This window comes from Neoarius graeffei, chromosome 2 (genome assembly GCF_027579695.1).
Source record: "Neoarius graeffei isolate fNeoGra1 chromosome 2, fNeoGra1.pri, whole genome shotgun sequence".
In the NCBI taxonomy this organism is placed as follows: domain Eukaryota; kingdom Metazoa; phylum Chordata; class Actinopteri; order Siluriformes; family Ariidae; genus Neoarius; species Neoarius graeffei.
This window is the reverse complement of record NC_083570.1, coordinates 59675133-59747221: the sequence shown is the minus strand read 5'-3', so window position 1 is coordinate 59747221 and position 72089 is coordinate 59675133. Positions and strand designations below refer to the sequence as shown.

General features: G+C 39.7%; 1 protein-coding gene across 4 annotated transcripts; it reads right to left on the bottom strand.

The window, feature by feature from the left end:
- Positions 1-38599: 38599 nt before the first annotated feature.
- Positions 38600-69518, bottom strand: wnt7bb (wingless-type MMTV integration site family, member 7Bb). 4 transcript variants are annotated; one of them, XM_060914569.1, is made up of 5 exons: positions 68956-69518; positions 58854-59080; positions 53326-53380; positions 43573-43840; positions 38600-39833 (listed from the first exon to the last, which is right to left on the bottom strand). In XM_060914569.1, exons 1-5 carry the CDS (start codon positions 69024-69026, stop codon positions 39354-39356), a joined length of 1101 nt encoding a protein of 366 aa, XP_060770552.1. In that variant the 5' UTR covers positions 69027-69518; the 3' UTR covers positions 38600-39353. The 4 variants fall into 4 exon arrangements, with proteins under 4 accessions (XP_060770552.1, XP_060770551.1, XP_060770554.1 ...); XM_060914568.1 differs by lacking the exon at positions 68956-69518 and adding an exon at positions 65343-65710; XM_060914571.1 differs by lacking the exon at positions 53326-53380 and having other exon boundaries at positions 43573-43844.
- Positions 69519-72089: the final 2571 nt, after the last annotated feature.

The following is a 72089-nucleotide window of genomic DNA, read 5'->3' as shown; positions in this document are numbered from 1 at the left end:
GCCACCTATCTTGTCGTCTTTTGGTAAAATCCTTTGCTCTTTCACCCTTTTTTCTCACTTCACAGGGAACCCGGAAGAAACTTTTATCAGTTACACAGTTTGATCTATTCAAACAAGGCAAAACAATGCAAGCGTAGGGCATTTTAACGACTAGCAAGCTGCCCCAATGATAGTAACACTTTGTGAACAGTGAGCTCAGCTGACCACCACTTCATGTCTTGCATATCTAATGAGGTGGATGTGACGTTGGATGCAACCCACCTCTTCACAGTGTCAAACACGAATAAGCCAAAGTGAAAAGTAGGTGCAGAGAAATTGTGGGTGAAGAAAAGAAAGGCCCTTGAAACTGTCAAATGTACAAAATTTCTGGATATGTTTACTGTAGGACTTTGTGCAGCAGCAGTAGCTGCCATTGCCAACAGTAGTTGGCAAAGTTTGGAGATAAAAGTGATAGATGAGAGTGAAAAGGACAGGGAGGAAGATGAGGGTGAGATGTGAGCTGAGGAGAGACTAGAAGTTGAAGTGAGCACAAGCTCGTATGGCTCAACAGGGAGTGTGTCATAATGATTAAGATAATAATGATGATGACTGTAACCAAATCATAGAACCACTGTGCATTTAAATTAGGCTGCTGTCAAGTGCAGAATCTCTTGGAGCTTCCGTTGATGAAGTTGAGCAAAAATGTGCTAGCAGGGTATGCCTAGTAGCTAGTGTTTGCAAGAACATTGCTTGAAAACATTACAACAAAACAAACTGTATGCTATCCAACCTCAATTTAGCTAGCTAAACTTAGTTGCTCTATTACCTTGTCTTATAGAGGAGGAATGTTGTTAGCCCATGTTATTATTTTGTTAACCATGATTAAGCCATCATTTATAGTTGGCTACCAGCTGATGTTGTTTTATTCATTTATTATTCATATTGGATGATCAGTCTTCTTTCTCTGTCCTAAAATCCTAAAATATCCTCTGCAACAGCTGCCCTATTTTTGGAAAATCGAGTCACACTGTTTTATTAGTCAATTTCAACCTCATGAATGAGGCTCAGTATATTCCAAACTACGCTGTCTACCTCATTCTAAGATCTAATTGGATTGTTCATGAAAAGTCATGTTGCTAATGAAGACTAAAGCCATTATGTGGATGATAATATTTAGAAATATTTGATCCCAACAACCATTGTCCATTAATCAAATTGAGGGGTTTTTTTTGTTTTTGGGTTTTTTTTTGTTTTTTTTTTAACCAATGTCAGTAGTGTATAAAGTAATGCAGGTTTTTTTTGTTTGTTTGTTTTTTGCTCATCTTTCCCAAAGAAGCCAATAATTCTGGATCAGAATGTCTCATCTCATCTCATCTCATCTCATCTCATTATCTCTAGCCGCTTTATCCTGTTCTACAGGGTCGCAGGCGAGCTGGAGCCTATCCCAGCTGACTACGGGCGAAAGGCGGGGTACACCCTGGACAAGTCGCCAGGTCATCACAGGGCTGACACATAGACACAGACAACCATTCACACTCACGGTCAATTTAGAGTCACCAGTTAACCTAACCTGCATGTCTTTGGACTGTGGGGGAAACCGGAGCACCCGGAGGAAACCCACGCGGACACGGGGAGAACATGCAAACTCCACACAGAAAGGCCCTCGCCGGCCACGGGGCTCAAACCCAGGACCTTCTTGCTGTGAGGCGACAGCGCTAACCACTACACCACCGTGCCGCCCCGGATCAGAATGTATGTCAAATAAATTTTAATTGTTTAATACCACACTTGTATTGTCCACTTACGGTACTATACAGCTTTGTAGTGATTTGGAGGAATGGTACAGAAGGTACACATATTTAAAAAGAGTGCAAATGTAACCGGGTCAACCTCTGTGTTTATAATTCCACAAAATATTAGTTACTGTCACTACCTGACAAGACAATGTCTCCAGATCTCATGTGTAGACTGTGTGTGTGTAGTTCAGAGCCCCTCCTCTTTAATTTCTTCTTCTGTATTCTTTTTTCATATAAATGCCCTCTGTGTCCTCACTTCTGCCCTTTGTATAATTCTCCTGTTGGAGAGCTGAGTGTCATTGATCAGTCAGTTATCAATCATAACCCATCTTAATGTTTCTCTTTGTTTATTTTATATATTTTGGTTTGAACATTAGCATTATGCCTGTTCCTACCGAGCATAATGTATATGTCTGCAGAGTTGTATTTAAAACTATCATTTTAAAGTGTTAAATGTTGCAAGCTTGAAATTAGCTTCTGGTTTGCCGACATTTTTATTTTAATATTTGTATAGGAACTGGAGCAGGCAGGGCTGTTTACATGCAGGTACTTTGTCCTTTTTGTTCATTATGTCAGGTATGTTTTATTGAATATGTAGTTTAATTGTTGTAAAATATTTTATTACACACGCCGTGACCCCCTTTGTATAATTCTCCTGTTGGAAAGCAGCTGGGGTGGCCAGTATTATTTACATGGAGGTGCTTTGTCCTTTTTGTTCATTATGTCAGGCTCACAATAAATGGAGATAATTTCCAAAGAGGTCTCAGTGTCACAGCATTCCTGTCTAAAACAACACAAAAGCACACTGGTCACACAAACAAGATGGGCAGTTTCTGATGGCAGGCTGCTCATGGTGGGCCAGTCTGGGCTAAAACGCCAGGGCCAATTTTTGATCTTAGTCTAGCCCTGGTGTGTGGTGTTGGTATACAATATGGAGGCAAGGTCATGAGCAGTCATTTGTACTATATATTAATTTATTCATTAAATAATTAAATAAGTCAGTTAGTAGTTTGTTTTTGAATGCTGTTTTGTTTTCTTCCATTCTGACATGATGCATCCAAACATTTATTTTCATAAAAGATAAATCAGAAAATCAATAAAATTGAGACAGTAAGGAAAATGCAAATAAAAAAGAAAGAAGTGTTTTCTAAATTTATTTTAACTTGTATTTTATTGCAGACAGTATAAACACAAGATATTTCATGTTTTGTCTAGTCAATTTCATTTCCTTTGTTATACATCCATTCCTGTGTTTCAGGCCTGCAACACACTCCAAAAAAGTTGGGACAAGGGGAATTTAGGGCTAGTAATAAGTTAAAACAATTAAATAATGATGTGATTTGACACAGGTGACATTAACAAGTGATTGTCATCATGATTTGGTACAAAATCAGTATCCAGGGAAGGCCTAGTCTTTGAAGAGCAAAAGATGGGCCAAGTAGCTCCAATTTGTCAACAAATACATGAGAAAATTATTGAAATTATTAAAAACAATTTTCCTCAAAGAGAAATATGAAGATATTTGGATATATCACCCTCTATGGTGCATAATATCATTAAACAATTCAAGAACTCTAGAGGAAGTTCGGTGCATAAAGGGCAACAGCGCAAGCCTAAGCTGAACACCCGTGATCTCCGATTCCTCAGACGGCACTGCATCAAGAACTGTCATTCATCTATAGCTGATATAACCACGTGAGCTTGAGATTATTTGAGGAAACCTTTGTTAAACACTAACAAAGGGCGGCACGGTGGTGTAGTGGTTAGCATGGTCACCTCACAGCAAGAAGGTTCTAGGTTCAAACCCAGTGGCCGGCAGGGCCTTTCTGTGTGGAGTTTGCATGTTCTCCCCGTGTCTGCGCGGGTTTCCTCTGGGTGCTCTGGTTTCCCCCACAGTCCAAAGACATGCAGGTTAGGCTAATATGGGATGGCCTTGGGCTGAGGTGCCCTTGAGCGAGGCACCTAACTCCCAACTGCTCCCCGGACACAGCGTGGCTGCCCACTGCTCTAGGTGTATGTGTGTGCTCACACGCTCGCATGTGTGTGTTCACTGCTTCAGATGGGTTAAATGCAGAGAGGAAATTTCACAAGTGTGTGATGAATAAAGTTGTGCTTTTCTTTTCTTTTCTTTTCTTTTCTTTTCTTTTCTTTTCTTTTCTTTTCTTTGTTTTCACTACAATATGGAGTTACATCCACAACTGCCAGTTAAAACTTTGCTGTACAAAAAGTAAGCCTAATGTTAACTGTGTCCAGAAGCACTGTCAACTTCTTTGGGCTTGGAGGCATCTGGGATGGACCAGCACCAGAGGAAACGTGTATTGTGGTCAGACAAATCGGTATTCCAGGTCCTTTTTGTAAGAAATGTATGCTGTGTGCTCTGGGCCAAAGATGAAAAGGACCAGCCAGACTGTTACCGTACCAACTTTTTTGAAATATATTACAAGTATTAAAATTGAAATGAGTGTTTATACTGAAAAAAAAAAGCCAGCAGAGAAGGCCTTCCTTCTTTCAGCAAGGCAATGCCAAACCGCTTTCTGCACATATTAAATCTGCATGGCTCCATAGTAAAAGAGTCCAGGTGCTAAACTGGCCTGCCTGCAATCCAGACCTGTCTCCCATTTAAAACACTTGGTGCATTATGAAGTGCAAAATATGGCAAAGGAGACCACTAACTGCTGAGCAACTGAAATTGTATATCAGGTAAGAATGGGACAACATTTCTCTTTCAAAACTACAGCAATTGGTCTCCTCAGTTCCCAAACGTTTACAGAGTGTTGTTAAAGGTAGAAGTGATGCAACGCAGTCCCAAATTTTTTAAAATGTGTTGTTGACATCAAATTCAAAATGAGCATATATTTAAAAATAATAATAATAAAAAAAATTCTGTTTCAACAGTTATGTTGTCTTTGTACTATTTTCAATGAAATATAGGTTTTCCATGATTTGCAAATGATCGCATTCTGTTTTTGTTTACAGTTTACACAGCATCCCAACTTTTTTGGAATTGGGGTTGTATTATTTACAAATCATTGTTTTCAATTTTAATTTTCAAAATAATGTCACAACGTTTTCCAAGTTGGGATTGTATTTTAACAAACACTATTGTTCATTAAGTCAGGCAAAAAACCCTGTGATATAAAATGACATATTGTTTCTCCTTTGAGGAACCATTAATTCTTGCAGCAAGGTTTCAGTTAAACTGTGATACCGCATGAAAAATCAGAATGCAGAAGCCTAACAGTGAGTGTCCTCATTCATGCACCTTTTCTTTCATCCATCTCTTTCTACTCTTCAAGAAGTGAGGCATATAAAACACACAGGATTAATCCATTTCCTCTCAACAGGTCTTCTGAAAAGGTTTTGTGTTATTGTAGAAAGGGAGTAATACTCTAGGTTTTCTAAAATGGGAAACTAGGCTCTTTCAGAGGGAAACATGCTGATTACTGTATTGTTAAATGGCTTTTAATTCCCACATGAGGGTCTAATCCCTCAGCACAACAGATCCCCTGTCTCCCTCACATCACTGAAGCTCCATTAAAAATACAACAGAGGGATTAAACCTCTACCTCATCAGGCGCTAAAAACATCTCAGATCCAGTGTAAATCTGGAGAAATGGTGGGCTAAACCTCAAATGCTTTTGACCATTCTGCCTTTTTTTTCCCCTTAATGTGGGATCTCAATTTTGTTGTTTCTTAAACGTGTACATGGTTTAGAAGAAATGAACTTAAATGAAGACAACTGTACTTCCTGCCAATTTTTTCTTGTCTTCTTCTTCTTCCATCTCTTTTACTGGGAATGCAATTAGACTGCTGAATCGGGCAAAATACGAAGGGGTGCAGGAAGGGTGTATCAGTAAGGTATTATCCCACAGTTAGATCTGAATGGAGAGCCCCACTCAGAAAGCACAAAAGAAGTGGCCAGGTCTGGGATGAGAAGAGCTCCAGTCAACAGAGTGCCAGTCACTTGCATTACTGGCAGCATACACACTCAGTTGAAAACCTTCTCAGTTTCTATGCAAACACTTGTCTCATTGTATCACACAGTGATGCCTGATTTTGCAAGTTAAAATGCTTGTTGAAATATTTAGTAGGGTGAGAAAAACAGACATTTCTAGGAAGCTGCAGAGACCAAATGGGGAGAGAGCTGTAAGTACATGTGCAAGCTTCTATTTTTAAGATGTAAAGCAATTTCCGTGAAGATACACTGTGAATAAACATTAAGTGAAAGCTACAGTGATCTGAAATATATAAACACTGAGGACTAATATTTGTTATGATATCATTCTGCAAAGCAATTTTCATTTTATCACCTGCCCACAAAATCATTTAGGCCTCACTCCTGGCAAACTTTAAAAAAAAATAAAAAATGGAAGCCCTGTGCCATAGAATCTAAAAATACAGTCCTGTCCAGCTTTTTTTTTCTTTTCTTTTTTTTTTTAATTTTGTCCTGTCGCCTCTGCTGATGACACACTGAAGGAACAGAATAAAGGTCATGTCTTACGCACATTCTCTGCTTGTGTGTCAGGAAAAATCATTAGTTTAGCAATGGTGTAAAAAGAGTGTGGAGCATGAGGCTTTCTTCTATATTGGGCAAAATGTGGTGGGCTTTATGACACAGTGAGAGAGATGGAGACAGAGACAACAGTGGAAGGAAAGCTGTTCTCATCAGAACATCTAATACAGGACAGAGATGACTGTTAGTGTAATGAGTGGAAGTGTAATTAAAAGATACATGTATAAATTAGAAACAATAGGAAAGAAAAAGGAAAATAGCCCTCAATATCACTGTCACTGTAATGTTTTGTATAGACCACTATGTTGGCGTGCCCTTTATAACAGTTTCCAGACTAGTGGATACCCACATCCTGTTCCTGTGGCTCTGACCCCAAGGCCCTGACCCTGTCTGGGACACCAGAGTCTGTCCTTCACTGGAGTCACTACTCTTTTAGTTTTTCAAATAAAATCTGCATTTTTTAAATAATAAAAAAAGTATTTTGTTTTGTGAAAAACTTCAAATTGCCATGCATTGTTATCAGTTTGGGGACATTTTGTTCAAACCCCCCATATCTGTCTGTCTGTCTGTCTGTCTGTCTATCTATCTATCTATCTATCTATCTATCTATCTATCTATGTGTGTGTGTGTGTGTGTGTGTGTGTGTGTGTGTGTGTGTGTGTGTGATTAGAAACCCTTAGAATGTATACTGTAATTAAAAAAAATATGGACTGCTTACCAATACAATGAATATTTTAAATACAGGTTACACAAAATAGACCATCCCATCATAACTCATACCTGAATTCAGAATGCAGTATGCAAGTATATTCCATCTGTAATTTATCAAAGGTAATATTTTTTTTATTCCAGTGTCTTGGTGGAGAAGGCCTGCAAAGCTCCAGGTGCTGATGTATGCTGTGTGCTATTTAGGGGCCTGGTTAAAAACATTTATATCTGGACGAATGGCTGTGCACCACCCAAACCACAACTCTAGGAGGTTATTGCCAGGCTTGCTAGAAGTAAAGGGCAGCTATACAGTATAGATCAACCATGTCATAGTTAATATATTCTGATAGTGTCCAACCCTTTAGTCCCATATCGTACTTTTCTGACCCTGTTGCAAAAATCACGAGCTTTAACTGTGACTTCCCCAGAAGGATTTTTTAGGGTCTTCTGGTGAAGCCATTCCACTAAAATGAGACGATATGCATGAGTCAACATCTCCAGAAGAAACTGAACATGCTTGGCTGAGAAAACCGCAGGGGTCTATAATGACTTTACTGAATGAGGCATTAAGATGGGCAGTTTCGGCACACAACCAGAAGTGTATGTCACAGCAAATTTTCATCTTTATAAAAGATAAAGTTGAAAAGAGATGACTATGTGCTATAATAGACAGGTGAAAATATTTCCTTATGTTGTTTTGGAAAATCTTACTAGTTTAATAATGCAGTAGTGGAAATTAATTCATGTTTCGGTCTAAGTAGACAAATATACGCCACATTACTTACGGATAAAGAATCAGAAAATAAAACAGACCCTCCAGGGAAGACCCATTTTTCAAGCTAATTCCCAGTGATTACATGTGTGGTATATGAGTAATTACACAAGAATTTTGAAACATTTCCCCATATGACAGAAAGAACAGAAAACCTGTTAACTGGTAACTCATTAAAAAAATGGAAGTCCAAAGGAAGTTGGCGGGCAGGTCTTTATGTAGAATGACTTCATGCATTCATCTGCTAAATATATTTGTAAATTAAGATCTAAATCTGTGTAATCCAGCCCTTCAATGATGAGATTCAGAGATGGGTATTATCTGTGGTTTTATATTACATGTAGCTCTCTGGCTATTGTCTGAGAATTAAATTGAAATAATGTACTAATAGAAAGTGATTTTTAAAAATGATTTTTAAGTAATGTTAGTAATTTTAGTAGTAATGATAATACATTGATTTGTAATGTATATTTAAAATATAATAATAATAATAATAATAATAATAATAATAATAATAATAATATCTAAGAGTCAAAAGCCATTAAGATAGTTTTGTGACTTCTTTCACCTCATAAACAACCTCAAACCAATGGAATTTATTTTCTAAACGTGTTAGACCTGTTTAGTCATGGTAAAAGACAGTGTGTGAGTGACTCTTGGACAATTTTAGAGAGAAAGGCAGCCAGTTTACATTATAGTGTTTGTTAATAGTTTGTCCATGTGTGCACATGTTTGTGTATGTGTGAATGTAATTGTGCAGGTAGTACTGAACAACTGATTGACAGCTGTATTTGGATGTGTTGGTTTTGGATGTGTTTTTCTTTCACATCTGTCTTCCTCAAAGCCAGTGCCTTAGTACATCCACAACCCTCAAAGCCACAGCCTTGGATTTCAGCTGTACGTTGCATGAGATTCAGATGTCTTTTGGTCATGTCTTTGACAGAGGTCGTCATCATAGCATTAATTAGGAGAAAATAAAAACTGCATAAACAATAAACACAAGCCCACAAATGCCACAGCAACCTCCCATACATGTTTAGATCTCAGCCAAAGTAAGTAAATAGAGTAATATGTTCAAGATTTGTTTCCTTCTACTAGAGAGTGTGCCCCTATGTATGGGTTTTATTGAAATATATTATTCAACAGATAGATATGTATGTTCTTCAATGAAAATACAATGTGATCAAGTTCCACCCAGCAAATGGCCAACAATTTTCTGCAGATGTGCAATAATTTCTCAAATTACTAGTTTCTGTGTTTAAACATGTGATCTCAAAAAAGTGTCTGGAGCATTTTAACATAATATGCAATTTACAAAATAAGAAATAATAAAGATGTGCAGTCTTCTGTAACACCAGTCAGACCATTACACCTCCATGCCAGCAGAGGTCTCTCTCCCCAGACTCCTAACTTCCCACTGAGTGGGTGGATGTGATATAATGCATTGCTTGAACAGATGAAAATAACAATTTCACCAAGTAAGATTTACATAGTATCTTTAACCTTATCTGATGCAGAGAAGGGAACAAATGGAAGCCTTTAATACTGCTTCTGGGCACTAGGAATAATATGGGAATATCCTATGTTCTGGTCAGTGCTCCTCCTGTCTTTTTTCAAAGCTTTTGTTAACAAAGTGCTTTGTGAGATTCTTAACTGTTTTGTCATTGCACACATTAATGATATTCTGTTCTTCTTAGTTTCAGAACAAGAACAAATAGCCATGTATGTCAGGTCCCAACCAAGCTACTGGAAAATCACATGTAACACATGAGTTCCACTGGATTTTGGTTTGGTTTGGAAAGTTCCTTGGGTACATTCTAGATGACCAGGGAGTAAAGATTCACAAAATGAATTTTGCTTGACTGCTCCATGATGTAGGATGAGCAGCAGTTCAAAAAGGTGGATGGTTTTATGAGTTCCAGAGGAAACATGTGGTAGGCTTCACCTTCTCTGATCAGTAACTGTAATGTGATTGGTAACTGTCATGTGATGTCATAGGATGACAATTTTTGCCAATTGCTACTGCCTGACAATTGGTTAAAAAAATCTTTGGTGACATTTTCTGACACTGTGGCATTCTTGATTATATTGTCTCAATTCACATCTCATAAATGGAAAGTACTCTGTAGAAAACATCAATGTGAACGTCTCTTCAGGCTATCACCTGCAATCAAATGGCCAGGTTTGAATCAACAGCTTTAGCCCAACTACACCCAAAACGCTCCCACACATTTCTTCACAGATCTTATCCCATTCCAGTGAGCCCTTAGTTACAAGCCTCCACTATTCCCATAGTCAGGGTAACCCATTCCCCCACACCCAAAGAGCCTGCCATTGACAAAAAAAGCAGACAGATGTTACACGAGTCACTGATAAGGATATTCTAGATCTTACCCTCACTGCAAATTTTAATCAGGGGTATCCTGATTAAAATTACATCCTGCATGCTGTTTTGGCTTTGGGCGCTGTCCACTGGGGGCTCACTGTCATAAAACCTGCATGCATTACATCTCTATAACAGCAACAGTCTCCCTCCCATGAGTTCGAACTTACCACTTCCAGGTTGCTTCTTGCTTTGTGGAGTATATAAGGCCTATACTTACATTGTCTAATCTCAGTGTTTGGACAAGTTCTGAGCCATGTTTATTCTCATTGCCATTATTTTGCCTTGCCTATTATGCCTTAGCCATATACTTTTTGGATTTTCCCTCTGTTTTAAGAAACACTATGCCTTTTATGAATCTAAGTTTGAATGTCCACCAGTTCATAGTTCATTCATTTTTATATATACATTTTAAAGAAGGGGCAGGAATGTTAAAAAAAAAATGCATTATTGACCATTTTGTAATTTTCTTAAAGGTTTCAACTTTCAAACTGTCTCTTCCATTCAATTTGAAGTATGTAGACAGTGGATCTGTATAACAGTTGAGATAGGAAAATAGGGAATTCCATTCACAAAAGGGCCTTCACTTGAGCTGCTATAGTAGATTAATTTATGCAAAGCTTTGGCATCCTTGTTGAAGGAGGTTAACAATAGGTGAACACCACAGCATGAGAGGCACATTGAAAGCATCTGAGTGGATTTCTGGTAGGAGATGGGTAACTTTAGGCATCAGTCAGAGAAGCTTCTCATGGGCATTGGAATGTCAAAGCAATTTATGTCTAACCACAGCTGATTGATGGGGAAATAGATGGACCTCGTGATTTAAATTAAAACCTTTTTAAATCATAGTAAGGGACCATGACCACAAAGAGCTGGCTTAACACTTGGAATGTTTCGTTCACACCACAGGCCTATGAGAAAGAGCAAACCATTGACCTATGCACCATTGTGAAACAGGTCAGTTCCCCAAAACCACAGCCTTAAGGATGATTATCACTGGAATGCTCAGTATAGCATTCCTCCACAGACCCTATTGACCTGACTTGGTGTTGGACTAAAAGAACATTCTTGGGCATTAATTACTGGTTTGTAGAAGCAGAGAGAAGACATATGTTAGGGAAAACAATTCAGTAACGTATGGGAACTCAAACAAAGAAAATGCAATAGGGCAACAGTAAATTTATCATAGAGTGAGTGATGAAGAAGGATGTAAACAGTTAACCATGGATGCTTTTACAAAGGTAATACTCTTTGAAACACCTGCAAAATTCCAACAAAAACACTAAATAACTTTTTAGTCAAAGAACAAGTTATTTTATATAATTTATAATAATTTATGCATTTGCAAAAATAAACACTGTAAATTTGTACTAACTGAAAATATGAAAAAATATTTTAATGTAGATTAATTGTTTTCCCAATATAGCCTTGGTATAATTGCATTTTGTTTTCCTGAGTTGAATTTTCTTGAAATTAGGTTGTGTCCAATACACATATGTCCATACTGTTAGTGCACAAAAAGCAGTATGTAGGGTGTCTGAATACTCAGTAGGCATTTAATTGTAGTTGAATGGTATCCAGGTGATCTACTAAATCTGTGGTATGCAAACGTACCACACTATGCTACAGTAAGACATTCCATGATTCAGCTGGAGCCTCTGAATAACTGAAGAAGAATTCCCCTGGGAAAAATAGAAAGAAGATGACTGTCCAAAGGAAAACCAGTTGTTGCAGTGGTGTACAAATGTATCAGGAATTGTTCAAACATTTCTGCTGTTGCAGGGGGGTTTTTTTGTCGTTAGTTAGTTAGTTAGTTAGTTAGTTAGTTAGTTAGTTAGTTAGTTAGTTAGTTAGTTAGTTAGTTAGTTAGTTAGTTAGTTTGTTAATTTTGTGGCATATGTGGGTATACATCTTCTGTGAACATCAGTGTCAGAAGACAGCTGAGACGGTGGCAGAGTATGTCTGAATTGTGTCCTTACTACTCGCTATACTCATAGAACATACTACAGTTACGGTCAGGTACTAGGTACATAACCATTGTTAGTACAAACTGAGTATTTGGATGCAGCCTTATTCAACTAAGCATTGGTATTAAAATTAAAATTTTGAGTCCAGTTACATAAAAGTTCCTTATTTACATATAGTCAAAAGTATGCACATGCCTGATCATCACACCCATATGTGCTTGTTCAAAATCCTAATCCAAAAGCATGGGCAACAATATGGAGTTCATCCTCCTTTTACTACTAAAAGTCATTACATTACCTTTTAGAAAATTGCTGTAGGAATTTTTCCTCATTCATCTACAAGAATATTAGTGAGGTCAGGAATTGATGTCAAGCTGAACAGGCCTAGAAATTCATATATTTTTTCACTAGCCAGCCAGACTAGTTACCTTCCAAAGTAACTAGCCAAACAGAAAATCAACTAGCCAAAATTTGTTCATGTATGAATTTTACTTCTGTCAAAAATAACACAAAAGAGTGTAGTTACCATTGTTCATGACTAATGTGCATTTATTTCAAGACCCGAGTATTTTGATACTGTTGTTAAATACATAAATGAGAACAACACAGAGCACCATAATATAATATCAACAAATAATAATATATTGGAAAACTTGGCAACTTGGTGTATGAGTATTGAAAACAAATATACTCGGTGCGATTTGTCAAAAAACCAGAAGGGGGGATGTTTTTTTTTTTTTTAATCATGAAACGTCACAAAATTAAGGTAACAATAGGCTAACAGCTCAATAACATCCGATGATATCAAATGAATAACACTAAATGAAAACAAATGCTAAACCAGAGATAGTAAATTCATCTTCCTATCTCTCTGACTAAATACACGAACACTAACACACAACAAAGTTCGCATTGCTTGTCGCGTTGCTGTGATGTTTCTCTCCCTCCGGATTAAATGGACAGTGACTCGAAAATCACTAAAATACATGAATACTAAATGAACAGTTTGCTCTGATGGCGCAGTTCATGTGGCCTTTTCTGCTTTCTCGTCGGTGCGCTATCTGCCGCGTTTCGCCCTTCTTTAATCCACATTTCTGCGAATTTCTCAGCAGGGAAGGAACGCACGTCTGGCCCATTGACAGCGAGGAAAAGAAGGCTGTTCAGTGTGGATACATTCATTCTGTCGCGCTCCTCAGTAAGGATGTGATTCATGGCGCTAAATCCACGTTCACACACTGCTGTTGACACGGGAAGTGTGGAGACAACAGAAAGCAAGTTGAGGAGGTTTTCTTCTTGGACTCTGTTGAACTTGTACTGTCAAAATTCTTTCAGCAGCAGAGCGGTGTCAGAGACCTCAGCTGCCAGGGATTTTTGAATTCTGACAAGTTTGTCTTCCCCAAACAGAATGTGCTCGCCTTCATCCTTCGGCCAGCTTAAGGGGCATAGCACAGCACACGCAGCAAGCACACCGTTGTTGTCCAGCCTGGATATTGTTATTATCTACAATGTATCTATTTGCTGGGGACGTTCGTGAACATCAAAGCTGCCACTTCGGGTCATTTTGAAAGTGAGTGCAATGTAGACCATAGAAAACTGTGTCACAACATGCCTGTCATGTCAACTTTTTTTTTGGTTTGTTTGTTTTATTGACGGGGCTGTCCCCGAGGATTTTTTTTCAGCAGAGATAAAAACCAGAGGAGGGGATGATCCCCACCATCCCCCCCAGCAAATCGCACCCAGAATATACTTACTATCATGACTATAGCACCCAAAATATGTCCAACATGCTTTCTATATTGAACCATTTATGAGAGAGAAAGCATTAGGAGCTTCATATTGACTAGGAATCAACTTGAAAAAATTAATTATTCCATAAAAATCATATCGCAGCCAAGGCCTACCCTGCTCCCATGTTTGCTTATAAGTCCTCTGTCGTTTCTCCTTCTCGTATGCTTTATCAGCGGCCTTTTTCTCCTCTTCAGACCGAGGTCGCTTTGTCCCCGTCTCTGGCGGTTTCTGTACACCTTTCAGAAAATTCCACATCGCAACGTAGCTTTGGCAGATGTAGATGTAAATAACAAAAACACGTGTTTAAATGGGCGATAATGTGGCAACATCTATTGAATTTGATGACGTGATTACCACAATATTCAACGAGATGCGTTATATGCATGCACAGTAGTGAAAAAACCGACAGCCTGACTTGTACACGATATGATTCGGAATTCTTCTGTATTTTCCGTCCTGCCGATAAACACGATTAACACAGACATGGCACACACTTAATATGTGGTGGCTTTAGTTGACGGTGTGTCTGAATCTTCGCTTCATATATATTTTTTATTTTCAACTAGCCAGCCGGGCTGGCTAGTGACAGGAATTACCCGCCAAATGACAAATTAAGTCAACTTGGGCGACCAGACCACCACGAATTTCGAGCCGTGCTGAAATATTTGGTGTGCATTCTGAGTTCCAGTTCATCCCAAAGATGTTCCCTGGGGTTGAGGTCAGGGCTCTGGACAAGCCATTTGAGTTCTAGCACTTTAACGTTGGCAAGCCATGTGTTAGGGTTCCTGTCTAAGTCTCTCTCTCTCATCTCATCTCATTATCTCTAGCCGCTTTATCCTTCTACAGGGTCGCAGGCAAGCTGGCGCCTATCCCAGCTGACTACGGGCGAAAGGCGGGGTACACCCTGGACAAGTCGCCAGGTCATCACAGGGCTGACACATAGACACAGACAACCATTCACACTCACACCTATGGTCAATTTAGAGTCACCAGTTAACCTAGCCTGCATGTCTTTGGACTGTGGGGGAAACCGGAACACCCGGAGGAAACCCACGCGGACATGGGGAGAACATGCAAACTCCGCACAGAAAGGCCCTTGCCGGCCACGGGGCTCAAACCCGGACCTTCTTGCTGTGAGGCGACAGCACTAACCACTACACCACCGTGCCGCCCCGTCTAAGTCTTGCTTTTATTTTTCTTTTTTGAGTCAACATGTGCTTTTGTTTGTTTTCATTTACCATGTGGTGGTGTTGTGTTCTGTTTTTTGTCTATGGCCATGTGCTTCTGACCCCACCCTCACCCATTGTACTTCCTGTCTTTGTTTGTTTCCTGCCATTTTCTGCATGCACACCTGTTCCTCATTGTTTGTGTATTTAGGCCTTGTGTTTGTGGATAGCATTTGTCAGATCATGCCAGTTATTTTCTGTTCCATTCTAGCTATTTGTAAATTTTTGCATTTTCTTCTTCTTTTTTTAATTTCCTGCCTGTTTGAACTCTGTTTTGGATTTCTCTGAATTTGATTATTTTATGACTTGTGAATTGTTACCTCTTGCCTGCTTTTTTGGATTTGAGATTGTTTGTTTGTTTGTTTTCTGTTTGGACCCTTTTGCCTGAATCTTTAATTAAAACTTTCAGACTCTTAAGCTGTGCTGGTCTGCGAGTGGGTCCTTTTCTGACTAAGATCCTAACAGTATGATCTGACCATTATGGATCCAGCAGACCCCGGCCAGTGGAAGACTGTCCTGGAACAACATGGAATCAAACTGGGGAGACAACAGAATCAGCTGGACTCCATTGGCAAGCTAGTGGAAGCTATATCAACTGCTGTTGTGGGTCTAGCAGCTCAGATACAACATCTCCAATGGGCCCAGACAACTACCCAAGCCCCTGCTGCACCACCTTCTGCTGCAGCTGCCCCACCCCAGCCTGCTCTTCCCACCATAGAGCTATATCTGCCCCCTCCAGAATATTACTCAGGGGAACCCGGCACCTGTCATTCTTTTCTGGCACAATGCAGCCTGATTTTCGAATGACAGCCATTCACTTTCCCCATGGATGGAGCAAGAGTGGCCTATGTCATTACCCAGCTGTCAGGTCTGGCAAGAGAATGGGGCACAGTCATCTGGAAGACCAATGCACCATATTGTTACACTTTCTCCACATTCTCAGAGGACACAAGAGGTTTTCAATCACTCCAAACACAGCAGAGAGGCAGCTCAGAAGATGCTTCATGTTTGTCAGGGAAACCAATCAGTATCTGACTATGCCATAGACTTCCAGACCCTTGCCACTGCCAGTGGTTTGAATACCAAGGCTCAGTTTTACATACTCTTTAATGGTATTTCAGAAGGCATAAAAGACGAATTAGTCACCCTGGACCAGCCTGTCAGTTTGGACACCCTGGTGGATTTGGCTATCCTCATTGAAGGTTACCTGCAGCAGTGCCTCAAGTGAAGTGCTACTAGAGGTCTCTGGAGGGTTTCTAGTGAAGGAGCAGTTCAGTATCCCATGTTGCCATTTTCTCAGGTTCCGTCTTCTACTTCACCCTCAGCTCCTAACTCAGAGACCATGCAGACCAACCTTTATCACCTGTCAGCAGCAAAGAAACAGAGAAAAATTAACTCCAACCACTGTCTTTACTGTAGTGAGTCAGGCCACTATGTATCTTTGTGTCTTGTGAAAAGGTGATGCTCATCAGTCAAGTGAGGAGTACTGGTGAGCATTACTCCATCAAGCCCTCCATAACCCTCCTACCAGCTATTCTCGAGTGGGGTGGTCAGCAGTGACCGCTCATGGTATTTATCAACTCTGGAGCTGATGAGAATTTCATTGATGCTTCCTTGGCTGCTTGGTGGGAACCGCCCTTCCTCCCTTTAACGACATCCTTAGTGGCCAATGCCCTGAATAGCAAGAAGCTTGCCGATGTCACTCATGTGTCTATTCCAGTGACTCTCGTTGTTTCAGGCAATCATCATGAACAAATTCAACTTCATAGAATTGAATCCCCCCATGCACCTGTTGTTCTTGGTTGTTTCTGGTTCGGGAGACACAACCCTCAGATTGACTGGGTCAACAACAAGATTTTGGGCTGGAACCCATTCTGTTTACCTTACTGCCTCTTCCAAGCTCACACGCCCCTTCATCCAGTTCTGGACCCACCAGAGAAGTTCCCAGACCTGTCTACTGCTCCCCTGATTACAAGGACCTCAAGGGTGTATTTAGTAAGTCCCTGGCTGTTGCACTGCCACCCCACCAGCCCTATGACTGTAGCATTGTTCTGCTACCAGGCACAATGTCACTGGGGGCACCTGTATTCACTCTCCCAGCCTGAAATTTAAGCCATGGAGAAGTACATTCAAGAATTGCTAGCTGCAGGCATAATTTGTCCTTCCTCCTTCCCTGTTGGAGCAGGGTTTTTCTTCGTCACTTACAAGGATGGCTCCCTCTGCCCTTGCATTGATTATTGGGGCCTCAATGATGTCACTATTAAGGACTGCTATCCCCTTTCTGTCATGTCACCTGCCTTTGAGTTACTCTATGGTTCATCTGTCTTCACTAAACTTGACCTCCATAATGCCTACTTCCTGGTCCATATTAGAGAGGGCGATGAGTGGAAGACAGCCTTCAACACTGCCACAGGTCATTATGAGTACCATGTCATGCCTTTTGGCCTCACTAACATTCCAGCAGTCTTTCAAGCTTCAGTAAATGGTGTTCTTAGGGACATGTTGAACAAATTTGTTTTTGTCTATTTGGATGACATTTTGATTTTTTTCTCAATCCCTAGCTGAACATATCAACCATGTCCACAGAGTCCTACAATGCCTTCTTGAAAATCAACTCTATGTCAAAGCTGAGAAGTGTGAATTCTACCATAACACCATATTATTCCTTGGTTATATCATCTCAGTCGGGACAATTCAGATGGATCAGCAAAAAATCAAAGCTGTTGTTGACTGGCTCCAGTCTTCAACCTGTCACTTGATGGCCAGACACTACTTTTCTATGGTGCTGTACTTTGACTCTCACATGGAGAGCTTGCAGCTGATGTACAGCACTGGACACTCCTCCCCCTCCACCACCTGGGACAAAACAGCCCCCAGCCCTCTGTCTGACATGTTGGTCTGTAAAACAAAAGGGAGAGAAAAGTCAGGAGAATGCAATAGCAGGACCCCACACAAAATTGCCTTTACCCAAGCAAAAGCCTGTTCACATGGCTCCATCCACTGATCTGGTGCCCCCTTTTTAGTGAGGTCAGTCAGTGGGCTGGTGACATCCAAAAAGTTAGGCACAAACCACCTATAATAGTCAGCCAGCCCCAGGAACTGCCTTCACCCCCTTTTTGGTCTTAGGTCTTGGGCAGGCCACAATCACTGCAGTCTTAGCAATTTGGGGACACACCTGCCTATGATCCAAGTGGAAGCCCAGATACCATACTTCCACTCATCCAATCACACCATTTTTTGGGTTTGCTGTGAGCCCAGTGTGCTTCCAGTGACCTCAGGACTGCCCTAAGATGCTGTACATGCCACTCCCAATCATTACTATAGATGATTATGTCATCTAAGCAGGCCGCCGGATATGCATTGTGGGGACAGAGAATTCAGTCTGTGAGATGCTGAAACATTGCTGGAACTCCAAACAATCCAAAAGGAAGGGTGACAAATTGGTGTAAACCAAATGGAGTGGAAAAGGCTGTTGTCTCACAGGATAATTGAGTCAAGGGGATTTGCCAATATCCCTTCGTTAAATCCAGTGTCAAGTAAAAGCGAGCCGCGCCTAACCAATCAAGCAGTTTATCAATGTGAGGCATCAGATATGCCTCAAATTTAGACCTTGTGTTGACGTTTCTATAGTCCACACAGAACCAGACCTACCCATCAGTCTTGGGAACCAAGACCACCAGGCTGCTCCAGTCACTGTGCAACTCCTCTATTACCCCCATCTTAAGCATAGCCTGGAGTTTGTCCCAAGCCACATTTTTCTTGTGTTTGGGGAGCCAATATGGACAGCTGCACACCACCACCCCTGGGGGAGTCTCAATGTGGTGTTCTCTGAGGTCAGTGCAACCAGGGAGGGGCAAGAACATATCACAGAATTCTTCCTTCAACCTAATAACCTGTGCTCTCTGGGACAGTGAGAGGAGGTCTCCACAGGGGACCTGGATGAATTGGGCTGCACTTTTTAGACTTATCTCTGGTCCCAGCTCCAGAACTATCGTCACCAGAACCACAGGAACCTCCTTTCTCCACGGTTTCAGGAGATTGAGATGATATATTTGACATGTGTCGCCTCTATCTGGACATTTGACTGCATAGTCGACCTCCCCAATTCGCCATGTGACCTCAAAGGGCCCTTGCCACTTGGCGAGTAATTTTGAACTTGAGGTGGACAGTAAAATGAAGACTTTATCTCCCAGTGCAAATTCCCTTAGTTGTGTCCCTCTGTTGTACAGGCAAGATTAATGTTCTTGGGCCTGTAGCAAATTCTCCTGGGTTATGACTGTGTGTGGAGTTTTGCTCTCAGGTCAAGAATGTATTGAATTTCATTTTTGCTTTGAGAAGGCCCCTTCCTTCTCCCAATTTTCTCTAATAATATCTAAGACACCACGGGGCTTGCGCCGATACAGCAATTCAAACGGAGAAAACCCAGTGGAGGCTTGTGGGACCTCACACACTGCAAACAACAGAGGGTATAGCCTCCTGTCCCAGTTTTTAGCATCCCTGTGAATGAGCTTAGGAATCATGTTTTTAAGTGTTTGGCTAAATCGTTCAACCAGCCCGTTCATTTGCGGATGATAAACACGAATTGATTTAATCCCCAATAAGTCTACAATTTGCGCAGAGTGTGGCACATAAAAGTAGTGCCTTGATCAGTCAGGATTTCTTTTGGAATCCCAACTCGGGAGATAACGCGAAAGAGTGCCTCTGCAACACTGCATGCTAAGATATTGCGAAGAGGCACTGATTCCAGATATTGCATTGCATAAATCACTATGACTAATACAAAGCGATACCCATGTGCAGATCAGTCTAATGGCCTAATGAGATCCATGCCAATTCTCTCAAAGAGGATCTCAATTAATGGCAATGGGTGCAATGGCACTTTTTGTGTGGCCCCTGGATTCACCAGCTGGCATTCGCGACAAGCCACGCACCACCTGTGGGCATCAGCACGAATCCCTGACCAATAGAAACAGGCCATGAGATGATTGTGTTTTATCCTGCCCCAAATGCCCAGCCATAGGATTATGATAAACCACATGAAATAAAAGTTCCCTACATCTCTTCACAACCAACAACTGTGTCATCTCTTCTTTAGTTTGAGTGTCCTGCATCACTTGGTATAGCTCAGTGTTTCTCAAGCTTTTTCAGACCAAAAACCACTTTATCTTTAAAAAAAAATTTGTGGACCACCTAACCCCCTAAATATCCCGAACAAAAAACAATGAGCCTATTTCAACAGTATATTACAAATTACACATTAATTAAATGACAGTTTTACAAGTAGTATAGCCAGCTCACTCATTGTTGTCCTTACCTTCATGGGAAGAATGGTGCTGCTTATTCTGATACATCAGTGAAGCAATGTCTGGCTCCAAACTGGACAGTTTTAATCTCATATTGGGGGTGACATTGATCTGTTTGCATTGCTTTGTTTTCTCAAACAAAGATCATGTCTTTGCACTTTATCCTTGCTCATGTAGGATGTTTCTTTTGCTTTTCTTTTGACTGACCCGGTCTTCAGCCACCGATCCATTATCTTTTTGACAGTTTGATGCTAAATCTAATTTGGTTACTCATAGTTTCTCTGCATTCTGCATTCCCTCCACATTCAGATGTGACATTGATATGAAAGTGTAACCTAAATTGACATAGCTATAAGCAGTGTCGCAAAACTGTTGGCTTGCTTAATGTCAGACAAATTCAAATAATAGGCTACTATTTGAATTTACATAGGACTTTATTCAAGAAAACAACTGTTCTGTGCTACTCAGAACTTTGCTTTTGGAGTCACATAGGCGATTTGAGAAGCACTCATAAAATGTGATATTTTACGACATCAACTCGCGGACCACCAGTGGTCCATGGACCACACTTTGAGAAACAGTGGTAGCCTATACTTGATAATACAAAAATACGGGAAGGAGAGCACAACATTAGGTTGGAGGATTTGACCATTAATTACTTTCACTTGGTCAAAAGTGTGTCTCAGAGACTCGTCACACTTCTGTTCCCATGGGAAATCTCTGAATGGATTCCCGAGAGAGAGGAGAGCTCTCCCCACTCTCCATGTCATTATGACATGGAGCTGACCTGGATGGCCCTGGGATCACCTCCCCAGCAAAGGTTGCAGCTGGATTCCCCCATGACATGCTACTGCAGGACCCACCCACTACTAATTGTTTCATTTATGTTTTAAATGCTGGCCAATCTGTTCCCAGGATCAGTGGGTGGGTGAGGCTCAGACTGCCTCCACACTATGTTTTTTTCCCTGGAAGTGAATGGTGACGGGCATTAGTGGATATTTGTGAATGTCCCCGTGCACACATTTGAATTTCACCAATTGTGCATTTCCCAGTGCCCCGCATTGAATCAGGCTTTGATGCGTGGAGGTCGGACTGCAACCAGAATCCACCAAACCCTGATGTGTACCCCCTTGAATACTCATAACTATCCTGTACGCCCCTGCTCAATCAGGGGAAGTCTGTGGCACGTCAGGGGCACAAATCAGTAGCCCTGCCTCCTTGCAGAAATGTTGATTCCCTGCCTTCCCTCCATGCAGACAGACCTGCCTGGGCCCATTCCCGGTTCTGGTGGGCATAAATGAGTTCACCTGTGTGTGTGTGTGTGTGTGTGTGGGGGGGGGGGGGTTAATGGCAGCACAGCCATTAGGGTTCCTGTCTGTCACTGTTAGGGTTCCTGTCTAAAGTCTTGCTTTTATTTTTCTATTAAGAGTCAACATGGGCGGCACGGTGGTGTAGTGGTTAGCGCTGTCGCCTCACAGCAAGAAGGTCCTGGGTTCGAGCCCCGGGGCCGGCGAGGGCCTTTCTGTGTGGAGTTTGCATGTTCTCCCCGTGTCCGCGTGGGTTTCCTCCGGGTGCTCCAGTTTCCCCCACAGTCCAAAGACATGCAGGTTAGGTTAACTGGTGACTCTAAATTGAGCGTAGGTGTGAGTGTGAATGGTTGTCTGTGTCTATGTGTCAGCCCTGTGATGACCTGGCGACTTGTCCAGGGTGTACCCCGCCTTTCGCCCATAGTCAGCTGGGATAGGCTCCAGCTTGCCTGCGACCCTGTAGAAGGATAAAGCGGCTAGAGATAATGAGATGAGATGAGATGAGTCAACATGTGCTTTTGTTTATTTTCATTTACCATGTGGTGGTGTTATGTGTTCTGTTTGTTTTCTATGGCCATGTGCTTCTGACCCAAACCCCCCCCCCACACACACACACACACACCAATTTTACTTCCTGTCTTTGTTTCCTGCCATTTTCTGCATGCACACCTGTTCCTCATCGTCTCTTTTAGTTGTGCATTTAAGCACTGTGTTTGTGGCCAGCCTTTGTCAGATCATGCTAGTTATTTTCTGTTCCATTCTAGCTATTTATAAGTTTTTGCTTTCTCTTCTCCTGTTTTTTACTTCCTGCCTGTTTGGACTCTGTTTTGGATTTCTCTAAATTGGAGTATTTTTTGACTTGTGGATTGTTACCTCTTGCCTGCCTTTTTGGATTTGAAACTGTTTTCTGTTTGGACCCATTTGCCCAAATATTTGATTAAAACTTTCAGACTCTTTAGCTGTGCTAGTCTGCAAGTGGGTACTTTTCTGACTAAGATCCTAACACAATGCCTTTGTGGACCAGACTTTGTGAACAGGTTTGGATTAGGTCCCTTAGTTTTAATAAAGAGAAATTTTAATGCCACAACAGACAAATACATTCTAGACATTTATTTGCTTCCAACTTTTCGGCAACAGTTTGGGGAATTATTACATATAGTATGGGTGTGATCATCAGGCATCCACAAACTTTTGGCCACATAGCAAGACAAGCAACTAACATGAGTGAATGGCAAGAACAATTACCCTTAAATGCTTAACTATTAATAATAGCTATAGATAAGATCATTTGAAATGGTACCCTGGACTCTGAAACAAAGGGGTGTGTGTGTGTGTGTGTGTGTGTGTGTGTGTGGTGTGTGAGAGAGAGAGAGAAAGAGAGAGAGAGAGAGAGAGAGAGACTATTTTGGATTTAATCCTCAACTCTACTCCCATAGTAAACTTGACTAATTCCTGCAGTTCCTTGTGTTATCATTTTGGATTGAACCTGCCCATGATATTTCCTAACAAACGTAGTTTATTCTATTTCCCACAATATAAATGTCTCGGACCAGAATCGAGCAGTTAATGTTGATGAAAGAATGAAAGTACATGACTATGTTAGTTCTGTGTTTTTCAGTACATCTAATGAGTATTATGGTTAATAAAATGAAAAATACCATGAAGGTTTCTTAAAATATGTCAGCACTGGCTAGAAGGATCCAAGTGTCTCATTCGTTTCCCTTGTTATCGCTGACCAAAATATTCTAGAATACACTAGAAGTGCCAAAAGATTAAACCCCATGGACCTTGTTATTCATATGCCATTTCTTCACAGAAATGGCATAATATACTATTTGTAGGGTTTAAGGAATATATCCCTGTAAACCCACTGGATATTTGTATTGTAAGCTCCATAAGAGGGTAGAAAATATGTTCACCATGTTTCCAGAGCCGTGCGAATGCAAGTTATGCATTTTACTGTATTCAAACCTCACAAGCCTCTTTGGACAACTGCACATTTTCCACATTTGCATCTTGCTATTGAATTTATATCTTATGTTCTACCAGTTAACAAGGTAAGACCACTATATTAGTTATTATTTATGGTTTCAAAACATGCAGACTTATATAATTACCCAGCTTACCTATTGCCATTAAAATGGTTAATGAATGCTGTACTTCTTAGAACATGTCAGATTAGTTTAATCTCTTAAAACGACTTAACCCTAATGATCTGTTCGCTGTGACATTGTCCATCTTGACAGCATATCATGAACACATATGCAGTGGTGGTAAGTTAATTACTTATGAATGCGAGGTATATTTATTCATGTGTGCACAGTGAAGAGAAGCAAAGGAAAGTGAACAGGTAAGAGAGTGCTTTGGCATAGTGTGGGGTTTGAATTTTTCTTAATGCAAGTGTGATGTCAATTGTAGCTGTACAGTACAGTCGCTCTTGTCAGGCAGTTGGAGGAATCTGCTAAAAGGAGGAATCTGCTAAAAATCAGAAAAAGAGAACCAAATGATTTTTGCAGACTATCATTTCACATTTCTGACTTTTTCATTTTTGTTGGGTCCTTGCATGTTCCCCAGTGCAGGCTTCCAGCTATACATGATCACACTGAATCTTCTCCAATGATTTTTGCTTCATTGGTGAATCCTCTCCCATGCACATGCATTTGTTATTGTTATGCTCATGAATGTGGTGGTACTGTAGCTGAGTCAGCTTCCCAGTTGTAGCGACACTAAGTAACCATGGATAAGACAGGAAGCCAGTAGAAGATGCCCAGAGGGCAAGCAGGTGGGAAAGGCTGCCTAAAAGAGCCCATACAGTGCCATTTTCTTGGATTGAAAGTGAGTCCAGTCTCTTGGTCGGGCTCATATTAATGAGGTCCTGTGAAGACCAAAAGGTAAAACTCAGTACTGCCATAGACTGTTAGGCAATTGCTCATTGCCTCCAGATGGTTCTCTATAGCTTTCATTCAGGCTACCAGATCCATGGGGATGCACTCAACAAGTATTTCACTAAACTGTGCAATGTAGGCAAACTCAGCAGTAGGAGCAGAAATGTGTGCCATAGATAGTGAGGTCAGTTGGAAGCCAGTGCATTCTAACTCCGCAGGCTGCCCAGCTCCACAAGGGATGGCCACAGTCAACAATGAGTCAATTTGGCATCAGTGAAAAAAAATGTTTCAATTTTAACTGAGTTGTTGATTCTGAGTATGGCCCATAATATTTTGTCCCCCCCCCCCCATTTAGATAAGATTTGAACATAGGATTGAGACACAGTTGTGTAATATTCCAATTTAAAGCCAGCCATTTCTTTTCTTCTCTGACCTGCAAGACATATCACTTGGTAATGCACTTGGTTCCTTTTGGCCTGAAGGTAATGTTAATCCTGTCCCTACACTGTATTTAACAGTACATGCATGCATTAAAACACGATAATGCATTATAAATCACTATATATGATAGCATGAACATAGCCATAGGCCTTGGTGTGTAAATACTCTATAAATTCAGAATAGTAAAGTTTAGCTTCTGGTGCATGGTTTATTGCTTTGGGTGATGACAGCTGAAGATGTGGTGTCTGGCTGGTGTACTGGCACAGATGAAAATGCATTTTATAACTTGCTATGGGTTCTTTACAGTAAAGTCTTAGCCATTCATTTCTTCATGGGTTTCATTATACAATACTGATCCAAAAGAAATAAATGATGTATACAAGAAATCATAATTAATATTCTAAATATTAAACCTTTTAGTTTTTACTTTTTTTAATAGCTTATGGCCTAAGTGACCTATGTTATCCATGAGCAAAGAGGATAAAACCCAAAGCCGATCATTTCATATTGTCAGGCATTGGTAGAGGAGATGGATGCAAGTGCATATCACACAAAGTACAAACAAAACAGCCAAAACTGTGAGAACAAGAACCATAAACATGAGGCAAGAGACGTACAGACTATAATCGAAAATGTAGCACACACAACAACAAACCACAACTATAACAAAAGCTTGACAGTGAGACAATGAAAACTAGAATTTAAATAGTAGCACTAACAAGGCATAACCAGACACAGGAGAAGGTGATTAGTGAGCCATGTGACTTGATCATGTGATGTGCTGGAGCTGATGAGTAGTGTAGTTCTGCATCCTTTGGCGCTATCATGACACATATGTATGGTTTTAAAGAAGTAATATCATGAAGAAGACAGGTGTGCTTCTGATTCCCCCACCCAAAATACACTTCATTTTTTGTGGCTCTCTTTAACTGACAAGGACTTGAGTTGTAGAAACATATGAGTGCAATTAGAGATTTAAAAAAAAAAACACACACACACACAGACAAGTACCCTCCTACTCAATCAGATAGGTGTGCAAAATCTGCATGATCACTTTCTGCAGCTCCAAAATTATTGAAACACTGTGAGATACAAGGCTGTAGAGGAGGCTGTAAGGAGGAGGGAGCCTTGAGGTGTAATGTGTGAGTGCTAACCAGTTAGCTCATTTAGCAAAACTCTTCCATTCACATACATAGATCTGGAACTGGAAAATATAAACATGAAATACTCTGAGTTAAACTGTTAGGATTTGTACCATAAATGTACCGGATGTCAGATTTATTTTAAATGAAGGTCAGACCATATATATCCATGTCTGCTGATCCAGCTCTTGTGCCACATTATCTGGTATAAAGCCTGAAACTTAAATATCCTACAGAATGTTCATCCTCATATGTCAAACATATTTTAGAATGTCTTTTTTTTTAACTGGCAACATCATGCATGCTTTGAGACCTAACCAAGATGTTGAAAATGCAAATATTTTCCAAATGTCCTGGGATTTTTGCTTTGGGGTATCAAGTTTTGTGGTCTCAGCTGTGCTGCACATTGAAGCTTTATCAGTGGTATTCAGAACATGGCATTCAGACAGGCAGTTTCAAAATGCAAAAGCCCTGCCTGATCTACTTAAAGCTGATATGCATTTAAATGTCTCCATAAATTTCTAGTTTTAATGAGAATTGTTCAAACCAAGTTTATCAATTTTCAAAGTAACTTTGTTGACTAATAGCCCAGTGCCATGTCTATAACATTTTGCTCTTTACAAAATCTATATAACAATGTAATAAATGTAACACATATTTCATGCTAGATGTCTTATTCTGTCATGTACATGTCAACAATGTGATAACATGCAGCATTTTCAGTTAATTTCAAGTACTGAAAACATGTAATAGTAAATCCCCATATCATTCTGAATTGTATAAAAATAAGCCCTAGCAGGACAAAAAGTATCAGGTATGGTTTGTCTGTCAAGGACATTTTGTAATAAGTGTTGGGTTAGATAGAAAAAAAATCAAGGAGAATTTATTTTGAATATTGCACTATTTCTATATTCTTTGTTACTATGAAGCTTGTTATTCAGGAGATGCCCAAATGTCCAAATAGATCACATAACTCTACATGGGACAAAAGTGCTCATGTTATTATTATATCCACATTCACTGGATATGAGCAATCACATGCTCTGATTGGCTACACTACTACTAGGCTATCAGCTCATATGGATCCTTTTCACGTGACGTCACGACAAACGCGGCCGCCATTTTGGACATGTACTACCAGTAGTTTACCACAGCCAGCACTGAGGAACGGCAGCAAAGAAAGTGTTTATTTTCAGCAAGACTTCCATTATGCCACTATATTGTTGTGCACCTGGATGTAGTAACCATCAACAAACAAGGCAAGGGTTATCATTTTATCGGATCCTGGTAGATGCTGACCGACGGAGAAGATGGATAGCGGCCATAAACAGAAAAGATTGGCAGCCCTCGGCATACCAGCGCTTGTGTAGTGACCACTTTGTTGGAGGTAAGATGAATAAAATTAGCCAGAAAAGGCATTACATTGCTGTTAACATTCTGTGGCGGCGAGTGTGTAACCAAATAGGCTAAAATAACCCATTGTAACCTCTTTGTTCTTCTGTAGTAGCTATTAGCTAACGACATTAGCTAGCGTTGTGTTCCTTTGCTGTTGGTAGACTGTAGGACAGATCAGAGGCAGTGTCCTACAAACAGCGCTTAATTTGAAGGGGAGCAAGCCGGAGCGCGCTCCGGAACCTCGGGCGTTGGCTCCGGCAGCTATTTACACTGGATCCGGTGATCCGACACCTCTTTTGACTATGTAACAAAAAAATAAATAAATAAATAAATAAATAAATAATTAAATAAATAAAAAAATGCAAGTTTATTTAGTGTTAATGTCTGATTTTGATATCTGTCTTGTTGGTGATTTCTCTCATGAAACGGCGTCCACAAAATATCTGCAGATGAACTTAATTTGCAGTGTTATTACAAAACATGCCCAGAAGCGCAGCTCCGCGCCCCCCTCTCCCCCTCTTTTTTTCCGCACCGGAGCCGCTCATCCTCTGCGCTCCGGGACCTCCCACTTTACAAATTAAGCACTGCCTACAAATAAGTGTTCAAAACAAGAGGAACATGTATTTGTCTCTTAAATCCAGGCCGTTCCCTGTAATCTGTAACAACGGTTGGAGAAAGTAATGGCAAATAGCGAGTGCACAAGCCATAGAAGGTAAACTGTACACAGCGCCAGGGCAGTGTGATGGTATGTCTACTTTTAGATTGTGTTAGCTTATCAATGAACACACTCGTCACTCGACGAGTTTCACGTCTTTACGACGGATACTTAAATGTGTGTTAGGTATTATTGTTGCAGTCTAAGCAGTCATTGTAGCAGCTAGATGAGCGAGAACCGAAAGGGTCTGTGCCATAAACCGTTATTTCTGTACGTCTGTAAATAATCCAGGCGGAAGCAGATAAACGTCGCTCTCTAAGCCTGCTAATCTCAATTTTTGAAAATACCTCTCCCACTGCTTGCCCTGTAAATGCCCTACGTCGCTGGATAGCGAAGGTGTTTTCTGCATCTCGCTCCTTTTTCTTGTATGTTCTCCGTTTGTCGCCTTCCTCGCATTCAAACTGATTCGAGCCGAAGTCCACTACATGTCCAAAATGGTGGTCGCGTTTATGAAGGTCACGTGACTGAAAAGGGTCTATACTGTGAGTAGAGAAAAAACAAAATAGCGGAGCATGTTGCTAAACCAACCGAGGATAAAATAAAAACTCTACTCGAAAACAAAAACCCCAAAAAATACATAAAAAGCAACAAAATATGGAATAAAAGTATTTGATGGTAAGAATGTATCCTTTTTATTTTTCAAGAATTATTATTATAGCATTTTTCATAAATTGCTATTGTCATTTTGCCAGTTTGTTTACATTCTTCATCTTTAAGCATTAAAATTTGTTGATTTTTTTTAGACTAGTTCAAAAGCTCAAAGACGTTTGAAAATTACAGAACTGAAATGTCCAAGGAAGACTTAAATACATGTCTAAAGCTATTCTATACCTCAGCATGACAGCAAGATGGCACTTTCTACAAAAAAACAACACTAAAGTCAATTCATGCAGCAATGGATAGGTTTTTAAGAGGTCCGCCAAAGTGGAAATTATTTTGTTGGATGTTTTGTATAAAGTTTTTATTTATCAAATTTGAAAAAATAAACAAATTAATTAAAATGCTCTGTTTCTCAAAATCTAGTGACTGTGGATATAATAAAACAATCATTCTATTCACATTCACTGGATATGAGCAATCGCGCACTGTGATTGGCTATTCTACTACTAGGCTATCAGCTCATATACCATGAGGGGAGAAAAACAAAATGGCAGAGTGTGTTGTTGAACCAACCGAGGATGAAATAAAAACTCTACTTAAAAACAACACCCCAAAAAACAGAAAAAAAGCAACAAAATATGGAATGAAAGTATTTGATGGTAAGAACGTATCTTTTTTATTTTTCAAGAATTATTATAGCATTTTTTCACAAATTGCTATTGTCATTTCACCAGTTTGTTTGCATTCAAAGCGGAAATGATTTTGTTTGACATTTTGTACAAAGTTTTCATTGATCAAATTTGCAGAAAATAAAAATGCTCTATTTCTCAAAATCCAGTGAATGTGGATAGAACAAAACAGTTATTCCACTCAGTCTTGTCATACATGGCTTATAGCCGATGAGGTGCATATCAGCTCATGTACGACTCGATTTTTTGGAATAACTGTTAATTATTGGGATGGAAAGTAATTAGATACATCCACTCAAGTTGCACAGTACTTGAGTCCCTGGTTTGCTGTAGTTATACTATTTTGTATAATTAAATCATAGTACTTTTATGTGCAAATTTTAAATAATTCAATTTCAAGACCCAATAAAAATAAAGCACTATCCTGCTGAATGTCAAAACTTCAGGTGTCAGATACAGTCGACAGTAGAGACAGCTGGCATTCTGGGCCCAATTTATCAGGCACCTTCAGTTTTAAATGCTTCAGAGGTAACAGCATGATAATGATCTGCAAATTGTGTAAGCCAAAACCTGTGGAGATATCGGCATTTCACAGCTCAATATCCAACCTGTGTAAACATGTACAGGTAAGCCATTAGCTAGTTGAGTGAGCTAAACTAGCTATCCAGTTGTTTTAACAGTATGAAAGTTCTGTATTAAACTTAAGATGTCACTTTGCTGGACAATAGCAATTGCCTGTGTTAAATACATCTAAGTATGAATTACATCTAAGTGTTAAATACATTGACGTGCTGCTGCTACAGCCTATAGCACATGTGTCAAACTCAATGCAGCCATTTTAATCACCCCAGGTGAACTTGCAAAAAATAATATTGAAATGACCCAGAGTGCACTATGACACAACGTTTTCACTGTAACCTTGCATTCAGCGTGCCACCGCACAGTGCACATGAGCTAATTGGAACTGACACCTATTTGCTGCATTTTATGCAGGTCAGACCCTCATCTAAAAATGACTTAGAAATGCATCAGGTGTAAGCCTTTAGTGTGATTCAGTAATTGACAACAAATCATGAAATGTAGCACCCAGTTTAGAGATCTGAAAATATGCTGAAAAATGAAAAGGTGATGGAGACAAGAATGATATGAGACTAAGGACATAACAGATAGGTAATGTGATAAGTAGGGTAGCTACCTAGATAATTAGTTACAATTTATGCTAACTAGAGATAAGTAAAAATTAGCATATGTTATCATGCCCATTAAAACATTAATTGCAGCTTCCATATAAACCCAATAACATTAATGTAATACTGCTCTATCATGACATCTTTTAACACCATTTCATGCTATTTTATGACATGATCATGGCCAGTGGCGTGCACAGAGAGACACGAGGTGGTGCTCAAGCACCTGCCCCTCTGCCCTCTGTCCAAAAAAGTGCCCTTTTGAATTTTTTTTTACAGTTTACTGAGGCCAATGTCGACATGATCTTTTAGAAAAGCCGCGGCATTAAAAGCGTGTGTGAAAATAATGTCCCGATGTGTGCCCCCTCCGCACACACACCGGACCTCTGTCTCTCTTGCTCTGTCACGTGAACAAGCGTGCAGTGCATTCAATGTGAGGTTGCAGCAGCATAGCGTCCTGGAAGCCACAGCCTTGTCGTAGCGCAGACAACACATCGGGCAGTCAGTCAGCTCTTCCCCTGCCCCACCAGCCAGGTAACACATGAATCGAGTGAAAATGTATTGTTTGCCCTCTAAGCCCAAGCTGTAATTATTTTGTCGTGAAGTAGCCTGTCGCATACAGAAACAACTGCACATAAGTATTATATTTTTTGCTAGACTATTTTCAGATTTAGGAAAACAAAAATTTCTTTTGCTATTTTGTTCAACTAGAGATTCCTGGCAAAGTCAAAAAGCCTTGATGTAATAAATTAACATTAAGTGGTTGTTTTACACCTTTAAAAACTAAAGCGGGTCAGTGGCGACCCGAACACAAGAGGAGGGTTAAATCTCAGACTTTTATAATAAGGTGTTCCACATGCTCAAAAAAGTGCCCTTTTTTCCCCCCAGAGCACTTGCCCCCCAAAATGTTTGTGCACGCCACTGATTATGGCAGTATTATGGCGCAAGGTTCAAAGTGATACCATGATTTTGTGTGTGTATGTGGGGATGACGACACTGTATAATAAATATTTCCATCCATTATCTATACCACTTATCTGTTAGGGTCATGGGGGAAGCTGGAGCCAACCCCAGCTAACTTTGGGTGAGAGGCAGGTCGTAAAGCTATCATAGGGTTAACATGGAGACAAACAACCGTTCACACTCACACCTCTGGGCAATTTAGAGTAGCCAGTTGACCTAATCCACACATCTTTGGACAGTGGGAGGAAACCCACACAGGCACAGAGAGAAAATGCAAACTACATACAGAAAGGCTCCAGCCGACTGTGAGGTTCAAACCCAGAATCTTCTTGTTGTGAGGCAACAGTACTAATCACTGAACCGCCATGCCACCCCTAAAAATAAACGTTTCACTAAATCAAAAGAAATTCAAAATCCACTTTCGTTTCTTAGAAGTGCAATGTTTTTCATTTTTATTTCTAATGGACACATTAGAAACAGATTAGTTCATATCTACTGAGACTTTAGCCCCAGTTCTGTGTCTAAGAGACACAAATGATGGAAAGAGAACATTGTGAAATTTGCTCACTGCATTTTAGTATGAGTGTAAAAGAGGAGGGTGAAAATATTCTTGAGTAGCTGTGGGATCCATCCGTGTGTGGGCCGTCCTCGAAAAATTTCTCTTGCAGAAATATATGGGTACAAACCCACACACACACGCACACACACACACGAGTGACACACACCAGCGTTCTTATACACAGGTTTCTTAGAAACCAACAGAAAACAATTTTACAACAGACAGGCGCACACATATTGCATAAGACACCAAAGATGTATGCACACCCAACCACACAAACCCAGACACACACACTAGCCTCTTCCTCTGGCCATTTTACAATCCCACCCTCTCAGACTGCTGATGCTAGTCATGGTGTGAGGTTGGAGGGCGGCAACACACACACTCACACACACACACACACACACACACACACACACACACACACACACACACACACACACACATTAACCCCACTTGAGTTTTGCAAGTACTGCTAGCCCATCCCAGCCAACATAAATAGATACATTAGCCAAGTTGAGAGCAATTCTTTACTGTTCTATTGTCTCATCTGTCCTTTGCCTTGTACATATATTCCTTGCAATATCTGCTTATTCAACATTATTTATGGTTTACTGTTATGCACCAGAACAGATAGTTATTAAAGAATAGTTATTAAACATTCTCACTAGGGAAAATTTGTAATAAATCTTTTATTTCCCAGTAGTGGAAATCAGTTCCAACAAGCCATAACGAATAGTTGCAGTTATCGTCTTGAGTTTGTTTGTCCAAATACATCAGCAGAAAAAAGAGAGACATTGTAAAAGAAATTTCAAGGAATTATTATCCAACTTTTAAATGGTCTTTAATAAAGTGCATTTGTTTTAAATGCCGAAAATGTATTAGTCATTTTTCCCTCGCCTGTTTTGTGCGTGTATATGTGTGTGTGTGTGTATATATATTCAGGTAGTTTTTTGCAGTTCTTTTCAGCCCTCCTCCAACCCTCCTCCTACCCATCTACCATGCATGCCTCACTCCCTACCATCGTACCACGTATGATGTCACCAGTCCTGTGCCTTTGAAAGGCTATGTGTTCCTTACCACTAATATTAAACAGATGATATGGAACCTCAGAATGATAGACTTTAAATGAGACAAGTAGTCAAAACAATGATGATGATGAGAGACACAATTTCCAGACAAAGCATTGCATTTGTTTCTAGGTTACAGGCTGCATATTCTGTGGCTCAAGGCTGGGTTGAATTCTTCTTGGAAGTATTAAACAATGTCAACAGAATTTGGGAAAGACTCAATTTGAGGTGTCACCTTTATTCATATTTTAAAGAGCTGTAAAGTTAAACAACTCAAAACAACATGCTGAAAATACTATAGCTTTAATGAAACTAAAGATGGAACCATTTTAATTGAATGTCCATCAAAGGAGTTAATAGAAACTGAAAACGCTCACCACTCACATGCTGTTTTTTTTAATAATAATATCCAGTTAATCTTTGTATGTATTATTATATAACATTTACATGACAGGTAATGCAAGACAAATGCAGTTGGTGATTTCCCAACCTTGCCCAAAATGACTCATTAAATAGTTACATTTGTGGCAGTTAATCTTTATGACATGGATGCCACTGATGATGCATTGCTGCACTGTTTAGAAATACAGGTATGTGCCAAATCACGCTACTTCTTCAGTAGGTCGATTCATTACATCATTCTAAATGGGGTCTAGAACATCTATCATTTGGTTGGTTTGTCAGCCATAGCATCTCAAAGCAAAATAGAGCATTACAGCATACAATGTCATGCTACAAAACAGAATAACAGAATAACAATTCAGTGAATCCTTTTCATCATGAAACACAGTAGTCCAATAAAACGTTGCCTTATCACTCCCTCTAATGCCAATGCATTCAGAATAACAAACAGAAGAGCCATAAGTAAAGGCATAAGTGATGCATTGCTCCCAGTTCCTCTTCACACTCTGGGTTAGGGGCTTTAGCAGAATAGCTCCAGAATAGATTTCACAGTGAGTGGAGGACAGCGGCCCTTTCTTCGCCACTTGTCTCTGGTAAATTTCAGTTGTCAGTTGAAAGGACCCCTTGACTTCTTTGACTTTAGCCGTCACTCCCTGCTCATTTTTTTTTGTGTGTAATTTATTTTTCACCACCCTTGTGAGTCTCCCCCTCACAGCTGTGTATTATCTCTCCAGAGAGCAAAACCAGCTTGTCTGAAGGCTGTGGGTCTCACACAGATTACTGGGAGATTTGCTGTTTCGCTTTTTATTGCTGTAGAATCTGTTGCTTTGTCGTGTACACGTGCTATATATGTGTGCGACCTTGGAAATGTGTTTGGAAAGCAGTGCAGAGTCCTGGAAGACTTAGAGAGGGAGACATGCAATGCAGCTTGTTATAGTGTGTGTGTGTGTGTGTGTGTGTGTGTGTGTGTGTGTGTGTGTGTGTGTGTGTGTGTGTGTGTGTGTGTGCGCGTGCACGTGCCTAAAGCCTCTGCGGCCCTAAATTAGATTAGAAAGGAGTGAGAACTCACTTTCTGATACTTCTATGATAGTCTTATTTATTGTTGTACAGCCAGGGGCACCGATTGTAATTTTGGGCCTCCTGATGTGCCCATGCTCCCCATCATCATATCTATTCAGTTTATGCCCAAGACAAATGTCCCCACAACATATGAACCTTTCTTACCTTAAATACTGTAAGTGCTCAGACACATGAACAAAGCATGTGAACTCACTCAACTGCTTCTCAGTGCCCAGCAATAGGACTACCCTCTGCCCATACACTCACAGCATCTATACTCCGCTGGCTGCCTGATGCCTGGCAACTGGCTTCAACGACACTGCCAGAGCTTCACTGAAGCAGACTGATGAGGCCCATTTCCTGAAGTCCTGAAAGAGGACTTTGTGTGAGGATGAGAGAGAGCACAGATGGGTCAAACCATGGGCAATTCTTTTGATGCCAATGAGCCAAATCACCCCAGGAAACAGGGAAGGATTTTATCAATAGCATCTGATCTGAGGCTCAAAAGGATTCTGGTTTGTATTTTCCTCCCTTTTTCTTGCCCTCCAGAGTTGGTTATGGGAGCTAAGTGATAGTTGGCAACCATTTGGCTATTCATTCAGCACTTTAACATAAGCTTTTTTTTTTTTATTGGAATCAGAAATGCTTTACAAAAAGACCTCCCTGATTATTCGCATTTTACCTGTTTACTGCCTGCTTACTCAATCATGCTAAATGTATTCTGGAATAAACATTTAAACATGGTTTCCTATCAGAGTTGTTTCACTTGTACGCCACTGGCAGGAGTTAACAGATTGTCTTGCCCATGTTGTTTAGTCCAACCACCCATGAAGCTGTTGAAAAGGAATGAGGGTTTGAGCCCAGTTTCTCAAATTAATCAGTGTGTTAAGGCAAGGAATCAGAACAGGTATTCGAAACAGGAATCTTTGCGCTGCGGTTGATTCGTCAAAAACTATTTAGTATTACATTGTAAGAGAGCTTTCAACCCTATTCTTCTTAGGCTTCCCAACAGTATCACAGCACAAAAGCTAAAGGTCATAGCTCAAGAATTACACTGAACACTCTTTCTCTTCTAATTTTATGATGCATTTGGAAAACTGTGAATGTTACAATATTACAAGGGTGGCTAAAAACGTACAATAAAATAGATCTAGAACAGAACAGCTGCTAAAAATAATTACACGGTACAATATTATGCCGGTGCAATCCTGCTCTGAAACCACATTGCAGATAAAATACCACCAGCATTAGCTAGCAGAATAAAACCCCTGATTGACTAATGATCCTGACAACTTGACAATAGGTGCTTTAGAAGTGAACACATGCAGCAGCGTCTGTTTTTCTCTCTCAAATTTTTAATGACAAAATGTTTGTCAGAAACAAATGGATCCATTTTGGTCAAATCCGGGTTTAGTACAGGAGCTTAAGTGGTTCCGGGCACCAGGGTTCAGACTACTAACAAAACACTTACTTCTGCTTTGCTGCCTGTCTGTAATGCTTTTCAGCCCGGCCCAGAGCCACTGGCAGGCAACAGTGATATTTTGCCAATTTTCAAAAATATATATTAAATTGTATATGTATATAAATGATGAACACAGAGAGATTTTTTTTAAAGACGTTTATTTTCTGTGGTAATTGTTTGATATGCTTTATTGCTTTCTATTGTTATTCCTTTAGAAAGTATCCTTTGGACGAACTTTGGCTAGGTGAATTATTGAGTTTAAGTGATTATAACTCATTGCATTCCTATTAAAATGACAGAGTACCTTAAAAGAGTTTTAGATCTTAATCTCTTGAGGCTTTGGGCCTGTTATTTATTTTTATTTTTTTTACCTTAAAACACCATTATCCCTCAAAAAATATACAATATAAATATATACCTGCACACATCCTTAATTCTCATTACTGCCATAATTTTTTGAAAAAATTAAATTAGCCAGTTACATTTATACCAAGTGTGCATTACCAGTTGTAAATGTTTGTAATGCTTCCCCTTCTGGTGTATCAGTGCATCAGTGCAGAAACAGGAATACAGGCATAATACATGCTGTAATCCTTATCAGTAACATTAATCGTCTACAAAGGATAAGACTCTCTTTGATGCCGCCAACAATTATACATGAATGTTCAATTAAAAATCTTCAAAATGTGATTTCAGAGGGAGATTATTTTGCTGGGGGCAATCCCATTCTTGAATCCCAGGTGTGTCATATAGTGTGGATGAAAATAACTGCAAAACATCTGGTAGAAAAGATGTGATGCTATGTATACATACTGTACATAAATGTGGTGCTATGTATGCATGCTTTGTCCAGTATAAACTGGCTGCTTGAACATAAAACAGAAGAGACTCTGACTGCTCTGGGAATTTACTACAACTACTTAAAAAAATAAAAACAGTTATACCGTAAGAACATCTGGGGGACTTCATTAAAATATTCATTTGCCAAACTGCCAAACCCTTTTCTTATTTAAAATGGATTTTTTCCTGTGCCCACTGAAATCCTAAGAGAGATAGATTTCAGCACTGCAGCAATCATTTCAACTATGCAACACCTAAAAATTATATACTGTCAAAGATTCACACAACACTTTATTTAAAAATTGTGGACTACGCCTTTAAAATGGTAGGGCTCCCTTCCCATGGTTCTTCCTACAACTCACTGAGAGATGGGCTCCTGTTTTTTCTGCCAGAGATAACTTAACTTTTGTTTCATGCATACCATAATCAAGGGATTTGACCACAGGTTATTATGACCATGTGGTGTGTACAAAATAAGGTCTAAGTCAGCAAGTTGACAGATTTATTGTGTTATGATGTTTTTAATGATTTATGTTTCATCCACATGGCCAGTGGTCGTATTTAGAGGTGGTTGGAACGTCTGAATAAGGGACTTTTCTCAGTGTACAAGAATTGGCTCAGATATGTTGCATGATGAATATTATTGCCTTGTTTAAAGGAACAATCCCAAATAAGGGCTCAAGGCATAGTAGTGGAAAGCAGGTTTTGACAAGAGAAACAAAGCGGTCTTCTTGACTAGAAGCATCAAAATGAAGAAACCAACAGATTACAGCTAAAGATGGAAAAATCAGTCGGATATCTTCTCTGTTTCGGATCCTCAAATATCCCAATGTATTATGATTGTTATTAAAAATTACATAAACCCATACAAGTTAAAGCTATAAATAGAAAAGATACTGTATATACTGTAGTATCGTAATACAGCACATATTACTGTTCTCTCTTAAGTGGATATGAATGGTAAATATTCAGTTGTTGCCATTAGTATAATCCACAAAAATATTCAAATAAAATACTTTTGCCATAAAATCAAACTGCAATCACATATGTGCACTACAAAAAATCTCTCTCTGCAATGAAATCCCAAAGTGAGTCAAATGCAAATTTATTTAGTTTCTAGAATAGAAAAAAAAAAAATCAGTGCAGCAACATATCCAGCAAGTTGAGAAAAGATAATTAAAGAGTTCTTTTTAGCTATTGTCTAATTTTTTTAAGTAAAATGTTCAAATTTTTAGTGCATACCTTACTGCACACTAAGGCTAGGCTACAGCAAGTAGAACTGATGTTAAATATGTAAACTGTAAATTGTGATAAAGAGTGGTTTCTGAAGTCAACACACTATTATTGGTTAAACCGTTTTTAGGAAAATAGAAATTTGTCACAGGATTTGGAGCTTCTTTTTTTTTTAGAAGTCTGTCAGTCACTTTCAGTCAGGAGTTTATACAAACTTTTTCCCCCATCTTTCTCTGTTTATTTACATTTAGTACAAAATAAGACATTTCTACCCGTTAGTGCTTTGCTTTTTTTTAAGATACTATAACATAAATAAACAATTTCAGTGTTCAAACATACAGTTCCAGTGTGACTGGACAGCTTACATATCCCACCAAGTTCCAGTTGGCAGTAGGAGGTTTCTTATAGCAACAACTCAGTTTTTCAGGCTGCACTGTCTTCTCTTCTTTACAGAGCTTAGGATCATGAGTTCCTTCCATTTTTAGCCTTATATTCTAAGCGAGGTTACCTTAATCAATCCTTTCTAATTTCTTTCTGAAGGGTCCTGTGAATATCCAAATGATTGTAGCCTCCTTTTGGTTCTTTATTTTTCAGCATCATATTAAATGGAAACAATCCAGTCCCCAGAATGCATGCATAGTCCAGGGCTTGGCATGCATCAGGCAGTTCTTTTTCTAGAGTCAGTATGGATACATCAGTGCATGAGCTTCTGGTAGTTTAAACTCATTAAAAAGCTGGACTGGTACCTACTGAGGTTAGCACTTAACCTCTATGGGAAAGCAAATATAAACATTCTGCTGTGCAAAACGATGCTGTGGAGAGCTGAAGACTGTAAAAATTCCCATTCGGTTTCTGGCATATTTTTAATATATATTTTAAAAATAATATATCTCTTAGTCAGCAAGTCTTCCACCCAAACTGTTCCTACACATCCTTGTCCCAGCTCACCTGTCCTCCATACACAGTTGTTCATTTGCAGGTGAACACCTCCGTCCTCTCACTGCAGGTGTTGCATTTGACAAAGCAGCACCACTGAAACTTGCAGTTACACTGCCACACCTTGGTGTACTGGTGAGTGTTGTACCCTCGGCCGCAGCACATGAGGTCGCAGCCATCTGTATGTGGTGATGTTCTGTTACATAAACGACCTTGCGTCCCCACGCTGCCTGTCTTAGCATCCTCCTCACAGTAGTTAGGTGAACGCTCAATGTAGACCAAATCTGTCTCCTCGGGTTTTTGATAGCCATGCACTTTCTTCACCTTGAGGAAGGTAGGCTGGCGTAGTCTAGTGGCACGAACTACCTCCACATGGACCGCTTTGTTGTACTTGTCCTTCAGCACATAGCCTATTTCTCTAAACTTCGGAAGGGTGGTCCAACATGTCTTAGTGGTACAAGAGCCTGAAACACCATGGCATTTACACTCCAGCTTCATCCGCTCTTCCAGCACCTAAGGACAACAATGCAAACCGTGATTACTATAGAGCAATCAGAAGACAGCATTGCACAGCATGAGCTTATAATATGATTATGCTGTTGATTTATTTAATATGTGTAACTGCACATGCAGTATTACAGATAAAGGGCATGTCTGAGGAACAAATTATATCCAAACAAATAGCATCTTATTAATATAGTCTACTATGTCATTTTACTAGAAGATATTTTCTTAAGCATAAGCCATAGTAGGGTGACACGGTCATGCAGTGGTTAGCACTGTTGCCTCACAGCAAGCAGGTTCTGGGTTTGAACCTGCTGGTCAAATGGAGTCTTACTGTGTGGCGTTTGCATGTTCTCCTCTGGGTTTCCTTCCATTGTTCCGGCTTCTTCCCTTCATGTCTAAAAACATGTGGATTACGTCAACTGGCTACTCTAAATTGCCAATAAGTGTGAATGCGAGTGTGAACTGCAGTCTGTGTTAGCCCCACGATAGACTGAAGACCTGTCCAGAGTGGACCCCACCTCTCATCCACTGTCAGCTGGGAATGGTTCCAGCTCACCCGCAACCCTCAATGGATAAGCAGTAGAGAAAATGAATGAATGAATGACAGTTGTTGATTGATTGTCCATCTATCCATCCATAACCGCTTATCCTGTACAGGGTCGCAGGCAAGCTGGAGCCTATCCCAGCTGACTATGGGTGAGAGGCGTGGTACACCCTGGACAAGTCGCCAAATCATCGCAGGACTGACACATAGAGATAAACAACCATTCACACTCACATTCACACCTGCGGTCAATTTAGACTCACCAATTAGCCTAACCTGCATGTCTTTGGACTGTGGGGGAAACCGGAGCACCCGGAGGAAACCCACGCAGACACGGGGAGAACATGCAAACTCCACACAGAAAGGCCCCCATCAGCCACTGGGCGCAAACCCAGAACCTTCTTACTGAGAGGTGACAGTGCTAATCGCTACACCACCGTGCCGCCCCGTTGATTGATTGTATTAGTAGATAATTTTACCTACAATATGAATGTCATGCTTATTGATAATAAAGTGCATGAGTAGTCTATGAAGTGCTCATGCAAGATATTATAAATGTGTTATGTAGACCACAATATGACACATTCATGTAAACTCCATTTAGCAACCTGCTGGCATACCAAAGACTTTGCATGACTGAAAGAAATATTCAAATGGCTATTATAAATTAAAAAAAGTAAACATGTACTTAGCCAAAAAAAAAACAAACATTATTTTGTTACTCCTTCTACCTCTGTGAAGACCACACATAAGGACAGGAAGGGTAAATGTCAGACAGTCATTTACCAAGAATGTGGGCTATTTAGATAATCACGTCTTTTAACTGGTTATATTTATATTTCCTCTGAAATTATTTTTAAAACTATATATATACCAATAATACAAATCTATTGATTAATGCTTCATCATAATCCAAACTTGTCCCTAGCCCTACTTGTATGTATAAATTCTTTCAGCAAAACTGTATAATTTTTTTTTTTAATTTGGTAGGGATTGTTTGGATTTTGTCTCCATTGTCAGTGTCTTCTAAAAAAGAATATATCTTTATTCAGCTTGTTTTCACCACTAGCTAGCCGATCCAAGACAGATTATAAAGTTTAACTCCACATCAATCCTTTTTCATTAATCCCGGCATGGCTGTACACACTTGAGAGAATACGTTTACATTTAGTGGGATGATGTACACCAGTTTTGCCTGAAGTTCTTCAAAGCTAGCTCAAACCACACACACGTCTGATAGCAATTGAAATTCCAGAGAAGCAGCAGTGCTCCTGCTCACTGCAGAGTCACATGGTAAATTAAAATCCTCCCAACTCACCCACCCCCCCACTCTGTGATGCCACCGCTCAACTATTACCATGATGGCTTCTTTATAAAAGGCAGAAAAAACCTTGATGCAGTGAAGCGAATACTGTGTTTTCAGTGCAGCAGAAAGAGGCTCACAATAATATCCTGTTACTGACTTTACACTTCATGATTCCATGCAATGGACTGGAGGGGGACTGGCGGGGCTCCATCTGGCAACCGCAGCCTGGGCTCTGCTCGGCTCAGCCTGGCTCTTCCAGCACACACAATAAAGAGCTGCGTTATTAATTAGATCCATTTGCCACCAGAGTGCATTCTGAAGCAGAAGAGCTGTGCTGTTAGGGTGCATGCTATTTTATGTTCTTGGATGACTAATAACAAACAAACATGGCCAAGAGGAGCAGAGCCAAGCCAAACCAGTGCTGGAATCAGGAGGATGCCACAAGATGGTGGAGGGAAAACGCACAGTAATTGGCTAAAGAAAAACAAGCTGTCAGAAATGTTTTGACTGTTACTTATCAGCCAGAGCATCTCCAAAATCACACACCCTTGTAAGCCTTTGTGTGGGGTGTTGCCTCTTTTTTTACTGGTGTGTTTCAGGGTTGTATGTAATTCACCTCAAACACTTGTTCGACACAAGCCTAACACAAACAAACTATACCACAAACACACTCCAGTGCACACACAAAGTGCTTGGAGTGATTTTCAGACCATTTACCAAGAACATAATATAAAGATGCTTATTGGTTAATTATAATACAGCATACTGCTGCAGCAGATCTATTGGACAATACCCCTGCCATAATGATGCACACCACTCTCACACATACAGAGAAAAAGAACACCTATCTGAGAATGTTGTTTGTTGACATTTAACACCATTGTTCCCACCAAACTCACTACGAAGCATAAAGATCTGGGGTTGAGCTTTCCTGTGTGTGGCTAGATTGTGAACTTCCAGATGAGTACAGCCCAAGTGGTGAGAATAGGTAACTCAACCTCCTCCCCAGCGATTTTGAACTCAGCTGCCCCCAAAGGTGTATATACAACCCCACAAACTCTATAGTCTCTATATTGAGAAGTATGGACCATAACATCCTCACCAACTTCTGACTGTGTAATACAGAAAGCATCCTGACTGACTGCATCACTGTTTGGTATGGCAGTTGCTCCACCCTCAGTTACAAGGCTTGCCACATAGGGGTAAAAACAGCAAATTGCAGCAGACTCCCAGTGATACAGGACATCTACTGGACAGGGTGCCTGAAGAAAGCTCACAAAATCACCTTAGACCTCAGTTACCCAGCACTGCTTTCCAGACTGCCATCTGGCAAATGCTACAGGAGTTTCCAGTAATGGACATGCATGCTAAAGAACAGTTTCTACCTTTGCACTATTTGGCTCCTAAACAGCCTGTGGGTCAGTTCATCTCCATTCCCAAAATCACCGTGTCACTTTGCATATGTTTTCCATTGTCACTTTACACTTGTTCAGTTTGCATGGTGCAATACTTTGTGTTCTGTATTTTAATGTTCTATTTCTCTTCCCCACTTATGCCTATTGTGTATTGTTTATTGTATTCTTATTGTACTTATTCTATTTTAAAAAAAAGATCTTGTGTGTGTTTTGTATATTCTGCATAGAATATTTAAGTAATTTACCTGAGTCTCACCATAAGCATTTTAACATACATATATCTTGATATACTGTGCAAATTATTTAAAAAAAAGCTTAAAAGTTTTTAAACATCATGATTACTGACTGGAAAGAACAGAATATTCAGTCATATGATGCAAGCAAGGCTGTAGCTGATGTCCCTATATTCCTAGTGACTAAAAAAATCAAAACAAATAAGAATAAAGTTAAAGCCTGAACAGGTGCTTTATTTAACATTACCTTTCTCCCTGCTTCATTGTTGTGCAGGTTCATCAATCGGCGGGCGTTTTTTTTAATCTCCCGAGCATCCACAAATCTCCGGGAGAACTCGATGCCATGTTTGATGTCAGCAGAGCAGCCTCCCCATTTCCAGCCCTCCTCTTGGTTATAGTAGCCTTGTTTCTCACGATCGCAGCCACAATGGCTCATGTTGCCTTGGCTACATGCTGCTGTTACTGCATGGGCCACTCCGGCAGCTGTGATGGCATAGGTGAATGCAGCCTCCTTGCTGCCTGGGGAAAGAGAGATTAGCCTGTGATATCTGCTCCACTCATTAACACTATATGTTACTAATCCTCAAATAAAGGAAGACTGGGATTAGTCAGTAGCATTTGGTCTGGAACCTGTAACCCTGTTGCTAACACGATACTTTAAAAGCCTTAAGCATGTGCTTACTTAAAAAGTAAAATTGGTGGATGATTGGTATTAAGATTTTGAAATGTATTGGATTTCACATCAAATACATTTATATCAAATGCATTGTGGTCTAACAAACAGCCTGCTTAAGCACCAAGCCACGGCATACTGACAGTGCAAGAAAGTAGTGCAGGTGCTGTCCAATGTGCTGAATTCCTCAAGCAAAGCACCTTGTAAGCTGGCCACATGAAAGAGGAAAGTGTCCACAGGCCTCTGTCTCCAAAGATGACTATAGATTTTCCAGTAGTGCACATATTATGTGAAAATCAGAATCCTGTGTTCATGCTAACTCTATGTTCAGGCTGGTAAAAAAAAAAAAAAACGCATTATTTAAAATACAATAAATTACTTATAGTATGTAACATGCACATGTAAAGACCATCAGCCTTATCTTCTATCAGTGCTTTCAATTCGAGTGAATTAGAAACTTAGACAATACCCATTCCTCACTAGAATAAGTAAAGATTCTTTTCTTTTCCTGTTGTCTTTCATATTTCATGTTTGTTTGTTTGTTTGCTTGCTTGCTTTTTCTTTTCTCCTTGAATGTCTGACACAACAGGACACTGACTCACAAGCTACTCACTGTTGTTCTGGTTACAATTCAAACCATGTAGAGTCAGCTTGTGGTAACCCAAATAAACCTATACGCACACACTCATACCCACACATACACACACATGTACCCAGCTAAACATGCAAACAGCTCACCACATATACAGTGCCAGCATAATGTTAAAAACACATGCATATACGGGCACATGGGAAATGATGGCGCATCAGTGGGTTGTCACCCCCTGTTGGGTCTGGAACTGCTGAAGCTGGTAATGAGAGCATATTGCAGCAGTGTACAGAGAAAAAGAGAGAGACAGAAGTCTCTGTGTTTGTTCTGTGGTCTCGGCCAGCATAGACTACTTTCTTTCCATATATCATTGTTCACCCATACACACACACACACACACACACACACACACACACACACACACACATATATATATATATATATATATATATATATATATATAGAGAGAGAGAGAGAGAGAGAGAGAGAGAGAGAGAGAGAGACTATTTTCTACATTGCAGAACCATACTAAAGACATCAAAACTATGAAATGACATCTGGAACATATTTTGAATTATGTGGTAAACAAAAAAATAGTCAAAAGACAAAATATGTTTCATACTTTAGATTCTTCAGCATAGTCACCTTATATATACACCTTGATGAATGCTTTGTACACTATTAGCATTATCTTAACCAGCTTCATGAGGGAGTCACCTGGAAAGCTTTTCAATTAACAGGCATGCCTCATCAAAAGTTAATTAGTGCAATTCTTGTCTTTTTATTGTGTTTGAGATCAAACAGTAAATAGTAAATAATAAAAATACAGTAAATAGCTCTATTCCACAACTGTAGTAATCCATATTATGTCAGAACTGCTTGACTAAGTAAAGAGAAACAACATCCGTCATTACTTTAAGACATGAAGTGTCTTTTAATTAATAAAAATAAATAAAAAACATTGAATTAGATGTCGTGTCCAAACTTTTGACTGGTACTGTATATTCTCCATCTGTCTCTCACTTTCTCCCGTTCCCTGTTCTGCAGTAGTGTGGTTCCTGACATCCAGAAGTTTTCTGTTTTTTTTTTAAAGCATGTGAAGAGTCCAGCTCCAATGTTGTGACTCTGTTCCAGGAGGAACCACCCTGGGATAGCCTTGTGCTATGCCAGTGGAAAACTGGACCGACCATAAAAACCTCAATGGACTTGGAGCAGTCCAGGAAGAATAACACAATATTATTAAACCACGTGGCTTAAAGGGTTCAGTGGCAAGTGTCTGTGACAAGAGTCCAAGATGAGTAGGAGAAGGGAAAGATGCTTCAGATTGTTTTCCCTCACTCTGACCTATGGATAGGTTCAATTGACCTCCTTATCTATGGAAAAGATAGACATGTGTCTGTGGCATTTGCAACAGCTGATGTCTTGACTCTTATACAGCAGAATGGACCACTAAACAAACTCTGTATGAACTGTAACAGCAAATCAGATTTACAACCATAGAGAGAACAATAAGTACTAAAGCACACAGTCTTTCTTTCTCCGGGATGAATTCTGTGGCTCTCCAATGTAGAAGCGTACAGTTCATTCATACTTCTAAAACTGAAGACATTTAAGGACACTGCGTTGACCAAGAGAGCACTACACCGAAAAGCAAAGACAAACATTTCAAATAGTCTCCACGTTCCTTTTTTAATGCATTCCACAGTGACAAAGTAATTATACTGAGGTTCTTCAATGTCGCTTTAATTGAGGTTTTTCTTTTTTTTATTGAAAGGTCTCTTGAGATTCACTTAGAACCACTTTTTCTCCATTAAACCATCTCAGTACCTGTTGAATTTGGTGGAGTACAGAACTGCTGAAAAATGACCTGAGAAAGCTGAACCATAATCTTTTTCTCTGCCTCAAAATTATATAAGGGACAGCACTGGAGAACTTTGTGGTAACACATATTAGTCAGAAACACAAGGATATTACACACTTGCACCTTGAGGCTTGGGCACACTTAGCAATGCATGCAGTAAACGCCTACAGGGTTCAAGTGTTGATCTACAGGCAACTCCCTGTGACTACACTGTGCCTAGCCCTCCCTAGGTCTGAGGTTTCTCAAATGTTTATTCATCACTGAAGCATTTGCCTCTATGTGTCTACATGTAGTTAATGTTATACCACTTCCACCAGTTACTCACACAAGGTGCCTGTTGATGCTTGAATAAATAAAGAGAAAAAAAGTGGCACCCACTGGTGGTTGCAGGGTGCTGCAGGACCGGAGTTAGCAAGGTAAACACAAAGAAAGCTTCAGTAGTTTTACAAAACAAATCTCACAAACACAGCATGTAGATTAGCACATATGATATTGCTAAGTATAATAACATATGGACTGAGCAAAATGATGTCTCAATTGCTAATGCGGGGGGGTGTGTGTGTGTTTGTTTGTTTGCTTTTTGTCCTATATATAAGATAGATGCATGGAATAAGCCATTGGTGCTTGCTCCAGAAGAAGCAAAACTAAGTACTACATTGTATATCAATGTGAGAGAAACTGATTGATGAACTGTGCAGTTTGGTTTTCCATTCGGCTTAATGTCACATTGCTTTGAACATGAATTCCCATCGAATTACAGACAATGTTGTGGTTCATGAGTTTTAGAGAAAGAGGAGGTAGCAATGCACTCATGCTGGGCAAAACATACTGTAGGCTTGCCAGAGGATCAAGCTTTATAACATGTTAAGTATGCCATGCTGTACACACAGGTGTGTGTGTGTGTGTGTGTGTGTGTGTGTGTGTGTGTGTGTGTGTGTGTGTGTGTGTGTGTGTGTGTGTTCGTTTATCCATAACCACAGAAGAAGGTGTATATACTCAAAGTATTTCAATATGTTTCTCGATGCTTATTCATGTACATCATTAAGCAGATGAGCCTTTAAATAAAGCACTGCCAAGCAGAATTCAGGATTCAGACTTTATGAAAAAGCACAGCACTACAGTATATGACAATGCATTTAAACATTTTGAAGTAATAAATCATGGAATCATAAAGTGGCTTTATAACAGGATTTTGTCCTGTTTCACGTTTGAATGCTCTTGAATTGTATTTTCTTGCCCAGCAGATACTAAAAGCTCAAATACAAAGATTATAGCTAACCTTTTACCACATATGAAAATATAATGGAATATAAATTCAAAGTAAATGTCATAAGAGGAAAAATACTCCAATAGGAATTCAGCCAGTTTCTCCCACTCCAATCAATACAGTGTATTCATCGCATTGTGTGAAGCTGAGCAATCTGATCTCCTAACATCCTGTTTCAACACCTCCGCTGTCCAGGCCAACAGAGGCACGCAGATCAGCCTGATAACACAGCCTACTCACCCTTCCCTCTATCTGTTCTTCCATCCATCCATCCACCCATCCATCCATCCATCTGTCTATCCATTTGTCCTTCCAACGTTCCAGTCACACCTACATTGGTTCAGCCACCAGAGGCGGATATAGATTAGGCTGATAATACTTCCTACCCAGTCATCCAGCTAACAGTCCATTTGGCTATCAGGCTCTGTTGGCTAACAGCGATGGGGCAGGGAGGGGAGGTTTACCAGGACAAACTGTGCTGCATCAGCACACACTTCTTTGAACAAAGGATGAGCAAAATTGTTCTTAATAGAAGAATATCAACAATGTGTGCTTATTGTTCTCTCTCTCTCTCTCTCTCTCTCTCTCTCTCACACAGACACACACACACACACACAGTCAGACAGACACTAAACATACACTATATGGCCAAAAGTTTGTGGACACCTGACCCCTGACTCATCCCGTGTGTGAATGCATACATCTGATTTCAAAGCACTGTCTAATAACTTTTCTCCTTTGTCTCAATGAATGATCTGGACATTTATACTGTAAAAGTCCAGTAAATTCGAAAGATAGTGCAAGTCTTAGAACAGTTTTTCTTGTGCTGGTAAAATGGAAAGAAAGGCCATCCACTGCTTCTTTATCAGGAAGCATTTGTGGTGCTCAGTAATAAAACCAGAGACAACGTGTACTGCTTTTATTGCTAAATTTCAGAGGACAAACTAATAACTAGTATAGCTATGAGGAAATTATAAAGAGAATAGGACAAGTTGGTAAATATATGCGCCACATATGCAGAAGCAGCAGTTTTTCTATTGTTTGCTGTGGTTCGGCAGTAGAACAGTTAACACCGCTAGCGTTACCACTAGTGACATAGGAGTAGAGTGTTGGTTCAAGTTGAATTCAATTAAACTTTCTAAGCATAATGCAATGCTCATCAATGTCAGTTTAATGTATCCTAGGAACGATTCAGGCTTTTTGACCAATCAAAGCAGGAAGATTATTATAGGGGCGGGACATCTGAAATGACAAGAAGAGTTTTCATGAAAGCTGTGTCTCCTGGACCCAAACTGAAGAAGATTTTCTCTTGCTCTTTCTCTTTTTTATTTTCATCCTCCAGTCCCAAAGCTACTAAGAGCAAAACTCTATTATTTCATATCCATTTTTCCAAGTTGCTTTTTTTGTTGTTGTACAGAACATTAGTGTTTTGCATCACTTAAGAATGAAATAGAACCTTGTTTGAGTCATAGAAATATTATGGTCTGAAGGTTGGGGCTTGCTATGCTGCTGCCACTTCATTTATTCAATGTGATCCCCACCTTAGTGTATTCCATTTATTCATATTCATTCTTATCTCTTTCTTCAGTATGTTCTCTGTACAGCTCTATTTAATTTGGTTTACTATCTCGAAGCAAATGTGAATGGTACGGTACTTAAGGGCGATTTAGCTGTGAAGTTGCTCTAGCCCCTTTTCAACAGAGATCCTGCGATATAGCCATTAAGAAGAGCCCTCATTATGCTGCCATTGGTTGTTTACACTGAACAAAACAAAGCCAGCATAAAGCCAGCACAGTGTGCATTTTTAGATAGCATGCCAGAAATATGAATACCCTGAGCATACTGGCACAAGCTTGTTTCAAGAATTATTTTTCTTTGCGACAATGTCTGTTGTTAAAAGCACTCTACAAATAAACTGACTTGACTTGACTGGCACTGCTTTCAAAACAATAATGGTGGGTAAACTGAGTGCTGAAATGCTTTGCTTAGCTGTGCACATTTATGCTACTTCTTCAAATTAACAGGGAACTGTTTATTCAGAGGTATTTAAACCCCCCCTCTGATGGGTCACAGACATAATACTTCATCAAAAACGTCCCACCCTTGTCCCACCATGCCGGTTCTCCCTTTTACACAGATATCGATTCAGCTCTGTGACAACCTCTGATGCTGGCTCAGAGGCAGAACAGCAATGACCCTCCATTTCCTGTTTGTACGCTTTATACAGAATGGAGAAGTGGAATAAAGGCTCAACATTCCTACCTTGAACAGGCTGTGTAAAGGGGTCTCATGCTACCCAATGCACCACCACGCTGCCCTCGATCTGACTTTTTTGACAACTTTTGTGTCTCAAATGGGAGAATGATCAGATATAAGTTTATGGTCTTGATACGTTTTTATAATAGTGTTAGTCATAGAAAGAAGGGAACTGTAAAGGATGTGTGTTTCCCCCTATCGCATAGACAGTGTTGGAAAGTATAGGTTGTGCATCCAACCCAGTCTCTCACAATTAATTTAAGAATTTGAAGAGAATCTTTCTGCTCTTTACCAGAAGATGTCATGTCAGTGATGTGATTTACTTGAATTCTAGGGCTTCCAGGAAAAGTTTGTACATTCACTAGATCCCTAAAATGGACCAGTATTAGAGGATAATATAAATAACTGTAAGCACTAAAGGCAATAATGTTTCTCATATTATTGACCTGCCCTCCCAACTGAATGACATCACAATTCAATTGAAAATAAATCAAAGTTTGTTGAATGGCATTTCACTTGAGTTATTCCACTTACACTACAAGTCAGTAAAGGCATAAATTAAACCAGATAGGTATGATTTCTAGCATGAGAAAGTTGCTCTCTTGTTACTTGTAACAAACAAGAATTTGCAGTCACATTCATATTTTGTGAAGCAAGAATATTCAGGTTCTCTGAAAATATATTTTTGTTACAGCCTGAAGGGTTCAGCAGATACAGGATATCCATTTGCACCAAAGGCAAATCAGATTCTTAAAAAAAAAAAATCTTTCAAAACACTCATGTTATGATTCACGTGGTATAGAAAAATAAGTACTGTATGGCAGAAAATGCAATATTAAGTGTTAGTTTACAGAAATAAACTGTGTTTTCAGGAAAAGTGTGTTAACACTAATTTAACACTTTAGAATTCACTAAGCAACCGTGTAATTCATCATGCAGTTTGCTTTCAGTGGAAATAAGTAAAATAATTAAATAATTAATTTATCTAAAGTTGCATTTGCTATGTTTACATGCACACATTTTTTACATTTGGAATGAATTCATTCCAATCGGCAATTCAGAACCTACCATGTACAACCACAATTTTAAAAAAATAAAATAAAATAAAAATTGGGACACTGTAAAACATAAATAAAAACAGAATGTGAAGATTTGCAAATCATGGAAGCCCTAAATTTGATTGAAAATAGTACAAAGATAACTTATCAGATGTTGAAACTGAGAAACGTTATTGTTTTTTGAAAAATAGCTCATTTTGAATTTGATGTCAGCAACACATTTCAGAAAAGTTGGGACAGGGGCAACAAAAGACTGAAAAAGTTGTGGAATGCTAAAAAAAAAAAAAAAACTAAGTTGGTTAATTGGCAACAGGTCAGTAACATGATTGGGTATAAAAAGAGCATCCCAGAGAGGTGGAGTCTCTCAGAAGTAAAGATGGTTCACCGCTCTGTGAAAGACTGTGTGGGCAAACAGTGCAACAATTTAAGAATAACGTTCCTCAATGTAAAATTGCAAAGAATTTGAGGATCCCATCGCCTATGGTACATAATATCATTAAAAGATTCAGAGAATCTGGAGAAACCTCTGTCTGCAAGAGACAAGGCTGAAAACTGACATTGGCTGCATGTGATCTTCAGGCCCTCAGGCAACACTGCATTAAAAGCAGAGATGTGTTTGTCTTGGAAATCACTATATGGGCTCAGGAACACTTCACCACCAGCTTCTCTGGGCCCGAGCTCTTTTACGATGGGCTGAGGCGAAGTGGAAAACTGTCCCGAGGTCTGACGAATCAAAAGTACAAATTCTTTTTGGAAATCATGGACACCACGTAATCCAGGCTAAAGAGGAGAGGGACCATCTGGCTTGTTATCAGTGCACAGTTCAAAAGCAAGCATCTGTGATGGTATAAGGGTGCATTAGTGCACATGACATGGGCAGCTTGTACATCTGGGAAGGCATCATTAATGCCGAATGATATATACACGTTTCAGAGCAATATGCTGCCGGATAGGTGTGTGCGTGTTTATACGTTCCAATCACACAATCGGCATAGAATTTCTGACATGTGCACAATCCCACACAGCTGACTTACTCTGCTCTGAAAAGATGGACATGGTGTGTAGTTTAGCAAATCTTATCATGTTTCTTTTATCTAGTTTATTTAAGCAACATTTGGAAATAAACTGTCTCCTCATAGAAGTGTTGAATAGGAGAAGCCAAGTACAGGATAATTTGATTTGAAATGCGTCCTGTACAAAGCTATTCTTTTGCTGCCTTTTCTAAATTTCTAGAAAATTTATCTTGGCACAATTATTGTTTTGGTTTTTTTTAGAGTATTTTTTTTAATTGAACATAAACATTTGCCTTGCAACAACAGACAAGGGAGATCTTAACACAGTTGTCCAATACTTTCAGAAGCAGTGTTTGATGTCATACACACTCTTACCGTGAGACTATAAACAAAGCGCCCAGACATCATTTCTGCACAAAGGCGTATTGAACATGCACAGAAGTTTACAGGGGCAGAAGGCATTCCACTCAAGCGTTTACATGACTAATATTTTCTTTTGATCAGTTCATGAAAAGGTTTAAACTACCCCCTTGAAATCGACTGAAATTTGAATCAGTTTGGGTCTTTTTATTCTGATTGAGGGCTTTCCATGAAGCTTTTTTTTTTTTTTTGGCTTTTAAACTGATTATAATTGGAATATTAGGCTCCATGTAAGCCCAGCCATTGTGCACTGGGGGATTCATATGAAGAATAACTACTATCCCCTGGCTGTTCCATCTCCTTAATGATCTATTTCTTCATATTATGGACTCCATAGGACCTCATAATACATACTTATACCCTGTGATTGACACATGCTCTTTGCAAAAGTTTCATTAAGCATGTGGTTGTGTATTTTGGTATAATAATAATTTTTAGGATTTTCCATTTTCCAATTTCAAGCTACTGTTTTTTGTTTTGTTTTTCCCTAGATTTGAGTTATGGAGTTGAATAGTGAGGAGTTAATACCATAATTGCAAACATCAGTATTCAGACCTCAGATGTAACTACAGATGTACACACTACTCGGACAGTAGCATGGGAGTTGTGCACAGGTGGGAGTTTGTTTAAAACAAAGGTGTATGTCAGTTATATTTGATTCAGTCACTGAACTTTACTGAAAGGGAACAGTCCAGCGCCACTGTTTAACAGTTTGATGTAACCACACTATGTCATGGTGAAATGTATGGTTTGGGCTGTGAATGCACTCAAAAAACAATGTAATGCCATTTTAAGGGCAATATTAAATACATAAATATGACACTATTATTTTGTGCGTGTATACGGGCAAATTGTATCCCCACCTCATGCCCAGTGTTCCCTGGATCCACCACAACCCAAACCAGGATCGAGCAGTAACTGAAGATGAAAGAAACACTTACTTTAACATGAGTTATCAGAGCAGACAAGTGCTTGTTTTGCTTATCCATCAAACCAAAGTCAGATTTTCTTTATAGGAGAGCCTATCAAATTAGCATAAACACTGCATTACTTTTATCATCAACAACTCAAAATAGTGAATTATAAGCATGGCAGCCATGCTGGACACTGGAATGCTGGAAGCCATGGCCTAATGGTTAGAGAAGCAGCTTTGGGACCAAAAGGTTGTGGTTTGATTCCCTGGACCAGCAGGACTGGCTGAAGTGCCCTTGAGCAAGGTACCTAACTCCCAACTACTCCCCAGGCTGCTCTGGGTATGTTGTACATTGCTCCGGATAAGAGTGTCTGCTAAATGCCTGTAATGTAATGTAACTTCAGGGGTGTGAACAACCCACAGCTAATTTTAATAATCTGAACGGGCTTCCCGTGCGGCACGGTGGTGTAGTGGTTAGCGCTGTCGCCTCACAGCAAGAAGGTCCGAGTTCGAGCCCCGTGGCCGGCGAGGGCCTTTCTGTGCGGAGTTTGCATGTTCTCCCCGTGTCCGCGTGGGTTTCCTCTGGGTGCTCCGGTTTCCCCCACAGTCCAAAGACATGCAGGTTAGGTTAACTGGTGACTCTAAATTGACCGTAGGTGTGAATGTGAGTGTGAATGGTTGTCTGTGTCTATGTGTCAGCCCTGTGATGACCTGGCGACTTGTCCAGGGTGTACCCCGCCTTTCGCCCGTAGTCAGCTGGGATAGGCTCCAGCTTGCCTGCGACCCTGTAGAAGGATAAAGCGGCTAGAGATAATGAGATGAGATGAGATGAGATGAGATGAGATGAGATGAGATGAGATGAGATGAGATGAGATGAGATGAGATGAGTTGAACGGGCTTCCCTAAAATTCAGCGTATACAGCAGCTGTGTATAGTGACTTTGAACACAGAGAAATTTACTTATACATACTGAGATAATGTTTGAACTTAGGCCAATGACTTAAGTGACCAACTCTGAATACTGTGCCCAGTTTGTGCATAGAGTTTTGTTTGATCTGACTGATTTCACAAGCCAAATTTGCACAGATTATGAGGACATGGCAGCACACTGCCCATATTACAGCTCCAGATTCTGAGACTATACACAATTCTGAGTATCTGAGTATGCAAAGGGGGGGGAAAAATCCACTGGCAACCTCTTTTGCTTTCAATAAGCATAATATCTGTGCTTGATCAAATTCCAAAAGTGTTTAAGGTTGAAAGGCTCATCCACCTGCTCTTTCACTGGCCTTGTGGTGAAATGAGTATGGGTGGTACAAGTTTGTACTGAAGCAATTTTTCTCTGAGCTCAGTGACAAACTCCATTCACATGGCCACACTGAATCACCAGGATGACAGAATGGTAAATGCAAAGGAGTTTGAGTATTTTTTTTCTCTTTCGACACCTTTATTGTGTAGTGGAGATTGGAAAAGCCTTTGTTTTAGTCCCATTTAAAACACAAGATGACGCAATCTTTTTCATAGCTACAGTATGCAATGACACTTGCAACATACAGAGGGGGAAGATTTATTGACTTGATTGAAATTTATTTTACACTTACTTCCAAAAGTGAATTTTCCCTTTTCATTTGAAGTTGTTTGGCTACCTGCTGTGAAGTTAAAGCACAACTACTTTTCTAAAAACAGACTATAAACTTTTGCTTTCTATAGATTTTTCATTTTCCTCTTTTTTTTTTTTGGTATCAGTTATGGCTTTCAACAGTAGGATATAGAGACTCTTAGCCACCATTTTCCTTCCGCAGATATTTATATTTCCCGGGTAATACTGAAATGAGGATCAGATTACCTGACCATTTTCTGAAACAGAATCTTTCCTTGAATGAAATCTCTGGGGGCTGAGTAATATCCAATAACCCAGCTATTAATGTGTGCCGCACTGGAAAGCCAAAATAAAACGGCCAGAGATTGACCAAGCTGACTGAGTCTGGCCAAGCACAGAGCAAATCAGCTTTGTGGTTATATGACCTTTAACTCTTTAAGTTGCAACACTCTCCATTCACGGAAAATGATTGGAGAGGAATAGAAACACTTATGGTATATAATAAAAATAAGGTAACTGGAATGAGGAGGAACTCTTTTATTGAAAATAACTCTCAATTGAAGCATGTTTCGAGAAGGATATTTTCAATTATTGTCAAAGTAACAACTTGGATCTATCATACCCAAGTCAACAGAATAGTAAATGTAAAAAAAAAAATTAAAAAAGCCCACTGAAGCCATTACACAAACAACTTTACCTCAACTATAAAATTATTCATATGGTCAAGAGGCACAAAAACTCAGTAGATAAAAACTGTGTTTTTTGGACACGCTTGACTGTGGAACAGTCAAAGTCCAACATTTGAATTTCTCTCAAGCCACTAATAAAACATTCTCTCTTTCTTTTTTTTTACAGTAGTGAAAATAAAGTCCAACGAGTATTAAAGAGCTTAATAGTGAAAACTCTGTTGACCATGTGTACAGATTATCTCTTATAATGAATGTACTGAGATTACATTTTGATATCATGATGCTTAACATTTTATTTTATTTGTAACGGTTTAGGGCGGCATGGTAGTGTAGTGGTTAGCACTGTCGACTCACAGCAAGAAGGTCCTGGGTTCGAGCCCAGCAGCCGGTGAGGGCCTTTCTGTGTGGAGTTTGCACGTTCTCCCCGTGTCTGCTCTGATTTCCCCCACAGTCCAAAGACATGCAGGTTAGGTTAATTGGTGGCTTTAAATTGATCGTAGGTGTGAATGTGAGTGTGAATGGTTGTTTGTCTCTGTGTCAGCCCTGCGATAACCTGGTGACTTGTCCAGGGTGTATCCCGCCTCTCACCCATAGTCAGCTGGGATAAGTTCCAGCTCGCCCGCGACCCTGTAGAACAGGATAAGCGGCTACAGATAATGGATGGATGGATGTAACAGTTTACTATACGGTGGCACGGTGGTGTAGCGGTTAGCACTGTCGCCTCACAGCAAGAAGGTTCTGGGTTTGAGCCCAGTGGCCAATGAGGGCCTTTCTATGTGGAGTTTGCATGTTCTTTCCATGTCTGCCTGGGTTTCTTGCAGGTGCTCCGGTTTCTCCCACAGTCCAAAGACATGCAGGTTAGGCTAATTGGTGGCTCTAAATTGACCGTAGGTGTGAATGGTTGTTTGTCTCTACGTGTCAGCCCTGAGATGACCTGGTGACTTGTCCAGGGTGTACCCTGCCTGTCGCTCATAGTCAGCTGGGATAGGCTCCAGCTTGCCCGCGACCCTGCACAGGCTAAGCAGTTACAGACAATGGATGGATGGTTTACTATACTATCACAATATTGTATTTAAAAAGGATCACTTCATGTTGGCCTGTGCTGTTGCGTGGTTTTTAACTGAAGCCGGACCTCCAGTCCAGCTCTGATCCTGCTTTGCGGTCACCTGATTACTAACAGAACTCGCCCATTTACTATCACACTACTCCCTTTAAATAACCCCAACTCTCAGTGTTGCTTTGCGAAGTCTCATTCCAGCATTGAGTCTGTGATGAGTCCATGATTTGTTATTTGCCTGTTTTTTTGAGTCAATTCAATTCTATTTGTACAGCGCTGTTAACAAAGGACGTTTTCACAAAACAGCTTCACAAAAATAAGTAAGTTCCAGATATAAATGACATTTTTAAAGATTTATCCTTAATGACCAAGCCAGAAGCAATGGTGGCAAACAAATATTCCCTGAGATGACATGAGGAAGAGACCTTGAAAGGAACCAGTTTTGATTAGTGTTTGACCATAACCTGCTTCTAATTTATCCAGTTAATCTGATTGCTTGACCATTAGCCTGCCTCGTGTTTCTGAGTACTGCCTGCCCTTTTGTTTGTCTGCTAAACGGATTTTAATTAAAAACCTGCACTTGGGTCCATCTGTCCACATTATGGCACATAGTTTCTAGTGTTTTGCATGTGACATTAAAATATGTCCAAGCAACTGCTAGTTTTTAACCTTAGGCAAAAAAAAAAGGACTTCTGGTCATAATAAATAAATATTAGACCTTGAATCAAAGCTCAAAAAACACAAATATGGCTGAAATTATAGCTATGAGCCCGGCAGTTATATTACAATTGCAATTAACATATTCCTCAACTGGAGCAACAGCTCTGCATGCCATTTTGATAAGTGACACTAGTTTGAAATGTCTATGATAACAATATTGTCCTGATTAATTATTACATTTCCACATTTAACTCATATGTAATTTTTTGGCCCATGATTTTTGGCCCATGTTTGTTATTACGTCTATTGCTAGTCATTTGTCGTAATTTATTTTTAAAGCATATTACAAAACTACAAAGATTTATATACAGCGATTAGAAATACTTTTAATTCTGATTAGATAGGTAATATAAAAATAACAAATCATGTGTTCTATTTTTTTAACTTTAAGTACACCCGCAGATTAACCATGTTCATACATTTTAGGGGGGAAACGACTGTTAAAAAAAAGTGCCTTTGTGCAAAAATAACAAAAATAAAGCAAGATATTTAGATAGTTAACAATGCAAAGGGTCTCAACTTTCAATCTCAACATATTTTAATGTCAACAAAGCATTCTTAAAAGGAGAGAAATATTAAAAGGCATACTTCTCTATGGCCTTCGCTGAAACGTCACTCCAGAATGAAAAGCATTGTAAATGTTTGTTGGGTTGTCAACTTACTTAAAGATTTAAATTTACTGGCCGACCCCATGTGCATTGCATCGTACTCTATAAATGCCTCATGTGCAATATCCCTGCTACCTGCTGCCTACCTTTTTTCATAAGGATCCTGCCTCTAATGCCTCACAATGTAACAGGATTCTGTTGGAGGTTTTCTGTCCTAAACTCATAAATGCCGAGCCCTTGCACAGACGCAGATATATCTGTCATGTCTATTCTTTCATTTAATTGACAAATGTTGTAGAGGTAATAAAAATTCACTAAAGTAATATAAGTGATTAGACCTGTGGTTGTGTGTTTGGAAGTGCAGTGGTTGTATAAAACGCGGTACTATATCAGTCAATTTATAAAATGTGGTTTTGTAAGAAGGTAAAGTTAACTGGGTTTCTCTTACAAGTTAAAACAACTCCAGTAAGCCTTCAACTGCTTTGATAGCATTGTGTAATGCATGTAAAACTTGCAAATGTTTCCCATCCTAATGAAGATCAATGAGTTTCCATGACTCTTTAACAGGACATAACCCTCAAATATAACATTGACCAAATGTGCACAAAACATAGTTGTTAAAAAAGAGAAGGCTTAAAATGAATTGCTAAAAATCCATTATTATCAGTAACAATATATCAGTCAAGCTGCAAAGAATGCTTTATACAAGCATCAAAGATTCTTCTCAGTTACTTCACGTGAGATCTTCAACTGATCAGTTTCTTTCTCAGAATGTACCAAAAAGAGCCCTTAGCACAGACTGACCTACTCGGAGTTCCTGGCCAAAGACAGTACGCTCTCCCAGGGCCGAGCAATTCCAACGGCCATAGCGGAACTGGTACTGACACTCATTGATGCCCAGCTGAGCCCCCTCGCCTATTACAATGATGGCGTCAGGACGACTTTGGCAGATGGCCCGCTGGCGAGGAGCCAGGCCTGGAATCTTGTTGCAGATGATGTTGGCACCCAGGGCCACCACAGAAGAAAGGGCCCTTAAAGGGGAAAGAGAAGCACAGACACTGTTAATTAGGGTAGAGAAGCAAACTGATATGTATGGTGCATGTAGAATATTAATATGGATGTACTACTTCAAAAATAAAGGTGTACATTTTGCAAAATGTTACACTGATGAAACACAATTCATGTTTGTCCCATACAGACCATTAAACAACATCCATCCATCCATTAACTGTAGCAGCTTATCCTGTACAGGGTCGCAGGCAAGCTGGAGCCTATCCCAGCTGACTGTGGGCAAGAGGCAGGGTACACCCTGGACAAGTCACCAGATCATCACAGGGCTCCATTAAACAACATGAAATGCTAAATATTTTACTGTAATTATTTAATTCAAGGCGGCACGGTGGTGTAGTGGTTAGCACTGTCGCCTCACAGCAAGAAGGTCCTGGGTTCGAGCCCAGTGGCTGACAGGGGCCTTTCTGTGTGGAGTTTGCATGTTCTCCCCGTGTCTGTGTGGGTTTCCTCCGGGTGCTCCGGTTTCCCCTACGGTCCACAGACATGCAGGTTAGGCTAACTGGTGGCTCTAAATTGACCGGAGGTGTGAAAGTGAGTGTGAATTGTTGCTTGTCTCTGCGTCAGCCCTGTGATGATCTAGCAACTTGTCCAGGGTGTACCCTGTCTCTTGCCCATAGTCAGCTGGGATAGGCTCCAGCTTGCCCACGACCCTGCACAGGATAAGCAATTATGGATGGATGGATGGATGGATGGATGGATATTTAATTCAATATCTTGCTGTTTCAAAAGAAACCATGAACTAGTCTATGTTTTATAGCAATTTATCAGACATTAGTAAAGGGACAGTAGATGCATAATGCAAGAACAGGGTTTATTTATAGCTACTCATCACAATGTGTACTAAAAATTAAGGAAAAAAGCACGACGTTTAAGTACCGCTCAGACACCATTATCAAGCGAGTATTCATAAGCTAAGTCAATGTCAAAACATATAAAAATAGATTGGCATAATGCTAGACAAAAGGTTTGGCCTGTTGGGAGTCCGATTACACATTGACAGTTGGTCTTCTTTCGCTAATGTAGAGCATTTTGTACAATAAGCAGTCGAATTTACTCTGACATTTTCTTAAGGCAACAACGTTCTTGTTAATGTCTTTAGGTGCAATACCGTGTGCCATCTTATAGTGTTTACCAATGCTTTAAGATGCTCTTCAATATGCTCATGCAAGTGTCTACAGGTGTAACCTATATAACTCTCATCACAAGAACCACATTTGAAACTATATACCACCTGTTGCTGTTTTATAACCGTATTTTTCCCTCTTGCAGCATAAGCACATCGTTGCGTTTGCAGCTCACAAATACAGACTGAATTTTAATATTTATCGTGTTACCCAGGTCCTGTATCAGCAAAGCATTTTAAAGTGTTTTAGTCCACTTTGTTTATCTAAATCTTCACTTATAAACTTATCACAATATCCTGAAAAAAAATAGATTACACTATATATTTTAGAAGGACAAACACTTGACAATGTATATCGGAATGGTCAGAGTAGAAAATGATATTTTGTTTATTTGCTTGTGGATGAGGTCTGTCCACAATGGTTTGGCACGAGTCCCTGATAAAGTAAGTTGGGATGGTACACTAATTGTTAGGTAACATAGCTGGAATTGTTTCCAGGCTTAACCAACACCAGGCATGCCGCAGGCAACGACACAATTTGTAATTTCTGCTTCTCAAATTTAGAAGTGGTTCACATCTTGACCCTGAAGTCACCATACATGTTATTCCTTTTAATTTGGGATCTCACAGTGTTTACAAAACAGAGATGGTATGACACAAATAAAAGTTCATGGGAGATTCACACACCGTTTGTAGATGCTTAAAGGTACCGTTGATCTAAATTTGTTGTCATTTCAAACATTATGTCGATGGTTAATATATAATTTCATATATTCTTCTCTTTTTAGCAATAAAGACAATAAACAGTAAGCATTTTATCAAACTGCATTTCAACAGCAGCTAATATAACCAATAAGGATGACTAGTTTATAGTAAGATGCCTGAAAAATTCAACAAAGTGGTCCATTTGATTGTTTTATACAATTCTCAAGTGGCATATTCAGAAATCAGTGCAACACTCAGTGCTCTGTTCTTCTGTTGATTCAGTCCTGACAATCATTCCCAAATAGGCATTGGGTATTTTGGGCATAGTTTGTGCTTATGAAAAAGCAGTGTTAAACAACCTAGCCCTTTTGTTTACAACCATCTAACCCATGCAGATATATGTCTTTTAAACATATCAGACACAAGGGCCATAAAACCCATGGAAGCACATGCCAGCTTTGAAGTATGACGTCGACCACTGAGGACTCCACCACAAACAGGGCAGGCTACAGCATGCAAGCTGTGTGTCAGCAAAAAGAAAAAAAAATGAGCAGAGAGGGTGGGGGTAGGGCACTTACAACTTATGGATTCCCTTTCAAAACACATGAAAGTGGAGGGAAAAAAGGGAGGGAATGTTCATTGGAAATTGGATATGGTTGGCTTGAGTCTACTTTAGTTGCATTTCCATGTCCACAAAGGCTTAAGAATTATTCTTAAATGCAAAACCACATGTGCAATGAAGACGGAGATGAGGAACCAACAAACGTGTCCTTCGCTCCAAGATTGGGATACATCTCTCGTCTCTGCAGAGAATCAAATCCATGTGTTTCGGACTGCAAATGGAAGCAGGTAACGTATATGTACAACTGAAACGCTTCAGGAAATTTTTAAGGTGTTGTAGCAGTAGAACCCGAAGACGTATATTAGGCAGGAAATTACACAAATTGCATAAAAGAAAGAACTACAGCTGTTATGGTGTTATGATCTGTCTAGTGTGGTCCACATCATGAATGAGTCAGTGGACACTTACTCCTGCCCCAAGCCATCCGCCAAACCAAGCACTTCCCTTCAAAAATGTTTTATGGATAGAATTGTATATTCTGTTTAAAGTTGTGACTGCCTGTAGTGAATATTAACTTCAGGGACAAAGACAGGCCAAAATAACACTAATAAAAAATAAATAATAAAAATAACAACTAATAAAAAATATGTATTTATGGCCACTGACTAACTAAAAATAAAATAAAACACGCTATATTTTACCCTGCTTTCCTGGCTGCAAAAAATGTTTTCCTTCTTTAATATTTTAGGACCAAATAACATATTTTCTAGACCTACCCTGCACAACAAATGTGACTTTCTGAACCACATTTCTGTAAGCATCATACTTTAGCATGATGATTCCTGTCACTGAAAAACATGAACAGGAGAAATTGAATGAAATTCTCATACTAGTACACACACACACACTACTACAGGCATTGGTTCTGATATGATATCAGGTAACTCCTGGAAACTTTAACTTTTTAACTTTTCAAATTTTGACAGTTATACATCATTATACGGTTGTCAGACTAGCTTTCAGAAAATGCAGACTCCTAATGAGCAAAGCAAGTGAGACAAACATGAAGGGTCAAAAGTTGCGAAGTACATTTTTAAGACACCTTGCGAGAAAATAAGTCACCTTCCTTTGATCAATATACTGTATAGATTTATACATTACTGGGCATATACTCCTTGAGTCTATGCCTGTGAGCTATCAAGTAATTAATCACTTCTACTTATGTGCAACTTTACTTAAATTGGTAAAAAATGTTCACTGAAGTTCTTTTACTTTTGGAAGAGTGCAAAAATCTTTTTCAGAAAGTGAAACACTGCATATGTTTTTTTCAAACTGCAGAAAGCACTCTGCAACACTGCGACTCCAATATAGCTATAATCCCTTTTCAACCTCATTTGTAAATATGCTTTTTTAAATTATGCAGAAATGAAATCATCATAATTTTGGAACAAGCTTCACTTTGTACTAGTGAACCATTCCGTCTTATTGTTTATTTGGTGTCCACTAAAGGCTATATATAATGGCATGCCAGCTTTCCAACCAGTATAATGCTCTGACTGACATGTCTGCTTAGTGGTGATTTTGGTTTAACAAGCTGAATATAAACTTCCTACCTCAGGCCAGGTTATGACGAGGAAGAGGAATAAAGCGGGGGCTAGAGACAATCACTGGCTGGTAGGTCTGTGGTGATGTCACCTTGCCATTGCATGTAGTTAACACTGTTTGTTGATCGTGTCATGGTCTGGTGGTGAGGCTTTCAGGAATCCCGTGTGTGTGTGTGTGTGTGTGTGTGTGTGTGTGTGTGTGTGTGTGTGTGTGTGTGTGTGTGTGTGTACACAGTGTACAGCTCACCACCCTTGCCATTCAGTTATGGTGGTTTTCACAGACTGGTGAAGGTGGAAGTTAGACAACGCTTCATGAAGCTAAGTTTGTACAGGCTCAGCAGTACTGAAAGGATTAATAGGTTCACGGGCTTCAAGGCAAAAGTAAAAGAGCAAAAGATCGAGGAGTTTTTATTCGAAAGCGCACACACTTTTCTGGTAGTTCTATAAACAGAATGTAAAAACATTAATTTAATTGGGGAACCATTACATATAAACCATGCACTGGTTGATGGAATTGTGGTTGATGGAATTGTGGTCGATGGAAAATATAGCGAAATAAATCTAACATGTACCATGAGAAAGATTTCAACATGAGCAGGACTTTCTGGTAAATGATAAATAAATATTCCTGCAGACAAGTAAATGCACTCTACATTTAAACAAGAGAAAATAAATGGTCTCTTTGTGCTTGGCTTAAGATATCATGCAGTTCAGTGTCCACTTAAAACAAATCTGACTAAAACAACCTCAAAACTACCAATATGAACTGGCTGGCACCAGATGCTTACGGGAAACTCTCTGATCACAACCTCACAAGCTCTCTCAGTTCCTACAATTTGCTTTTGCACAAAGGGAGCTGGAAGAAAAAATAGTTTCCATCTGATTAAACTGAATTTGTCAATCTGTTGATGATTATAGCTTTATTCGTTTTATGTTAATACATGAGTACCACGGTAGGCCTGGTACATAAATAATATAAAGCTTGTACTGACATGAAGGTGATTTCTGTAGTTTAAAAAAAATGCACAATATTATTGTAATAATAATAATAATAGCAGCAGCAACAACAACATCAGCATAAAAAGCAATAAAACCAACAATATTAATAATAGAGTGATAATAGAATTGTATAACAATGCTAATAATGTAATATTGTTATACAATTATATTATTACTCTATTATTAATATTGTTGGTTTTATTGCTTTTTACGCTGCTGCTGTTGTTATTGTTGCTATTATTATTATTATTATTATTATTATTATTATTATTATTATTATTATTATGTAATTGTGGACCACAACCTGAAGACTTTTTATTCTAATGAATCAAATTTTTAAAGCAGAATTTACTATATGTTGTATAAAAAAGGTTTGAATTGCAAAAACAAACAATGACATGTCGTTTGGTCATGTGTAGACCGAGGCTATACTAGGCCACTGGGACCAAAAGCCACATCTATTTTAACCTCGGATTTGGGGTATCCGGCATTCAGATTTAGTTCAGTTTGACATTTTCCCAAGGCGATTTGAGGAACAACCAGAAACCACCAGGTGACTGCATATATATATATATATATATATATATATATATATATATATATATATATATATATATATATATATAAAACAGTGTCTTTCTCTGCTTTTCTCTGCCTCTCTGTCTCAGGTGAGGCAAATCCTTAAGTGTCCCACTAGGGTATACCCACATTTCCTCCTTGCAGAAAGGTAAAATGAAATAAGGTAAAGCACCTGTGCGAAACCCAAGCAGCCCTTGGCCTCTCAATCTCCCTGAACATTTCTGCCACTCAGTGGCCAAAAGAGATCTGTTCTTTTTCGGATCACGTATCAACTTTACAGCAGTGCCTTGCAGAAATGAGTGACAAAATTACATAGACTTATATGTTCAGACGTTTTATAGGCTATAAGTTAATAATTACAGATAAGTCGACTTGTTTATTCGAACAGGCATCAGAGACTTGCTGGAAATCTAGGCTTCTTTAATGGAGCCTGATTACCAGATACACAAACCTACAGAATGCTTTATTCATTTTGAACCAACACGCCAGAGTCCTTTACACTGATGCTGCGAGGTTTAAGTGAGAGAGTGGAACACAAGTTGCAGTAAGTCTCCTACTTTGAAAGGAACATGTAGTAAGACAGAGCCGCTGTGGTGAAGCAGAGTTTCTCTGGTGTAAATCAGCAGTTGTGCTCTGATGCTCGCACTTACAGGTAGCTGCCGCTGGTGAGGATGAGGAAGATCTGAGGGTAGTAGACTGACAGCAGCACAGTGCGCGACGAGAACACGATCATGGTGACATTGAGCGAAGTGCCGCTTGCAGATCGACTGAAAGAAATGCGATCTCCGTGTATCCTTTGAGTGGAGCGTTAAGCTGTCCGTCCTCAGTTTGGAGCTGCTTCGTGGAACAACGCGAGCTTTTTACGCGGCGCAACAGCAGCAGCAGCAGCAGCGAGCGCGCAGAGCGAGTGTGTCATGTCTCCGCGGGCGAGGCTGTTACCATGTGGTTGCCAAACTGGAACGATGATGGTTTTAAGGATTTTCGGATGGTAGGGGAAAAGCCTCTCTCTCTTTCTTTCTTTCTCTCTCTGTCTCTCTCTCTCCCTCCCCATTGGGTAGATGCGCGGCTGTCCGCCCACTTTGCATTTGACAAAAGGGGCAACCCTGAGTCTAGTTACAATAAATCGTGGATGCCTGCCCTGGACACCAGCTTCACTTCTGATTATTCTCATGCATCTTCAACAAGTATGCCCAATGCCCCTATCTCACCTCAACCTCATCAATGGATTCTCAGGTCTACCATCCATCCATCCGTCCATCCATCCATTATCTGTAGCCGCTTATCCTGTACAGGGTCGCAGGCAAGCTGGAGCCTATCCCAGCTGACTATGGGTGAGAGGCGGGATACACCCTGGACAAGTCGCCAGGTCATCGCAGGGACACACACAGAGACAATCTACCATTCACACTCACACCTACGGTCAATTTAAAGCCACCAGTTAACCTAACCTGCATGTCTTTGGACTGTGGGAGAAATCAGAGCACCCGAAGGAAGCCCACGCAGACACGGGGAGAACATGCAAACTCTACATAGAAAGGCCCTCGTCGGCCGCTGGGCTCGAACCCAGGACCTTCTTGCTGTGAGGCGACAGTGCTAACCACTACACCACTGTGCCACCCTATCATTAGTCTAGAATTTAAATATATACGCAATATCTTGATGGTCACTATGTCAGATTAGGCAATAACAGTGCCATAACTTCTTGTCATGGCTTGGTCAGGAGATTGACAACACTTTAAGTTTTGTCAACCCCAACCGATCATTCTTCACGTCCTTGCATGTGGTCAGGGAGGAAAGTCAAGAAATTGTCAATAATGGCTACAGGGGTTATTAGGTGAGAAAATAAAAATAAATAAATATTCTAACATGTTAGACTTTTCAACAGGGTGTCATGGGGCGTCCCAGATGCCACATCACCGTTCTTTAGTTATGTTACACTACAAAATGATATACATATTCAGGCCCGACGCTGGAAACTTGGCAGGTACAGCAAAATCATGTCAGAATCAGGTGGAATGCATGTAGTCTGATCCCGGCATAAAGATCTTGATAACAAACTGATTTACTAAATGTTAAGGGTAGAAAAACAAATTAAATGGTAGGGGGTCTCCAGGATGGGAGCTGAGACAGACTATAGTCTACTGTTACTTCCAGGCTGAATGAAGTTATCTGTCTACACAAGCAAGTGAAAGCCTGTCTGTCATCACCTGCTGTCTTGTATCGCAGTGGAGTGCTACAGTCAAGGTGGGTTCTTTATAACTGCTGAAGGCCTGAGGGAAGCAAACAGGTTTGGCCTGATAAATTGGAGACATCTGATAGGATTTGCTCTGCTCATCTCTGCAAATAACTTACCTGCTAAAACACTGGACATCATACAGGTCTTTATTCACTTCAGGGATGAGGTACATATGGGTAACTACATTAGTAATAATGACGCATTTAGAGATAATATATAGTACTGTGCAAAAGCCTCAGGCAATATATTTTTTTAACAAACATTGTTATATTTTTTATTTAATGGCTTCTTTATGGCTTCGTTAGATTCCCAAACATTAGTTTTCCAGCACAAAATTAAATGTTACAGGAAAAAAAAAAAAGTTTGGATGCCAGTAAAGAAATCAGCATAGTACATAAGAGACTTCTTTTCACTCAGAAAATATAATGAAGACTGCTGGGTTTTACTGCAAAATAAAAAAGCAAGCGTGACAGTCAAAGTCTACAGAAGGACCGTACGTGGATCTGCAAGACACTCGGTAAAATGGTAACCACACCAAATACTGACTTTGTTTCATTTATTACTGTTTATTGCTTTTTGTGATATTCTTTTTAATGCAGAAACATTTATTTTCATTATTTTTGAAGACATCTTTGCTCCACAGCATTTCTTTGCATGTGCCTAAGACTTTTACGAAGATTCCTACTGTAAGTGTGTTGTTTACTGTCCTGGACAAAAAGGCACAGGCACATGCAATGAAAATCCATGAAGCAATGATGCTTTTTAACATAACTAAATGAATCATTTCTATATATCATTCAGCAATGATTAGTAAAAACTAAATTCAGTCAGTGTTCATTGTCACCACCCTTTGCCTTTTACAAATGCACCAGTTCTCTCAGGTACACCCACCGTGGTGTCGTTTTATAAGGAAATCGGCTGGTAAGTTATTTCAAGCATCTTGGAGATCTTGCCATAGCTCTTTTGTACACTTTGACTGTCTCACTTGCTTATGTTTCTGCAGGTAATTCCAGACAGCCTTGATCTCAATGTTATCTGAAAAGCAGTCTGTTACTTAATATCCTCCTTTCTTTAATGGCATGCAAAAACTTTTTTTTCTGTGTAACCCAACATTTATTTATGCTTGTTTATGGATTTATGGAATGAATGTTGGATATTTTCCACGCACGTACTAATGCAGAAGATATGCATACATGCATTTAAAAAAAAAGGTCTTTATTCACTTCAGGGATGGGTAACTACATTAGTAATAATGACGCATTTACAGATAATATATAGTACTGTGCAAACACCTCAGGCACCATATATATGTTTTTTTTTGTTATAGATTTTTATTTAATGGTTTCATTACTGTGCAAACGAATGTAGGGTGCCTAAAACTTATGCAAAGTACTGCATATGGTGTAGAGCAGAGTATTTTAAGTAGGATGTCATTATGGCATACCTCAACTAATAACAGGTACGTACTTGTAACCTCTGTAAGGAAAGAAGAAGAAGAAGAAGAAGAAGAAGAAGAAGAAGCAAAGAAAGAAGGGAAAAGAAAACGCAAACGTGTGCAGTTTCCTTGCTGTTATGACTGTTTTATTAAGCGACTCAGTGCCCTACAGTCACATTCTTGGACACTACAGGTGAGGTGATTGCAACACGCACAGAGTGTGAGTGCGGAATGTGGAAATACAGCTCGAGCTGTGCCGTTATTAACGAGGAGAGAGAGAGAGAGAGAGAGAGAGAGAGAGAGAGAGAGAGAATATGAATATGAATGTACAGATGATCACGTAACATCTGGCCTAAACATGCTTCTGGGAACTATGGAAAGCAGTTCAGAAATGCACTAATACCGGTTACAGGTGTTCAACTGTTGTTCAAGTCACATAAACAACCTGGAGGCCATTTCAGCCATAAAGCAAACATCATATCATATTCAGGCACGACATATATAGTCGTATTTGTGCGCCATAATAAACAACCAAATGGCATGACATTGGCATATTTGCGGCGTCAGATCACTATATAAAGGCGGAACTCACCCGAGTCGCAAATAAACGATGGTGAAACTGAGTAGCACTTTAATCATCCACTGTGTTATGGATCTGGGCATGGTGTTAAAAAGCGCTGTGCCCGGGCCATGAACTCAACCAACTCCTCTCACATTGGCACTTCACTTGAGCGTGTAGCTACAGGTGAAGCAACTGGAGGCTATCTGTCTGCCAGACAAGGTGCTCCGAGTTCCTTTATAGGCTTCGGGAATCCGACACCCCTTCATAGCGAAAGTTAAAATAAAGCTAATAGATGCTGTGCAGTCTTTTGTTTGGCGCACAGCGCGCGCGTACGCACGCACTCAGGCAAGGAGCCCGTGTCGTGGTCACAGCTCCGTTCCTGTCCGTCGCGCTCTTTGTTTCAAAGCGGAGCAGAGTTGTGTTTCTGCTCTCTGCTCGTCAGGTGAACCTGCTTCTCAAGTTCCCCCTTCGGTACTTTCTCTCCTCCTCTCCCTCCTCCTCCTCCTCCTCCTCCTCTCGGCGGAATGCCGAAGGTGGAGGCTATCGGGTTCCAAAGCGCATCGACTGCTGCTCTCGGTGTCCTGACGACATCTTACGTTCTTTCCGCCTGTCGGCAGGTAGGCGACGGCAGGTGTCTTAAGCCACGCCCACATCGTGTATGTTCGCCGCTGGACAAACTTCATCAGCTGCACGTGCTGCTGGTGCACAGATTTTGCACACAAATGAGATTTAAACCACATATAGCTTGTGAATGCACTTGTAGTAGAATATTGTTTTTTTTTTAATAAATTGCTGTAAATTTATAATTATTTTGACAGCAAAATATTGTTTGATTAGGAATTTTTTTTTTTTTTACAAGATACTGTAAGAGATTGTGACTCTTTTAGGCGAATACAAACCCCTTTATGTGCGAGTAAAAACTGGTTTACTAGAGCACTGAAATTCATCACTGAGTGAGTTCATTCAGAGCTGGTCAAATCAATAAAAGTTGAGGTAGTTGATGGACGAGGTTGAATCAATAAAAGCGAGCTTAGGTACCCAGGAAATTTGCCTGAGTAAAATTTACTCAAATGTTTTCAAGAGGGACCAAATGTTATCTGGTATAGAGTAAAATTTCTTCAATTTGAGTAAATTGGTTGTATGGAGGAGGGTTGAATCGATAAAAACTAGAGCGGCGGCTACAATTATCGACACCTTAACGATCTTTTGGCCGTTGCAAAAGTACCAAAGACTTTCGATACGTAAATTGTGCATGAATAGTTACTCAAACTTCCACTGGAAAGAAATGAGTTGATTCTCGATTACTTAGCGTATCAGATCACGTGACACTGTTCCACAAGGAGTGACACCTTTGTCCACAGTTATCGACACTGTCCCACAACATCCAGATGATTATTTATAATAAAAAATATATAATCGGTATGTGGTATTAAGTTAACAAAACATAGTTTTTATTTAAAATTTGTTTTACACAGACTTATAGTGAGTACAAAATATATTTTATATAAATATATCGATGTCGGTGCTTGCGTAAATGAGAAAGTAATTCTAATGTTTGTAAACAAATGAACTGATAATGTTGAACCTGTGTCAGAAAATATTTTTGTTCCACTTTGTACCCACTTTCTAAGTATTTTCGTAGATCACATTTTGTTAATCATTCATTTTTGTTTGTATTAATTTCTAGTTTTATAGTTTACCAATAAATGTAAACAGGCAATTGATATTGTGACCACATGAAAATCCAGGTCAAAGGTCGCATGTCATTCCTCGAACCAAAACTTTATATTTTTATATCTAAAAATATAAAATGTCTACTGATAGTGTAATATGTGGTAGATATTCACCACAAACTGCAAAAAAAAAAAAAATTCTGAATGGAATAGAAAAATCTGAATATTTCAAGCATGTAATTTTTTTATATGCTAAGAATTTAATTCTGGTCTAATTCTATTTACTGCAATAGGATTCCAAATACTCTATAAGCATTCCATTCTGTTATGAATCAGAAAAAAAAATTATAAATCACAGCACTTGTTTTTTAAAGTACTTCTGCTGCGTTCATGTGCTATGGGAAGATGATATTTTCCAGTTGGGAAGTGGTATTTACCAGTGTGTTGTGTTCACATGCTTTTGTTGTTGTTGACAAATTAAAGATGGTGGACCAGATTCAGAATCAGGCCTGTTATTTGGCTAAAACAATTATAGATTGCCTTGTTCATCAGCTGCAGCAGGAATATGAGTTATCAAAAGGTAAATAATGCTGAATATTTCCTGATCATGACAAGTAGAGATTTTCTTAACACATTGAATGCCACGCAGTTTTTGGAAATTTGGCTGTAGCCACAATGAGAGTAGCCAGTATCTAGATCATTCTTGGCATTCTTTGGACAGCCACAGAATATTTTGTATTAGGCTATAATATACATATTATAATAATATAATATACATAACATGACTTGTTTAAAAGGTGAGAGTCAGCTTTCTGTAGGTGAAAACCACTTCTTTCTTGGTTCATAAGCTAGTCTTGTACCGCTCGCCGCCATGTTGAAAGGTTAAAGTTCATCTCATCTCGGCAACTCGTGTATCAAAATTTTCTATGAGTTGCCCAGTGGAAAATACCACAAGAGGGGGTGTTCATGTGTGCTTTCCATGTCGGCGTTTGGTATTTACCATAATTCCCATAGCACATGAACGCACCATTCATCTACTTCAACAATGTTACACAAAGATCGATACATAACAGTTGTAAATGTCACTTATTTCCACAGGGTGTCGATAATGGTGGACACCGGTGAAAGTGATCACTATTATTGACACCTCATGTGACTTCTCAAACATACATTTAGATACAAAATGGTGACTGTCAAATAAAAAAGTAAGAAACATAGTAGGTTTCAGCAAGGAGATCATGAAATATCGGTGAATTTGATAAGTAAAAACATGTCCATGATCTTTCCACGATGCTTATCTGCGATGATAACGTCCTGGTTTTCCTCAACTTGCTGATCATGCTAAAAAAAAATTCCATCTCAGGTAACCAGCTGTGTCATCAGACAACAAGATCAAAGGGCGAGGCGGGTCTTCCGGTTGATTAATTAACCAATAATAACTGTTGTAACTGAAACTCACCTTTGTAAAATTGTTTTTTATTGGCAAATCTG

Bases quoted from the DNA above. Each gene is read 5' to 3' on its own strand.
- wnt7bb (XM_060914568.1), bottom strand. From the start codon at position 65,425: ATGATCGTGTTCTCGTCGCGCACTGTGCTGCTGTCAGTCTACTACCCT. The intron at 59,081-65,342 runs GTAAGTGCGAGC...TTCCCCTTTAAG, and splicing joins CTCACCAGCGGCAGCTACCT to GGCCCTTTCTTCTGTGGTGG. The intron at 43,841-53,325 runs GTGGGGATACAA...TTCCCCAGGCAG, and splicing joins CAGGGAACACTGGGCATGAG to CAAGGAGGCTGCATTCACCT.